The sequence below is a fragment of the Topomyia yanbarensis genome, chromosome 2 (assembly GCF_030247195.1).
Source record: "Topomyia yanbarensis strain Yona2022 chromosome 2, ASM3024719v1, whole genome shotgun sequence".
NCBI lineage: Eukaryota > Metazoa > Arthropoda > Insecta > Diptera > Culicidae > Topomyia > Topomyia yanbarensis.
The window spans coordinates 330309633-330370580 of NC_080671.1; the positions used below are offsets into that span (position 1 = coordinate 330309633).

At 38.4% G+C, this 60948-nt stretch overlaps 1 protein-coding gene across 5 annotated transcripts; it reads right to left on the bottom strand.

Moving 5' to 3' along the window:
* Positions 1-2338: 2338 nt before the first annotated feature.
* LOC131683893 (SH2B adapter protein 2) lies at positions 2339-60331 on the bottom strand. Of its 5 annotated transcripts, none has more exons than XM_058966279.1 (6): positions 59925-60331; positions 27891-28391; positions 27175-27297; positions 26848-27084; positions 19405-20391; positions 2339-3433 (listed from the first exon to the last, which is right to left on the bottom strand). In XM_058966279.1, exons 2-6 carry the CDS (start codon positions 28251-28253, stop codon positions 3215-3217), a joined length of 1929 nt encoding a protein of 642 aa, XP_058822262.1. In that variant the 5' UTR covers positions 28254-28391; positions 59925-60331; the 3' UTR covers positions 2339-3214. The 5 variants fall into 5 exon arrangements, with proteins under 5 accessions (XP_058822262.1, XP_058822257.1, XP_058822259.1 ...); XM_058966274.1 differs by having other exon boundaries at positions 2340-3433; positions 27166-27297; XM_058966276.1 differs by having other exon boundaries at positions 2340-3433; positions 27166-27297; positions 59913-60331.
* Between the last annotated feature and the right edge of the window lie 617 nt (positions 60332-60948).

The following is a 60948-nucleotide window of genomic DNA, read 5'->3' on the forward strand; positions in this document are numbered from 1 at the left end:
CCGGAGATTATAAATTACCTGGGAGTAGGCTGGAAGACATGAACCTACACTGAAACCATACAAAAATTGATTCAATTCGTTGTTGGACATTTTGGAACACATTAATCGTTTTTCATTACCTGCTAAGGTAAAAAGTGACAAGTATTCCTGTGAACCGATTCCGACTCAATCGTTTTCGGAATCAGTTACTGCATTTGAGCTGGAATCCATGCTGACTCCATTCGGAGCTCCGAATCAAATTCCGAATGGTTTGACCTGGTAAACGCACCAGACTCGGAGATATTGATGTAAAACCCGGAAATCGCTTCCAAAAACTGGAGTCTCCGGGTCAAACCCGGACGGATGGCAACCCTACACACACAGAACCGGGACGACTGATGATCGCTGGCTGCAATTGCTCGACCGTGGCGGGAAGATCGAGGGCTTCCATAGTGCCATCTGCGGTGCGTCCCAGTATGCGTTGAAACCCGATGGCGCGATGCGGAGAGCAGGAACGGGATGGTAGCAGCTTACGGCGAGAGTCGTACGATGAGCTAGAAGCGTGAATCTGTTAAACCGTTGCACAGTGGCGGGTCTTCAAACAAAGGTCGAACAAAACCTCAAATGTTACCTAATTTGGCTGAAAATCACAATTTAAGCTAATTTTGAGGTGCTGAGCTCATTTTTGATGTCAAAAGTCATAAAATATTAAATGCATTTTTCCATACAGTGTCATTGAACCTTTCTTATAACTATGATCCTGTTTTCATGATAGATTTTCCGTTACTGTTCACCAATGTCAGCAATATCATAAAAAATGAAGAGCACTACTTTAAATCCATTGTATAACGTGTTGGTTTACTGTAGATTGTCTAACTATTTTACATAAAACGCCATGCGCCTCCATATCCGCAACAAAGCTTTAAAATCTCCTTAAAAAATTTTGCGCACCTAGGCGCAGAACGAAACCATGATATTCGAAAAGTAGAGGTTATTTCCCATAGAATGTGTACTATGTGACCGTTCCGAAATGATTCCGAAATTTGTACAGAATACATTAGTGATAAAAGTATTTTTGATCTGACCACCTCAAACATATTTAAACTAAAAAGTCATAGTTCCAAGCAAATTTACCAAATGTATTTTATTCACCAAGCAAGTTCTTTCGTTCTTCTACACAATGAAACTAGTTGTGATAAAATCGGACCAAAATCAAAAGAGCAACATGCATTTGAAGTGTACAGAGCAATGGTGGTTTCGGAAATTAAAATCATTAAAAAGTTCGGACTTTGCTGCGTTTAAACTCATGTTAAAAATAGTGTTCTTATCCAATGATCATAAAATTTTGAATATACATCATTCAATATATGAGAAATTTAGGAAAAATATAAAATATCAATATTTCAAAAATAAATTTTTGAGGTTTTGGCCAGCCTCCAGCCACTGTGCGTTGTTTCGTTACAATTTGTATAATACTTGCCGAAAAAGTAGCGGGGGGATCGAGGGCTTCGCTCAAGACATTCAAAATATGCGTTTATGGAAATCTTTGCTCGAAAAATAATGTCGTCGATCGTTCGTTTCTGGTGAAGGTACAGGTTTCCGTCCCAACTTACCCCGAGCTTCTAATTGCTCACACCTTAGGGGTCATTCATATACCACGGGGACCAAAAAACCTTCGGTTTTGACGCCCTCCTCCTCCCTTTACATAGACAAGCGTGGACATTTCATGTACCACACAATGTCCACGTGGACTTTCCCGAGATTTTTATCAAGTATCATTCCGATTTCAGGTATTCATATTGTGTTGGACTTTTTTGATACTTGCTGTAACCTGAAGAATCGAATAAAAATTAGTTCAAACTTTGCAGGTTTTCTGAGACATTTGTAAAAATTACAAACATTAAAAATTCTATGCCTAAAAGACACTTTTTCGCAATACACAACATTCAAGTAAATTATGAACTTCGATTGGCGTATGTAAAATCAACAACATTATTTAAAACTCTAAAATAGTTGAAAACGATATAGACGATTGAATCAAGTTTTTTCGGAAGCATTTTGCCCGGTGTTGCACAGTTTTGGAATGATTTGAAGGGAAACATCAAACGCTTAAGCCTATTATGACAAAAATTTGTATTAAGACCTTATTGAGAAAAAATATAAGTATGAGTACACGTGGATTACTTTTTTTACCCCCCCCCCCCCCCACTATGGGCAAGCATAGACTTTTTCGTACTCCCTACCCTCTCCCAAATTGTCCACGTGGTATATGGATGGCCCCTTAGCTTTTTCTCAATGACAAATGTCTATTGCTAAATCAACTCTGAAAAAATGAGGTAAAGAAAGCTACATCAATTCGTTAAATTTATTATTTCATCTATGAATTTTACTGTTCACTTTGTTACACGTTACATGCATAGTAGCGTTGCATTTCATGCATTAATATGGTTTTATTTTGTCGTTGCCAATTTTTCGCGCATTTGTATTTATGTCCTTAACATTTATTTCACGTTGTTTGTTGCCTAATATAAAGACGAACGCTTGTTTTGAATTGATCATTATGCACACGATTTGCTGAATTGTTTTTGACAATGACAGTTGTTTGTAATAGTTTCAAGTTTTAGTTGTTAATAACCGTATGAATTTAGTATTTGTTTTTTTTTCTTCTTTTGAATGTTTGGTAAGATGGGTTCAACAGTGTGTTTAATGAACGGTGAGTGCTATCTGCCAAACATGATTAATAATTTTGGCTAAATCGTCGAAAAGCAAGGTGCCTGCTTCACTTGAACACAACTCTAACTATGACATTAAACAATCTGGTAACAAGTAATTAGAAATTAATATTGTATGACCTCCAGTTAGCATTATCCGAATTTGATCATTCGGTTAATTATGCATAGCAGTTTTCAACTACTTGTTTGGTTGGTTCCAAGCTGTAAATATGTGGAATAAATTGTGTTCAATTACAAAGCGCTAATATTTACACACAAGAGAAGCTGTCTCTGTTCTAACTTTGAACACATGTCTGTTCTGGTTTCTAAACTTATTTTCTTCCTGAAATTTTTTGTAATCTCTGAGCTAATGTTTCTTAAAATTCCATATGCACGTACAAGTTTGTGTTATTATAAAAAACAATCTACTACCGGAGCTAACCCGCAAAAAACTCGTTTCCTCAGTATTCAATTCCAACGTCACAATTATGCGTGTTTCAGGTATCACACCAAGCCGTCCAGCTTCAAACATAGCTGTACTGATTATCCACGGCCCGTTGGCCATCTTCACTGTTCGCTGCGGACGGTGGTACTTGCTGTGCTGCGTTAGACATCGTCCCTTGGCCAGTTACTGTCCCGGTCTGTCCGCCAGGCATCTCGTGTGCCGAGACAGTCTGCTGCGAAAGTTCCAGGTCGCACGTTTTAATACGTACGCTTCCATTCATAGTGATCACTTGCAAGGGCTGCACGGTTGGCGTGAGCGGCGGATGCGGAAGGAGAAAGTGTAAATTTGTGGGGGGTTTCGGTCAAATATGGGGGGGAAGGTACGAATTTAGAGTTTGGAATAATCTAGGGAAGGTTATAATTTTGTAAGAAGCGTTATTCAAGCATATTGGGAATACTACAATGTAGATAGATAAACATACGGGTTGGCCTTACTTACCTAATGTGAAATCACATCGAACAGTGAAAGTTGAAATAAGGGTGATAAACTGGGTAGACTTGTAAACCAAAGTGAACCAACGTTTGTATGCTAGAATTTCAGGACTATATCATATAATTTCTGACTACTGTGCAACTATTTCTTCTCCTGCTACTGAACTAACATGGTTTAGATGTTTATGTACTCTGTCCTACCAAAAGTATATATTCGTTTAATCTATAACATTCCAGAAATGTAATCCTTATGAAAACATTCCCTGATTGTTCCTCTGTTGCATGATACAAATTGCTAATAAAAAGAAACCACTTGAACGTTTCGAACATTTATTGATTTGTTAATACAGTATTCTAGGGTTTGAGTCAATTGGCATAAAGTCATTTGGCATAAGGTCATTTGGCATAACGGACATTTGGCACAACGGTCATTTGGCATAATTTTGAGAATTGATTACACTGAAGGTCATTTGGCATAACGGACATTTGGCATAACGGTCATTTGGCATAATGGTCATTTGGCATAATTTTTGAGAATTGATTACACTGAAGGTCATTTGGCATAACAGACATTTGGCATAATTTTGAGAATTGATTACACTGAAGGTCATTTGGCATAACGGACATTTGGCATATCGGTCATTTGGCATAATTTTGAGAAGTGATCACATTGGAGGTCATTTGCCATTTTTTCGACTACAGGGAAACGCATAAATTAAGATTGTGCGACAAGTCAGGTAATTCGGCATAATTTTGAGCCCTGCTACTTCTGAAGATCTTTTCGTACAAATATTTTTTGTTAATGAAAACAGTAATTTAGCATAACGGTCGTTTGGCATAGGTATATGTAGTATCGATTACCAGGATGTTTTTTGAGTATATCCTTTCCTGTATGTATTATGTATTTTGATTGCATGTTGACAATAACGATCATCGTTGGAGGGAAAGTTAGTTATGCAGTTGTAAGTAGCTGGCATGTAGCTCAAATGTTTGAGCACAACGGCAACGACCTAAATATTTAAATGAGTTTGTTTACCAATAGTACTAAAATTGAACTTGAACCAAAATTAATTAGATTATTCTTCTTTACCAATTAATAAAACCATTTACGACTAATGTGGCCACGCCACATCGCTTCAAGTTGCGTGCCGTCCGACATCGCTGTCGCTCCATCGGACTTAAACTAATTTATAAGTATATTATTATTAGTTATAAGTAAATTAATGAGTAATCCGGGCAAACGAGTGGATCGCATGTTTGCTTGCGAGGGGCCGCCGCTTCCGACAAGAATGGACAAGCACAAAGATTTCAAAAATGAAACTATTAAATGTTAAAAATTCACTCGAAATATAATCAATATTAGGTAATGGCTAACAACACATTATTATTATTATTGCTTAGTGCAGCTTTAACCTTATGGGTCATTCACCTGATAACCTATACATTCGTATGTTATGCCAAATGACTCAGTGAGATCACTTACCAACATTATGTCAAATATCCTTTATGTCAAATGACCTTCAGTGTGATCAATTCTCAAAATTATGCCAAGTGACCCTTATGCCAAATGACCGTTATAGCATATGTCCGTTATGCCAAATAACCTTCAGTGTGATCAATTCTCCATGTTATGCCAAATGACCATTATGCCAAATAACCGTTATGCCAAATGACCTTATGCCAAATGACTATGTCATTTATGAGCCAGTATTCTGATATATTGTACATTGCCGTTATAAGCTTAATTGTTGTGTTAAAAAAGAATGATTAATTAATTGATCTTACTCCATTGAAGTCTTTTTAGGGAAGCACACATACAAGCAATAAAGTACGGAACCTTATAATACACATCTGTTTTCAGATGTTGTGACGCAACCGTTGTACGTCATAATATCTCGGACGTTATGACGCATTCACGTTATCGAAATTTATGTCGCAATAAACGTCTTGGACACTGTGACGCACTCATAGTGTCTAATTATGACGCACGGTACTGCTTCATAACGCCCCACAATAGTCAGCATCATAACGCCCGGGACATTATGACGTAGAATAGTGTGTCATAAGATCCGAAAGCAAGAATACGTCAAAAGATCCGAAACCTCTCCTGTGTCCCCACATCCGAAACTAGTCCTGCGTCATAATGTCCGGGATCTTGTGATGCACACTGATATTGGGATATTAAGACGCAGAGGTATTGCGTCATAAAGTCCGGAATAATATGAGGCACTCATTGTTTCGGATATTTTGACGCACAGGTACCTACTGCGTCATAACGTCCCAGGTCTTATAGAATTGGGACAATACGACGTAGCATAATAGTATCCGAAACTATAAGTGCGTCACAGTGCTCACGAACTCCCCTTTGACATAAGATCCGAAAACGAATGTGCATCATAATGTCAGAGACATTGTGACTCACAAGGGGTGGGCCCTAGGATCCGAAAATAATTGAGCGTCATAAAATCTAGGATGTTATGACGCACAATCATTTTCGGATATTATGCCACAACCTGGTGCGTCATAATACCCCAGACATTATGACTCGCTCTTCGTTGGGACATTATGACGCAGTACGGATTTCGGACGATGCGACACTAGAATGATTGCGGATTTTAAGACGTACATTTATTTTCGGACATTATGATGCGCCCTTGTGCGTCACAACGTTGTGATGCACATTATTTCGGGACGGTATGACATGGGATATTATTGCGCAGTTCTTATCAGAGTTGAAAATAATCGAAGCTCTTTTTTGATGGCTGAAAATGAACTATAACAATATCCGAAACTGTAAGTGCGTCACGGTGTCCAGGATACCGACTGCCACATAAGATCTGAAATCGAACGTGTATCATAACGTCCGGGGAAACCGTGTCATAACGTCCGAGGTCATAACGTCCGAAGGGTAGTGCGTCACAAAGTGAGGGACATTATGACGCACAAGGGTGCGTCAATACATCCGATAACAATGTATCAAAAGATCCGAAACCATTATTGTGTCACAATGTCTGAAAGAGGTGCTGCGTGATAATGTCCGGGATCTTATGACGCACACCGATATTGGGATATAACGACGCAGAAGCATTGCGTCATACACTTTGAGATGGTAGGACACACTCATAGCTTTGCATATTATAACGCATAAGCACTGCGTCATAGCGTCCCAGGTCATAAGGTCCCAAAAGGGGAACTGGGACATTGTGATGCTAGAAATACCCGACACTATAAGTGCGTCACAGTGTCCATGAAGTCGACTGCGACATAAAATCCGAAAGCGACCGTGCCTCATAGCGTCCGTCCCGGACAAGGGACGCGTCATAAAAGCCTGTTGCGTCATATTGTTCCAGACATTATAACGCCACTTTCTTTGGGACCTTATGACCTGGGACGTTATGACTCTTATGAGTGCGTCAATGAACTTTTTAACGCAGTGCTCTGCGTCATAACATCCCAATATCATATAGAGAAAGCTATAGGAAATTTTATGAGCCTTTTTGAAAACTTATTGTTGTTGATGGAGAATTGCCCATAACTTATGAAAAGGTCATAATAAAACAAAATAATTGTGTTGTTAAAATAAAATTTAAAGTATCTCGAGAACTACTACATTTCAGAAAATTTTTGTTATGATCATTTTGATTTAAAATGGCGTTTAGAATCATATTCGAAAATCAAATTGTATTTTTAACTGCAAATAGTATGAATTACAAAAATATATCAAAAGTTGTTGTTAGGAAAACTTTTTTTTTGAAAGCTTCTCCATCATCCAAATATACTGAAAAATTTTCTTTTACTTCTTCAAAACGATAAACATTAGATTTTTGACATTTTATGATGGGGTAACAGGAATAAATTTAAAAAAGAGCATAATACCCCGAATTAACTGTTTATGTTGGAACAAAATTCCAAATATCTCGAAAACTATCGCATTTTGGAAGATTTTTGTTAAATACATTTTGATTTCAAACGGTACTTAGAAATTATATTCTGTGATAAAATTACAGTTTTGTATGTCAATCAGTATGTATTTAAAAATGTAAAAAGTTATTGTTAGAAAAACTTTTTTACTGATAAGTTCTCCATCATACAATCACATTCAAAATGTGCCTTTTCTCTTTAGATGTTTGTTGATAAAATACAAAAAATTAGAAAAAATGGGTTTATGCAATTTAAATTTTTAACAAATTTTTGTTTTTATGAAAAATGACATTTTTTCAGTATATATTTTTACAGGGAATGAATATTTCTGTTCATTCCCTGTAACTCCTTCTCAGAAAGTTTTGCTGTATAAAATACAGTAATCGAACAAAAAATTCAAATAATGCACGTAGAAATATCTACGCCCTTTTTAAAAATTCCCCTTGAGTCAAAATAATCTTACTGATTGTGGAAAAATTTTTGGTCGTCCATCCCGGTGAAATGTGTAGTTTCATTGGAATCTAAGATGGTCGGTCACGATTTTACAGATTTTCGGACGGATCTTCGTGGAATTCCTCTAATGAGGAATTTTGTTGAACAACTTGAACTTGTAGGATTAGAGGTTATCGATTTATGAAGCGTTTTCTGTGTTAATCCCCTTAAATTTTTGTTTTTTAAATATAACTTTTTCCATAGTGACTTATCGTACAAACGATTTTCCAGAGAAATGTGGAGCCATTAAAATCACATAATATTGTTGCAGACTATGTAAAAATACTCATTCGTTTCCAAGTTACTGAAGATTTTACCATTTTTTACGCCAACTTAAATTACGTAAAAGAAAGAAAGGTGCAAACCAAAATACACAAGCAGGCATTTTTCCAATGTCTAGACTATGCACTATAAAGATAGGAAAACGGATCAAACGTGGCACTCTAGAATCCTATAAATATGGTAAGCTTACTTTATCATGTTTTAAGACTTTTTCCATGCATAAATCAACAAAGATTTTTTTATTTTTTTCGCAAATTTTAGTAATTTTTGGTTTGATATTCAATTATAAAAATATTTTCACTTATGCGTTTATAAACGTGGGAGCCAAAATGTGCAGTTTTTGATATCATCGGAGATCCCAAACTGATGTATACTCAAATACACATGTCATAATGAATTTAATGCTTACAAAAGACTGTTAAACCATTAATTACAAAGCTTTATGAAAAAATCAAGAAAAGGTTTTTTCGTTGATTTTAATACGGAAAAAGTAAAAAAAACATGAAAAAGTGAGCTTACCATGGAGTTGTAGAGTACCACGCATCCAACCTTCTCACTGGTTTATTTTGATTTGCACCTTTCTTATACGTAGTTGAAGTTGGTATAAAAAAATCATCAAACTTAGAAACGAATGAGTATTTTAACATAAAGTCTGCAACAATATTATGTGGTGTGTAGAGGCCTACATTTGCCTGGAACATCGTTTGCATGATAAGTCACAATGGAAAAAGTTATATCAGAAAAAAACTAAATTTAAGGGGGTTGCCATAGAAAACGTTTTATAAATCGATAACCTTTAGCCCTACAAGTTCAAGTTGTTCGACAAAATTCTTCATTACGAGCATTTCTAAAACTTTGTCGAAAATCCAACTTTCTACCTCTTCAGTATAAAAAGGTAATTTTTCTAGTTCAATCATGGTAAGCCATACCTAATTTTGAATTTTTATCGGATTCTGGGGAATATTCATATGGGTGAATGGAGAACAGTGAGTCTAGTTATGTGAGGTATGCAGCCAGGCTCAATGAAACTGTCCAAATCAGTCTTGAATATCACATACATTTGGAGCAACATCAGATGTTGCTTTAAGCTGTTCTCAACCGACACTCGGCAGTTTTCAAGCCTCCACCCGTGTTACGACTTGATAAGGCCAAACTGGTGTCGAAGGGGGTCAATTGAGGTTGTCTGACGTATTCCTGATGGCCACATCACTAGCGTTTCTGCGCTAGAATCGACAGCCAGCCTTAGTTGATTATAGGCTTAGGGACTATATTTAATGTGGTAAATAACGTCTTTTTCGCTTCTGATAGTTTATATTCGATCTCTTCTTTGAGACGATCGACCAACGGCGTCGAAATGCCGGAAGAGATGAGCAGCGGCAGGCGAGTTTAACAAGAGGGAAAGAGACACTTATTACCATTGGCATGAAATCTGTAAGTAGCACTAACAAAAATTTTAATTTCAGGAACTGTACGAGATGGTGCTGGGCCTGTGGCCTTCGACTGGCATGGTCCATTCTCATTGGTTCGGAAGTCTTCTTGGCTGGTTGGTAGATACGTGCTCCTACTTACAAGTTGATCAATTCGCTTGGGTGGAGGACATGTGGATTCTACTAGTTGTCGACTCCTTTGACCGTGGGTATGAGGCTAGTTCAGGGAAGGAGTGCAGGACTGGCACCTAAGAGATAGTTACTTATTCGGGACTTGTTTTTATGATTGTTTAATTCAACCAAGCACACCGACTCTGATCATAAGCAACCCTTTAGGGTCCGTGTGGTCTATTCAAGTCAAACCAGGCGGACATTCGGTTCGAGCAAACTTTAGGGGGAATAGTGGATACATATTTCTTATGTCCTTTATGGGCAGAGATTCTTTTTTTGAAACCCTACAACGCCTTCACGCGTCTAGCTACTCAGAATGATAATAATAGAAAAGTCGCGAGTAAGGACTAATACTGCTAGTATGTATGTTTACCGTTTCAATTAACAGTCGATTGATCCGCTTCGGACCTAGGAGACAAAAAGGAAGAGACAGACGGCCCTATTCTGCGCGGCGTGTGACGTGAGACGACTAACCTCACCTCACTCTAAGTGACTTTTCTCACCCAATTCTGAAGAGTCACTTCGGGTGACGTGAGACACCCATTTAACCGCAATGGGGAATCTCACATCACCCGAGTCGACTCTCAGAATAGGGTGAAAAAAGTCACGTAAAGTGAGGTGAGATTAGTCGTCTCACGTCACACGCCGCGCAGAATAGGGCCGAGAAACGGATTCAATGCGAAATTTGCCAATATGACGTTGACCCCAAGGCGATGGTAGGATGATTTTCCATAGGATGACAGACTAGATGACACGACGTTACACGCTCTAAACTTGTGCCAAATGTATGACATACATACTATGTATTAATGTAAGCCCGTATGTATGCTTGTATAGGAGCAATGTATCCCTGAGCAACATGGAAGCAGAGGCTGCCAAAAACACTCATGGGAAGCCGGGTGCGCGGTCGTAGGTGTGACCATAAAGCACTGCACACACGGCGAGACGGTAGGTGTACAGTAATTGCACATAGGTTGTGGAGACAGCCCGATTGCACACTGATAAATAACAATAACAACAATTGTGGGGAATATTCATACGAACCATTCCTCTAATATACTATTTCGGTGGTTTGGCTTCTAGTGTGTGTTCTGACGTTATGACCTCGGATAGTATGGCACGGATTGACAGGATTTTAGTGCGTGTTTAGCGCCTTGTGTCACATATTTATGTTTGTTATACACACTAGAAATACCAAATCATGTGATGTACCCAGAGCCGTAGCGTGACCTTCTGGCATCCTTGGCGAGGTCACAGTTTTGGTGTTAACTTTGTCATTCTTTTTAGTTCTACTTTCGAAAAATGATTTCGTATGTACATGGAAATGGGTCCACTCTCCTAAGGCGGTGGCCACAAAGGCAGTTGCAGTATTCTCAGCGAATAAGTCGTGGTAAACATGAATCTCCCAAAAGAAAGACTTCAAATATAAAGGTTTAAAAAATTTCACATAGACATGTGAATACAACATGCGTTGTATAACATTCCACTAACACAAACTCGAGGAGCAAGTGGTTCAATTCGATAACACCAAGCTCTTTTGTAAATTGGGAGGGTCAAAGTAATGTTACAAAACAGTTTCGGTTAGAAACAGTTGGGAATGTCACCCTCAGACTTACCACATGTTTGCAGATTTTTCCTTCGGTTTGTCTTTCATTTTATTATATCTTCCGTAATTTCTGTCTCTGCTTTCGTATTCCTTCCTTATTCCTTAGACATATTCAACAGTGACAGATATCCCGAGAAAGTCGTCCAGATAAGTTCAGAATTGTGATATTCTGTCTAAAGCAAGCAAATGACGTTCGTGGCGACAAAATTGCTTTAGTTTTGCAACCATTTGGTGTTTACATTCTCTTCTTTTTCAGTGTTGAGTTCACTTGGAAATGACACATTATCTTCACTAATTTCATGATTTATCCTCACAAAAATTAAAAAGCCGCTCATGATTTTGGCGCCCATCTGAGGCTGGCGCCCTTGACGGGGGCCAGTCCGGCCAACCACATTCTACGGCTCTGGATGTGCCAGAAGATTAGAGAAGCAACCCATCCCCCCAAGTAACAAACTCAGTTTTACGATACACTCGAAGATATCTTCAAGACTAGTTTCATAAAACCGAACAAAAAAACATTCGATTCAATTATTCTGCAAAACTTTTTCAAGACAGCCATAAGCTCCACCCCCTTAAGCGAAAAAGACCCATACATAAGAAGGTTCTCAAGAGTACTTTCCAAGGTTCCCTTAAAACTTTTAGGTTGCACTCTTATAGCTGTACTAAAAATCTGCCTAAAACTACGATAAAACTACCATAAGTGTTGATAGATTTTTTTTTATGACGGCGCCGATGGTTGGGTGGTAAGCGTGACCGCCGCCCACCCCAGTTGGTCTGGGTTCAATCCCAGTCGAGGTCGTTGAGATTTTTCAGAGGTGAGAAAAATCTGAGGTCACGCCTTCCTTCGGAAGGGAAGTAAAGCCGTTGGTCCCCGGTCCATGAGTTGATGGGTCGATATCCAGTCCAGATAGTGGGAGTGTCACCTCTCTGGCGTCGGTGTTTGGCCTCGTAGCGGAAATAGGCCGACGGAAAATAAACAGAACTGGAAGAAGTTGATAGTTTTATGATTTTCTTTTACAAGAGCACTTCTAGCGCGCTACAAAACTGTTTTGTTAGATAGATGGCTTGTTTGTAGTCGAAAAGAAACAGTTTGAGCTAAAATCTATCCATTATGTGACAGTCCCTTACCAAAATGAAAAATCGTTAATAAAAGTTGTCAGCAGTTTAACTTATAATTGAGAAAACTTTCATACCATGTTCAGCTTTCCGTTATTATACAATATAAAAGTTCGAAAAACTCAACACACCTTGGAACAATTGTCTAAACATTGATATTCATAATATTTATACAATCTTTCCGAAAATTCAATAATTTTCGTGTATATTTTAATTGCTATATTTTAAATGAATCGTGTACAGCAACCTTTTTCTAGTCCAGAAATGTGTTTAAAATAGAAAGTATCAGTGTAGTCCATTAAAATATAGATGTTTATTGTAACTGCACCATCCCGGCTAAATCAAACATTTAATGACGCCATTACTTGTCATTGGTTTTAATTGAACCGACTATAACTGCCAGTACTCGCATAACAGTCCCATATGCAAAATTATTATGTCAAGAAAATGCGACCATAAGATTTTTGTTTTATTTTGTATCCAAGTGAGCTGCGTACGATTTACAACTACGCTATGCCCTAACACCTCCCAACCGTTTTTATTGATGTGCATCAGGATAGTCGAAAAAATGTCAATACAAATATAACCGATAAATATTGTCTGCAGCTTTCATCCAAAATTCATATGGGACTGATATGTGGATACTTTTCATATGGGACTGGCATTAGTTGATGTTTTTTGTACATTTTTTGAATTAATCAATAATAATCAGTGTGTTATTTGATAGTACAATAAAAATGGGACTTAACCCTGAGGTTGACTCAAAAGTGATGAAAATGCATATAAGACTGTTATGCGGGTACCGGCAGATAAGGTCCTAGTAAAACTAATTATTCTTAATCAAGAGCAATGATTTTTTCAGAACGCAATAAATCCATTTTTTATTTATGGCACTTTTGAAGATAATCTGTTAGACTTGAATAAAACTACTTGGAATTGTTCAAGACAGGTTGGTTTTTTGGAAGATTGCCCTTTCAACAACATAAACATTGAAAATATTATTATTGAAAATGGTGAAACGAAAATGCCTATGATTAACTGTTATGGTAATTACAATTCCGTCCAGGTTCTAATACTTTTCAAACAACGAATGTTAAATAGAGCTATACAAAAAACTAACAACATCTCGCTATATGTACAGCACTTGAGCAGTTTATTTGTTTGTTTGTTATAGAACGCCTTTATACAAGAATGCTTTTACTTTGTTAAAAATGTATGATTTTAAGAAGGTTTTATTGTAGCAATCTCAGATACATTCAGCATTGAACAAGAATGTCATAAAACTATCTTTTGGTTTTATGGTAGTTGAAAAAGAAGGATTCCATGAGAAACCGGCCGACCGCAAAATATGACCATCGTCGATTCGAACGAAACTTTGCAGGTGTGTTCGCTGTATGAATCTTCATGATATTCTCTGGCAATTGGAATATTTTGATACAAGAGTAATTTTTCAAAAGGGCGTAAACGTTTCTACGTGTATGAATTTCAAATTTTTTTTGTTCGATTACTGTATTTTATACTGCAAAACTATCTGAGAACAAGTTACAGGGAATGAATACTTCTGTCCGAAAAAAATATACACTGAAAAAAATGTTGTCATTTTTCAAAAAAACAAAAATTTATGAAAAAATTTAAATTGTGAAAAAAACCATTTTTTTAAATTTTTTGTATTTTGTTACCAAAAACTTAAAGAGAAAAGAAACATTTTGATTGTGATTGCATGATGGAGAAAAAATCGGTAAAAAAGTTTTTCTAACAATAACTTCGCACATGTTTTTAAATTTCATACTAATTGACATACAAAATTGTAATTTTATTACAGAATATAATTCTAAGCACCATTTGAAATCAAAATACATTTAACAAAAATCTTCCAAAATGCGATAGTTTTCGAGATATTTGAAATTTTGCTCCTCCAAAGCAATTAATTCGTGTAATTATGCTCTTTTTAAAAGTTATTCGCGTTACTTCATCAAAAAATGTCAAAAATTTAATGTTTGAATCAAAAAATGTCAAAAATTTAATGCAACCAAAATGATTAAACTATATAGCTGAATCATATGTTGGTTGTTTTCATGTAACTTTAAAATGTTTCACAATATCGCCTTGATGTCAAAGAGAAAGTTGCAGGAAAGTTTACGGGCCTTTTGAAAAACCTATTATTGTTGATGGAGAAACGCGACTAACTTATGAAAAGGTCGTAATAAAACAAAATAATTGTGTTGTTAAAACAAAAGTTAAAATATCTCGAGAACTACTACATTTTAGAAATTTTTTGTTAAGAGCATTTCGATTTAAAATGGCGTTTAAAATCATATTCAAAAAGAAAATTATATTTTTGACTGCAAACAGTAAGAATTATAAAAAAATGTCAAAAGTTGTTGTTAGGAAATTTTTTTATTGAAAGCTTCTCCAGGATCCAAATACACTAAAAAAGTTGCTTTTAGTCTTTAAAACGATAAACATTAAATTTTTGACATTTTTTGATGGGGTAACGCGAATAACTTTTAAAAAGAACATAATTACACGAATTAATTGTTTTTGAAGGAGCAAAATTTCAAATATCTCGAAAACTATCGCATTTTGGAAGATTTTTGTTAAATGCATTTTGATTTTAAATGGTGCTTAGAATTATATTCTGTAATAGAATTACAATTTTGTATGTCTATTAGTATGAAATTTAAAAACATGTACCAACTTATTGTTAGGAAAACTTTTTTACCGATTTTTTCTCCATCATGCAATCACATTCAAAATGTTTCTTTTCTCTTTAGGTTTTTGGTACCAAAATATAAAAAAATTAAAAAAATGGATTTTTTCGCGATTTAAATTTTTATCATAAATTTTAGTTTTTTTGAAAAATGACATTTTTTTCAGTGTATATTTTTTCAGACAAAAGTATTCATTCCCTGTAACTCGTTCTCAGATAGTTTTGCTGCATAAAATACAGTAATCGAACATAAAAATTTTGAAATTCATACACGTAGGAACGTTTACGCCCTTTTGAAAAGTTGCTCTTGAGTCAAAATAATCTTATTACCTGTGGAAAATATTTAGTCTTGCATGACGGTGAAACGTGTAAAGTTTCATTGGAATCTAAGATATTCGGTCACGATTTTAAAGATTTTCGGACGGATCTTCGTGGAATTCCTCAAAACGATCAGATACAGCTACAAGTCCTTGTCAAAAGCAATGATAAAACCAGATTTAATCGGTTGTATACCATTCCCCAGAAAGCCATTTCCCAGAAAGCCAATCCCCAGAATTCCATCCCCCAGAATGTACCGTTCCCCAGAAAAACATTGCCCAGAATATACCATTCCCTAGAAAGCCATTATCCAGAATGCTCCATTCCCCAGAAAGTCATACCCCAGAATACCCCATTCCCCAGAAAAGTTAATGTTTTTTTGTGATTAAGTCTAAGGTTTGCGCATTACCAAATTCAAGGAACTGGTGCGGTGTAAAGCTGCTGAGGACATGTCGCCGAATGTGGCCGCCCCTCGCAAGCAAACATGTTATCCACTCGTACAACCGGTTTACTCGAGCATAGGGATTGGTTCCTTCTTTCAATCATGAGCAGTTTTTTTGGTTTTGTATGCCAAAAAATTCTTGCACGCAAATTTGTGATATTTTCCTCTGACCGGTTTATTCAATCATAGGTGTTGATTCCTTCTTTTGAACATTCTTTGAATCTGTATTAAAGTCGAAATGAATGCTCATTTTGACAAACGGTTTGGTGTGTTTTTAGAGCATTTCTCTACAAACATACGATTACGGCGTAAAATCCAACTGTCAAAATTCTCTTTGAAAGGAAATTCCTGACAAACCGTTATAGGCCACACACAGTTCACAGCTTTAAATGAAAGAGAAAACCTTTTTCTTTTGTTTACTACCAACATCTTTGGTTGGAGAGTAATGGTTTGTCCAGAATTTCCGCTAAAAATGAATTTTGACAGTTGGCTTTAACGGCGTAATCATATGTTTGTCGAGGTTTATCTTTCATTTGAATTGGAAATATTTCCTATGCAAATGTACGATCTACCCAAAATATATTCGAAAATATTTTCGTGGCTTATGCCAAATGGTTCTTATACCACAGACTAACAGATATCATACTCGACAACAATTCTTCGCCAATGTTAGTGCTCATTTTGAATATATTTTTAGTTGGGACAGTGATCGCATTTACGATTATAATCCATATATGGCGCCACTGATATATGCGCAAATATACGGGATAGACCACTAGTAAAAAAAAGTTCCGGGGTCTGAGGGTTAACTAATTTGTAAATGAGTGGTTGGAACCGTGTATAGTGTTTGGCGGAAACACCCCAACCTTCGATCGATATTTTCAATGAATTAATCATAGTGTTATGTCTGTTTGTATGTGCTTATGCTACACGACTGTTAGGTCAAATGGACAACTACTATATAATGTCTTATGTCAGATGTTGTGCCAAAAGACTTTATGCCGAACAGGATAGTCTTGCTCAAAAGTTAATCACAAGCCTGCGTGCAAGAGTGTCATTTGGCATGAAAATTCAATGAACTGCTCATATTTGAAAGAAGGAATCAATTCCTATGTTTGAGTAAATCGGATAAGCGAATGGATAACTGGCTTACTTGCGAGGAGCCACCGCTTTCAATAGCTCATACTCAGCAGCCTAATACCTCATCATTTCAATTACTTCGTTTTGGTTTCACCATATAACCTTACTTACATTCTCAGTGCTTACATAACAGTTTCATTTTTTTTAATCCTAGCAAGGGGCCCTATCGCTTACTATTATTGTTGCCAAATGTCTCTCAAAACAGACCTGTATTAGATTTTGAAATTTGTTCTACATGTTTCCGGGACAATAGTTCTTTCTGGGGAAAAAACACTTCAGTGTTTTATTTTGTCTTTATCGCAATATTCAACACAACATGAATTAGCAAATAATGTCATCCTAACTTCAGGTTTCAACACAATGCAAATCATTTCAAATGTGCACGAATCGAAAGCGAAGAATGTCGTTTGATGGAAGTGGGAACAATAGTGATTCGTTGGTTGGGCCACAGTCTATGCCCAAGTAAAGAATTTGATTCGTTAGTTGGACCGACCAGCGAATCACGACTGTAGCACGTTAAAAAGATCGAATAAAAAATAAAACTTCTGGGGAATGATTTTCTGGGAAATGGTGCATTCTGGGGGATGGAATTCTGGGGAATGGTACATTCTGGGAAACGACTTTCTGGGGAATAGTATATTCTGGGGGATGGTATTCTGGGGGATGGAATTCTGGGGAATGGCTTTCTGGGGAATGATTTTCGGGGGAATAGTATACAATCGATTTAATCAGTCATGCTTCGATAAAACCCAAGCATTGGGATTGTTATTTGGGCAAACAATCCAAGCATTTTGAAACCAACGCACAGTGGTCCCAAAGACTTTATTTTCAAAAAAATTGTTTCATTCGAAATGGTAGGTGTTAAGTCAGGCCGAAATATGACATTGTATTGATTTCGAGAAAAACAAGTTTAAAATTTGGAACGCAGCATCCTTTAGGTTATAATTCGAAATTAATTTTCGCTATAATTCATGCTTATTATAACATATTTCAAATCTGTCGAAAGTCAATTATAGCTGAAAAATCTTTATCCAGTTCTATCATTATATTATTTTTTAAGATTTTGCTACTTAGTCCGGTCTGACTTAACACCGACAAAATAATGCTTTTTTCAAGCATAATGCAACTTATCGTAGTGTTTCTCTGCGTTGTCAACTTAACTACACTATTTAATTGTTTATTGAATTCTAAAGAGTTTATTCCTTTCACAATATGATCCTCATCGCTAGTCTACCAATATTCTAGCACACAAACGGTACGACAACTTGACAGTTATAAACTAATCACGGATGTTCTCTCAGGCAAAATAATAACCGAAAGTTGTTAAATTATAAATAATAATGCTCATGCTTTTCCTTTACTTTTTACTGTCCATATGGTTTGTTCATTGTTATAGCTACACGCTTATGTAGAAACGCTTGTTCCGTTACAGAGTTACACATTGGTTAAAAATGTTCTACTACGCCGCACCGCAGACTTTTTTCAGCTGTTGATTTCTGTTTTGTTTTATTTCGTTGGCTTAAATTCCATTCTTCGCAGCACAGCAATGGTAAAGCATGCACACCAGTCATAATCTCAGGTTGTGTTGTCGTGAGTGTTATATGCGCATTTGTGTATATATTAGGGTAAAAGTATAATAGTCGGTGTCGTTACTACTAACAGAACTACTACATACGGTCAAACATAACTGTTCGCTGTTCAAACCGTATACGGGCAGTAAACAAATGCAACCAAATTGGGAACGATTGATTGAACTGGTTTTAAAGTTTGACGTACTTGTATCTTTTGTAACAGTTGAAATCAAGAGCCAAACAATACAATAACCTGTATAAAACAGCTAGAAAATTTACACAAAAATCATGGTTCTTTTTTTCTATGAACCAATACAGTTTGTATATATTAACACAAATAAAGCGTGAGTAAATCTCATGTTTAACATGGTACTCTTTTCGTAGGAGTTTTACCGTTGGATCTGTTAAAGTCTCTGTCTCGTATTGCGCTGTCTCCTAACCGGTTTGATTGTTCTATTGTTGGTTAATAGTTAATTGTGTTGTATGTAGTTTGTATCAACAAACTCATAAAGAGGCGCAACATAAAACTTAAAACACAGAACTAGAAGATGTAAGGACACAAAAAGATGTCAACTATCTCACATGTCGCGGGCTGGTGTTGGGATTGGTGCTGGTTCCGGTACCAGTTCCTCCTGTGTTGACGCCTCCTCCTCCTCCTCCGCCTCCACCACCTCCTCCGATGGTTGTTGTGGAGTAGTTGTTACTGTTGGACTGCGTGGTGGCCATCGCATGTGACGGAAGCACTACAAAGTTTGTCAACGTCACATCAGCCGTTCCACCGGACTCCAGCGGAATGGGATGTTGCCGAAAGTGTTCCAACATTTCGGTGATTGACGGGAACCACAGATGCTGCACCCGGCACTGACCCAAATCATTCAGGGTCATTCGTAGATGTTTTGCTTTGCCTTGGAAGTTGAAGGTTAGCACAAACTCGCCCTTACGGGTTTCACTTTGCCGTACTAGGAACACACCGTGACTAGAGGCACCGTTGTGCAGCACCAGCTGTGCAGCTTCAGACCGTGCCAACGTGCCGTGGAACCAGGGATACTCGCGCATCATTGCCGTCAGGTCGGTGTCAGTCTCGTGCGCCTGGTCCAGATCACCTTCGGTCAGCTCAAAATTCGACGAAGATGATATTCTATCATCCGGACGCCGGGGCGGTAGCTCCGGGGCCATCATCGTTGGCACTGCGTTCAACGAGGACTGGTTCAAATTAAGATTGTTCAAATCATGCACCATGCATGTATTCAAATTGAGAGACATTCCACCACCGCCACCGGTGGTAGTGCCTCCTCCTCCGGGACCACCACCGACACCGAGCGATATAGACGTGTTCAGAGTTGTCGCGTTCATGTCCGAAATCGGCGGCAGCTGCGACGTTGGAGTACTACGCATACAGTAGCGTATCGTCGCCAGCCAGCTTCGCATATCGTCGGTGTCCCGTGCCTCGATCACGTACTCCATATTGTTGTCCGCCTTTAGCACGAACGTATTTTCGTGGTCGGGCATCTCAAGGGCAGTCGTTTCGCGTGCTTCCGTAATCAGAAAGCAGAATACGCCGCTGCGGGGCTGTGGAAAATGAAAAAAATGAGTTTCATTATGCCAAATGAGAGGACGAAATAGTAATCTTCTTGCGGTGTGTTGTGTGAGCACAGGGTCTAACTAGATCATTTAAAATAAAGTTATTCAGCGTCACGTACATTTTCCATAATCCGTTATGGTCATTTGGTATAATCTAGTGCTAATGATAAAGGTTACTTGGATTAAATGGTCAGTTTATTTTCAGGAAATAGTTATTATTTCACAAATTATTTTTTGGTCATTCAATCATTGAAGTAAACATAAAGTCATGAACCCTGAGGAATACCCATGTAAAAAACGTCATATTTTGGCTGTGTATTTTTACCGACTCGTTTTTTATATCTATCGCTCCGGTAATTTTAATTTTTGACGAGATTTGTGAAGTAGTTATCGTTATTATTGTGCATTTCAAAAGTGTCTCCTGTTTACTTTTGTGTTGTCAAAAAACCAGCGGAGGACGTAATCGATTGAATTGCTGCCACTTATCCATCAAAATTTTCAACCGAACGCAGCGCAATCTATACTTCATTCTCTGTATTCTTAGTCGGCGGGCATTATGACCAGTGCATGCGATCACTGTGCGAAGATCGTCAAATCGGACGACGACTTTATCGAATGCGTGGGCCTTTGCAAAAATGTGATACATATGTAATGCGGGAAACAACTTGATAAGAGAATTGTTGCGGAGACCCCATTTTATTTTGGATGTGCAATAAATGAGTTAAGCAAATGATGATCGTTTTCGTGACGCCGTTTCTTCGCTATTGCTGTGAAAACGGACGACGTCTATGCTGAACCTAACAACCGAGTTATTCAAAAATAACCAGCGAATTTCGCAGCGCTGGTTTTAAATGCTATTCCAGTCCGACCAAATTTCGGTAACTCTCGACCAACTCAGAAACGTCGTCGCGAGGATGGCCCTGATCTGAGCAATATTCTGGTTGGGGGTTAAAAGTTAATAGCAACATTGTTACGGTTCCACCTCCTACGTATGTTACACCGGTTGTATCTCTCCCGTTTTTATCCCAGCAGTAGTAAGGAGAAAGTCGAAAAAATGTCCAAAGAATAACTAAATTGCAACGAGGAAATAAAACTTATACTGCCGTTCTACGCCCAATTGTCCCATGTTGCAAAACTGGCAACTGAGAAAAACGCGATTGAAGATGAAAATTGTATTAGCCATCTGGAGGGATACGGTGTAACAAATAAAGCTTTATTGTCCAAAATTACGTTCATGGCAATCGTTTTCAATATAATCAGCCCAGTTTTTTATTATAGAGATTCAATTAACGTTAGTTTTTAAGAAAAATGTTAAGTGGGACTGTTATGCCGAGAAATCGAGCGGAAACCGGAAAGTTCTACGCATATCAGTCCCATAACGATCTATGTAAATGATGCCCATAACTCATTTTTTTTACAAAAGTGTATGTCGTGAGTTTTTCTGTTACTCGGGAGATTTGTTGCTTCATCAAAATTGAAAATAGGGTAAAGTACCTATTTTTACTCTATTTAGAAGGGTACCTCACAAGATTATTAATTACTCTGCCTACACTCGATGGAGTGCATTAATTTGGCATTCACAACCTTGCTTCGTTCTTAAGAACCAATCTAATAACACAAATGGCCTAAAAACGATGAAATGCTAGTGTTTGATCGCAACTAAAGTTCCAATCGAGTGCTCCAATTGTCGCCCTACCATTTGATCCAATTTGTTGAACAAAGATAGCAAACGCTGCACTAACCAACGGCTTCAAATGGGTAGCGTGATAATAGAAACATTGCGAAAATAGGCTCATTATCCTAGATGCGTTCGCCATGTTATGCAAGCGACGATAGTAATGAAGAGCTTTACAGGATTGTTCTCACTACTGTGATTAATATTGCCACTGCCATCTCTTTTTTAATGATCCTGTATTTTTCCATCAATTTTTTCAGTGCCCGACATCTAGCGTAATGAACTTCTTAACTAAACGCTACGTAATTATTTTTTTATTGCGCACTTTTTTGGGATTTTTGTTAGTGGGACAATTATGCGTAGAATATCAACAATGGGACAAACAGACTTGGTATTTTTTCACGAAGTCTTCGAACAAACTTTATGAATTGGATGTGTTTTCTGAAAATATACATCAAAAAGGACTGTTTGATTAAAAAAAGTGAAAATGACCAAAAAGCAACATGGGACAATTATGCGTAGAACGGCAGTATACCACTTGGTATAAAAGGCATAGACGGGAATTAGAGGATAATCGCACCCAGAACATTTGGTGCTTGCTGACCAGTTTTCCTCCGCCTTCAGAAGAAGCATGTACATACTCCACTAATTCAACTTGGCCCATCAACCACCCTGCCGAGGATACGGAAACGATTGGCAATATCACAATACCAAGCTACACCTCCACCGCGAAGGAGTGTCGATGCTAACCGCATACTGAGACGCAACGCAGTTGATACTATGGAAATCTTCGATCCCTCCGCCAGTCTAACCCTTGCTGCCCGTCCCGCTTCTGTGTATGGGTAGAGAAGGGGTCCTTTACAAATTGTAACGATAGAACGGCTGAACCGTTTCACGCTTCTAGTGCATCGTCTGACTCTCGCCGTACGCTACTACCATTCCGTTCCTATTGTCCGCATCGCGCCGTGAGGGTTCAACGTATACTGGAACGCATCGCAGCTGGCATTATGGAAGCCCGCTATCTGCCCGTTATCCCCGCGGGGTGGGTGAAAGAGGTAAATTGCAAGTATACATCTGCTCCGAACACTTCAAGCGGTTTTGTATTCTTCGCTTCCAGTAATTTGCCTTTCGCTCCGAAATTTTGTGAACTGATCTGGGGCGCGATGCAGTTGATTTGGGTTACCTTTAATCCCCCACCAGAGCCGACCAAGCAACCCTCAGACGTTCCGATACTGTTCGTGGAACTGACAAAATTACCTTCCAACGCGCTGAAAACGGCAGCATGCCTTTGCCTGATCCGTCCTTCAACAACATTGAGGTTTACAAGCAGAATGTGGGGACGTTGAAGGGACAAATAAGGTAAGATCTTTCCTTTTATCTTTTTGTCCATTTGGGGTTGGTACCAGGTGACTGTGGCACAGAGTAGTTCCCAACGTCTGGTGGTACAATCCAAGATAGCGGCCGCTAGTAGTGATCTGGGAAGAAGGCTTCCAGGCTACATGAACCTGACAAACCGATTCGGTGAGCTAACGTGCCTGCAGTTGACTGGCAATGACGGTGTACCATTGCCTAGAAACAAGGGACACGGTATACCCTTCGAGTTCCCTATCCAAGATGCTAAGTTGCAGAAAATGATCCAGCTCATTGACGGCATCGATGTAGTGGTTAAGGCCCATCCGAATCTGAACGTTAGCAGATGTGTAATTTCCTGATTCACATGAAAGAGAATGATGTTCTAGCAGAAATTCTAAGCCAGCTAGTGATTCGTGTAGAGTGAATTACACGAAACGAAGCCGGAAAGCGTTAATACGCCAGCGCTAATTTTGATCTTGCAAGACCACATACCCGAAGCATTGAGATCGGCCTGCTTCGCGTTCCTACCCGCTCCAAACCAATGCTCCGCTATGGTTGCGTCAATTACGGCGCTCGTTATACCGGTCCACAACGTTGTTTCAACTGCTCTGAAGAACAACACGCCGAAGAAGAATCAGCAAAATCTGCGTTCTACTGGAATTGTGAAGGCGATCACCGGCGAACGAGCCGGCAATGTCCTGTTTATAAAAGAAAACTGGAGGTCACAAAAATAAAAGTCAGCGACAATCTAACATTCCCGAAAGCATGTAAACGAGCTGAACATTTGAGTAATGCTCAGGCAACTGCACAACCGAATGAAATCCTAAATAAACTGAAAGGGTTGGAGCTGAAGAAGAGCAGATCGCAAAACTTCTGGCAGAGACCAATGATGAAAAATCGAGCAAATGGTTGCGTGCATCCATCAGATGAAACAACAATTCGCCAGCCAAGAAAAACCACAGCACATCAAAAAACAGAAACAAATGAACCAGCCAATCGGACCAGTAACGATATCCAGAAAGAACTCGCTAGCTGTTAACACGAACTCGAAACGAGGTAGACCACAAAAGCAAAACACTCCTTCCATCGAACCCACGACAACCTCACCGGATAATCTGAGGCCACCACCAAAAAAGTTCGTTACCATAACCACCATCAAAACTAGGGGTTATTCAGGTGATGAAATGGATACGCCCCCTAGGCAGCCTATTCGATAACTTTATTTTTCATCAACGTTTGGATAACGAAGATAACCCATGCACGAATATTGACCACAAGATAGATCGGTTTGGAAGTGAGGAAAATATAGTATTCTCTAAATAATTATCGAAGCGGGTACGCCTCCATTGGAGCTTCTATCAGCACAGTCTATTGCACAGATCGCTTTACGAGTTCTGGAAAAAACCGGAACAACGACCTCCTACTAATCCGACGAGCGTCAGATCGTTATCAAGAACTTGCCAGAACAAGGCTACCCACAACAGGTACGATCATCCGAAGAAGGAATCGTGAGTGGAACATAGCGAAACCGTCGATTGTTTGGGACATTAGGAAAACTGTATGAGCCGGAGACCCAGCCGAGAAAATTTGGCCGATGTTTCATTACTCTCCAGCCGATTCTATCAATCCACGATTCTATTCACTGAAGGTTCCAAAAGCTATAACACAGCATGAGCAGGGCTTGATGGCACCGGAATAGCGAGTAGCGCAGCTCTTCGGCAAATCAGTAATGTCATCAACGAGAGTGGACGTATATTGCACTTCTGCGTTGGAAGCCTTCCAAAAAATCAACCACGATATAGCAATAGCAAAACTGGACAAATTCGGTTTTCACGGACAATTTCTGCGCTGCTTTCGTTCCTACCTCGATGGAATTCAACTCCAAATCAGCATTAGGAATTATCTGAATCGGCGCAGTATTATTCCTAGTCTACTATGATGACGTTGATATCAAATTACAAGGACCTTTTCATTCGTTGACAACATGGAAATTTTTCGACAAATACGGGACAAAACCAATGCCGAGTTTCTTGGGAGTGAACTGGATATTTTCGTAGGTGATGTGATGTAAACAAAATGGGTTTAAACCCGAGTAAATGCTAAATCGTCACGTTCACATGGAAACGCCATCCGATTCAGTTTAACTACAATTTGTTCGACTCGAGCATTTTAAGACCTTCTCAGTCAAGGATCTCGACGTTGTCATGAATTCGCCATCAACGTTTAAACTGCATACTTAGTACATCCTGAATAAGGTTTCAAGACAACTTGGTTTAATTTTCCGAATAGCGAAAAACTTTAGGGGCGTATATTATCTCGCTCTATTGCGCGTTGTATCGCTCAACACGAGAATACTGTTCTGTTGTTTTTAGAACCCGTGCAACCAGAACTGCATTGACAGAATCAAAGGTTGTCTAACGTAGGTTTATATGCTTTGCACTCCGACTCCGATGATACAGATTTCAGCTGCCGAACTACGAAAACCGCTCGATTCTCTAGGTATCCGGAGGAACTGCTCTGGAGTCCTTTTCTTCTTGGAGTTACTGTCTATCTGGGTCGATTTTTCAACAATCTTCTTCAAGCCGCTAACGTATTGTTCATACTTAAAAATAATTTGTTGAAGTAACCAGCATTGGGACTAAGGGAAGGTACAACAAATCAACAAATGGCCAAATCGCCATGTAAAATTGTGCTTTTGAGGCATCAAATTTAGCAAAAAGTTAGCTAAGATCTTAAAAAGGCCATGCAGGTGCAGCTTTTTTTGAATAAAAAATCTTTATAAAATCTGGATGAAGAGGCAGCTCTCCTCCCGCTGTCAGATTTCCAAGATCTATAATGCTATTTAGACCAGTTGAATTTATGTTGAGAGCAACGCCGGGTAATCGGCCGTCCCTTTGCCTTTGTGAAGCCCAAATTGTGTATCTAACAGTGTCATTTTCTTGCACAACTTCCATCAAATGATACGAGTTGTGATTGCGCATACGTCGTGATGTGCCCCATGAATGATTCTTTCGTTAACCTGTCAACAAACCGATGCCAATAATTACGTTTTCAGTTTTCATTAGGCTCTCCATGTTTGTTTCCAATGTCTGCTCTTCGAGAAATTTGGGGGGAAATTTACGAGATCGTGCACGTCGAGTACGCATTTCGCCTAAGCTCGAATAGCGACATAGAGAAGCAAGCCAACTAAAAACTCGTACTCTTCTACCGGAAAGAGCTATTATGTAGACTTGAAATCGAGCCAAACGATAACTCGATCCCGTTTAGGCATACTACCACTATACGCATAACTGTCCCATGTGCTATGGGATTCCCTATACACATGGGACAATTTTGCGTAGAATGGCAGCATATTGGTAGTATAAAAAGTACACACCATTTCATCCGTGTTCAAATTGGATAACAAAAAAACTCACCTTCTGCGATTTTGGCGGGGAGTAAAACTCGAGCATGTAACCGCCGACGGTTTTCACCAGGACGAGTTTGCACTTTTCCCATTTGTGCGAATTACTGGGCTGTTCGAGGCTCTCCGGTGTCAGATAATTGACCGTGCCTTCCTTCCGACACTCGACCACTATCTTGGAAAGTTTGGTTTTATTCACCCGGCTGCCCGATAGTTCTACTTCATCGGAGTGCTGTTTGTGGAATAGTGCCTGCAACAAGACATGTTAAAGAATTTGTCATTTTTTTCCGCAAGTGCTTAATGTCCAGTGAATATTGGAGATGATGCTCACATGGATTACCTTTCCCTTGCGTAAACCTTTGAACGATAATCGTCGGAAGAATGGTTTGTGGTTGGTTTTGGGCGAATCCGTATCCTCGGAGTAATCGCTTTCCTCCGGTACCGTTGCCGTGCCATTTCCGGTCTGCGAAAAATACATATAGCCATTGAAAAGAATATTTGCAAAAGTATTTGTAAGGTTTACACGAAAAACGTTCATCAATACCAACATAGACTAGTGATTGGTCAGTGAGCTTCGATCCGATGTCGAATATAAATAAAGACAATAATGCTCTTCGCGATTTGATAGGGAGTATTTCAAGCAATAATAAAACCATCAATGCCAATCAAATCGATTGGCTGAATTAATTAGTGTTTGTGTGAGTTTTTGTGCATGCATAGTTCAATATACTATATGGCGATTTAATATTTTGGCGTCCCTCTCGCAATTCGTTCGGATCCACTATTTCGCTCAATATAACTGCCCATAAAAGCATAAGAGTCCCACATTGAAAAACAGCAAGCCGAGAAAAACGCTGTTCAAGATTTACATTTTCATTGAGCCTTATGGATGGGACAAACATGTTCTGGTATTTTTTCTATATATTCAAAACAATCCTGGTAATTTCACTTGTGAATTGTGATTCAGTGGTGATACAGAATACAATCCAACAGATAACTCATTTTCGACAAAAATCCATATGGGACTCTTATGCTGAGACAAAAATCAAAACTCACCTTATTCTGCATTCGTCTTCGGTAGAAGTCATGCTCAAAGTGCTCCTGGAAGCACTCAATGAACCGCCGCATAAAGTCCCGATGCGAAACGGTCTGTCGAGCCGATTCGGGCAAATTATTGGTAACGTAGTTCACGCACGACCGAGCAAAGTCGGCCGAGGCGGCGCGAGCATGTCGCTCGCAGAACTCCGCCCACACACTGCCGCTGCCCGCTGTCAGAATAGACGATGTACCTCCCGCCGATGAGACCCCCGTTGTGGTGGTTCCCGGTGTAGTAGCCGTTACCGTAGCGCCTGTACCTGTACCACCCGGGCTGTGGGTGGCGTTGCATAAACTCTGGTCACCTTCCGTCAAGTTTGCCATTCCGAAGGCGTTGTGTGCTCAAGTTAGACTGCCCCCTTATCAGGTAATTGTTTTGCTGCAGTCGGCTGCTGTTTACTTATCTTCTCTGTTGTACACTGTTCAAAGAATATGGTTTAGTGTCCAATCATCATAGGTGATCTGTGAATAAAGAAAGTAGCGTCACTTTATGTTATCGGAGTCAATAATCTAGCTGTTTTCGTACAATCGTTAGCATTTTTTTTTGAGTGCAGCATTTTGGTGTCATTTGTAGAGTAAAGATAATTCTCCGCACAGTGCAATATGGTCCCAAAGCCGTATTTAGAAATACAAATCTATTTACATCCAAACCGATAGGTTTAGATATATGGCGCCTTCGGCATACTTTCTCAGAACTTCTTAGTCGATTTTATTGTATTATTTACGTTAGGGTGGTCATTGTGGTTAAGGTGTTCAAAGTATCACTTTTTAGATATGTCAAATGTGTAACTAACGTAATGCTGTACAAAGTTATGATACAATTAAATAAGGAAAATTTGCTGAACTAACTATATAACTATCTCTAATGGTTCATGAGTTATAATTTTGAAATATTCAAGATTTTTGAAATATTTAAGGACGGTGACTTCCGATGTTATCACTCATTTTTTTCAAGAGTTGTCCTACTGGAGCTGAAGAGCTAGCTTCTCGGAAGGATTCTGTGATTGAAGCAGAATCACACACTACAATTTCGGACGAAACAGGCAACGTCGGCCACTAAAACACTGCTTTAGGCCAATTGTAACGGACCGTGATTCTGAATGTGACATTTATTGTAAGGGTCAGGTATGTACGGGCGTAGAGACTTTACGATCGCCTGCATCATCGCGAAGGGCTCGGGCATTTGTACGCTAACGTGTGTGCGTTTGTATGTCGCGTGTGCTAACAAATGTACAAAGCGAGAGAACAAACTTTACTACGCCACACTCTCACCGAGCAGTCGGAGTATAGCAGCAAAACAAAAATGTATTCTACTGCTTTACGGGAAAATGTACTCGGTTTCGCTACCGTTCTGGCAAGAGCTGTAGTGATGCGTCGCTGTAGCGGGCTGTACGGCCTGTGCAAATGTAAATATACCGAAAAAATGTAGTTTATCGGTACCGTTGGCATCCCTGGCTGCGGTCATTCATATATTCGCGGACCGTCATTCTGATATTTAGTTTTCGGTGTAAGGATCACATTCTGACAGGGAGTGAGTTACCCAATATCACTAGAGTTCTCGGTCATGTCGCCATGGAACATTTTGTCTAGTGAATATGAGAGTTATTTTTTACTAATTTCTCAATTTTATTTTTTTCATCAATTAATATGGACCTAACTGTTGGTACCAAGGATAGAGACTTCCGGACGATCCCGATTCATGAAGGCGCGAGCGCGGGAGTTTGTAGATTGACGCTTGAGATCGCGTTGGTAAGTTTATGAGTGCTGAGACGTTCACCTTATCACCGGGGTATAATCATGTTTGCGAGTTCGTGGGCGTAGGTTGCTTGGAAAATCGCGAGGGGCTCTAACGTTTGTACGCTGACGTGATTTTGTAACATATTTGCGTGTGTTCTTGAATGGTCGCGTGAACCGTGAGTCTGATATTAAATTTTCGATGTCCCTTTCGAATTCTGGCAGAGTGGAATCCCTTATATCGATAGGATTTTCGGTCACGTCGCCATGAGACGTGTTGTCTAATAGGTTCATATCGTATTTTCTTAATTGGTTCAGCTGAAGGCACCTAGGCTTCTAGGATCAAGGATAGACTTTCGGACGTGACCGATTCGTAATCGCGCGCGAGGGAATTTTTGTAGGTTCCCGCTTGAGACCGCGTTTGAGAATGTGTGAGTGTTAAAACGTTCACTATCACCATCTTTGCTGACCCAGCTGAAGGCGGGTGTAGAATGGCAGTATAGGATTCGAAAAGAAAAAATAAAAGACAATATATGAAAGACGTAATAGATTATGTTTATGTTATTATTTTTTTATTATATTTATTATGCGTAATAAATATAATAAACACTACGACAAGGGCTCTTGATCAATCGGCGACCCAGAAGAATGGATGAGAGAACAGCAATACTGGGAAATTTATTATTTTGACACACCTACAGATCGCTTGCCACACAAAACATTTTTTGGTGCAATTCGACAGCTTCATCGTAGGCCAATTCAATAAATTTCCTACTTGAAAGTTTGCTGTTTTAAATACGGTTTATAAACCCAGGCTTTGAAACTTATACCTTGGCCTGGAAGAACCGGAATGTTATTTTATGCTGTTACTGTAGAATTAGACTTCGTCCTTCCTTCATCATCCACGGTTATTGTACAACATAAAACGTTAGTACTCAATCGGGAATTGCGAATCAGAAATGTCAATGATTCACTCAATACAGAATGAATAAAGGCCATGATGCAAAACCTTAAGGTCCGTCCATGATTAGTCTTCGGTACGAAGCTATACATGACCTAGGAACTCCATGGTGTTCCGCTGGTTAGATTGCGACTAAAACACCCCATACCTTCCTTTGTGACCCTGGAATATGGCATCCTCTATGCACAGTCCACCCTGTACACATATGACCATCAAACTGCCACGTGTCAGTTTTGTGAACAATCTGCACATTATGCAAAACCGTGCGTGAAAACCCATAAGAAGAAAACATCTCCTACAACTAACAAAACCATCCAGATTTCAACGCCCACAGCTAAAACGCAATCAATTGTCCAACCAGTAATGACTGTTAAACAACAAACAAATATTCAATCCACAACGACTACATCTAGTACTCCAGTAGCAATAAACATCACCGCCAATCAAAATGCAGTCAACAAGGATGAAATCTCCACGACCGCAGTCAGCAAAATGAAGAAGCATAACAAAACTATCGACCGAAACCTTTAAGACAGCAGCAACGATGATACTATGGACGAAAGCGACGACCAAGATAGCACAGTGGATGACCCTCAGCGACGCCGAAGATGCTCCACCGCCTATTATTTATTTTCCTGTAATTATATAAAAGACCCCCGGCTTCTTTAAGCTCACGCAACGAGCCGTGTCAAATAAACGAATTGAAAAAAAATTGATAATCTTATTTTTTGTAGACAACATGAGTCAATGGACTTTTACTAAAATAATTTATGTTTACTATAAATCAATGTTAATTTGGAAATGCGGAAGTTTTTTTCCATTTCTTTTAAAAAAATGCAAAATGTGGTTAGCCCCTTTTGGAGGCCAGCCATTCAGTTATTGAATCATAGCTTCGATAAATGAGAAAAAGGCACAATCGCACCACCAGGTGGATTACAGCCGTTTTTTAGTTATAGAAGAGAATACAATTCTGAAGAAAATAAAACTGGGTTTGTACCGACTTTTTTGTTATCCGTCACGCTAATTCCAAAGAACCTTAAGGGGACCTTCTGGATTCGGAGGAAAATCAAAGCAATATTTTAGAATGTTTTGTTGAAAAATGAAGACCTACGAACTTCTGCTTTTGATCGTTTATTCGTTATTTATCGATAATTAGAAAATGATTCTTTATTTGAAAATTCAAAAATGCAGCTTCAAAATGGCGGGAATATTTATATTCTTCTTCTAACGGCAACAACAGGACTTGTTCTATTGATCTGATTTCCTTTATTCAAAAAATGTTTAAAAGTATATACTTTTTTACATTTCTTATAAAAGAAATGTATAGAATTCGCTCAAACTTTCAAGATTTTTTCCGAGGCCCGGAGGGCCGAGTCTTATATACCAATCGACTCAGCTCGACGATTTGGGACAATGTCTGTGTGTATGTGTGTGTGTCTGTGTGTGTGTGTGTATGTAACGGACAAATTCTCATTCGTGTTTCTCAGCAATGGCTGAACCGATCTTATCCAAACCAATTTTAAATGAAAGAACTAAAAAACAGTATGAACGCTATTAATTTGTTTTTGATTCTGATGTTTAGTTTCCAAGATATGAATGTTTGAATGCATAAAAATGGCGTTTTTTGCAGTTTTTTTCAATTTTCTGCCGAAATAGGCAACATAGATTAACAATTTATATGTTTTTAGACAGCTTTAACGAGTACCTTTCGAACAAGCTATAGATTGTTGAAATCGGACTATTATCAAAAGAGATATTTAACATTAAATGCGGACGAAAGATTTTTATCATTTCCCATTGCCAGAAATATGACCAAAAACATGTAATCTATTATTAACGCCAAAACGGCTTATTTTAGGTCAATAGTATCTTAGGAGAATTTAATGAAGGCAATATGCCCTTTCTTTTGGTATTGTGCCCTATGAGTGAGATATTTTCACAAATTTTCTTGGATGTGATTATATCGAAATGATGTCTTCAGCAAATTTGTAGCTCTTACTTTTGCGAATAACTTTACTAAAGACTTTAAATATCCATTTTGAATACTTTAAAAGTTATGGCTTGTTGTTTGTTGATTACTCTTTGTCGCCTATTTATTGTTCAGTATAGTAATAATCCATTGAAATAAGCTAAACATTATTTCGATAAAACGAATTTTGCATTTCATTTTACTATCTACAACAGCTAGAAATAATCACCGAACACTTCCAAGTTGTCTGGAAGGAACTTGATAACTTATCAGTACAAAAATGTTCATTTGTGCGAACCTTCTGACTGCAATTTTTCAAACTTATAACCATCGGATCGATCTGAAACATATCGGAAAATGAAAAGCGAAATAAATAACTCCAAGCAACGGCATAGCTAAGAGAAGGTTTTGGGGTTTAGCACCATACAATCCCCCTCCTCTTCCACCACACCCAAAAAAAATATTGGATTGAAGTTGAAAATTTATTGATGCAGACTGATTTAATTCAATATTACAATAACAATTATCTGATCCGTAGATTGATAACCTGTTGTTGTAAACATCATGAGGACTTTTGATAAATTGTCGGAATGTGATCCTGATATGTAACTGATCTATTGGTCTTGATTTCACAGTTGTCTAATTGCATCAATATCAAATTCCTGCCTGAAAACATTCCAATAGAAAATTCCAGAGTTCTGTAATCAATCATAATCCTCGGATTTCTTTTCAAATTGAGCTCGTTTTTGTAGAGATGTACTGTAATAAGGGTCTTTATTTAATAGGAAGCGTAGTTAAAATTGATTTAACGTCTATGAAACATAGAACTGCTCACCAAAAAGATGCATAACTTTCAACATTTGCTAAAAATGTTTTTGCCTTTCTCATTCACTCTAAAATTCGTCAATCTAATCCCGACCCGGAGGGCCGAGTGTCATATGCCAATCGACTGAGTTCGTCGAGATCGGAAAATGTCTGTGTGTGTATGTATGTGTGTATGTGGAAAAAATGTGACCTCTGTTTCTCAAAGATGGCTGGACCGATTTGCACAAAGTTAGTCTCAAATGAAAGCTACAACCTTCCCATCGGCAGCTATTGATTTTTTAATTGATGGGACTTCCGGTTCCGGAGTTACGAGTTGAAGAGTGCAATCACACAGCAAATTCCCATATAAACTGAAATGAAAACTTTTCAAAATCAAATTTGTATTTTTGATGCCAAATGACTTTAAAATGCATGAAACATTGAGCTGTTTGACAAAAATTGATTTTTTGGACTTTGGTACATTTTTGCCTTTCTCATATAGAAAGGTTATGCAATCACTCTAAAAATCGTCAATTATACCGGCCCGGAGGAAGTATGCAGTGAGGGGTTGCTACTTTAAAATTAAAACTAGTTTAAAATTTCTTAACAAGTTGAAAATTTTCGGCAGGACCTGGACTTCCCGGATCTTTCTCCATGATCCGCCGCTGGTTTCAAGCGATGTTTCAGTATCACATAGTATCTCAAGATCGTGGCTGTCGATCCGTTGTATGTATGTGCAAATCGTGCTGAACATTAAATATTCATTTCCACCATTGTATTGAACATAACCAGCCATGGAATCGTAGTCTGGACAAATGAGACAAGCACAATTGCACCACTAGGTGGATTAAAACAGGTTTTTATTTTGGGAATGCGTCGAGTTGAGACGAAAACGTAATATGATTAATAACGAGGATAACAATTTCCGAATGTAGAGAGAAATTTATGAAAAATGACGCTTTCCATTCGACTCTAGCAGGTTCTGATCGATTTTGATGAGCGTTTGATTTTTGTTGTATGACCAATTATATGTATAGGTAAAATATTCAAAAACAGTAATTTAAGGTCAAGATAGCATCATTTTGAAACCGCCAATTTCGGAGGTTTAGTATCTTCGATGAGTTTTACAAACATTAAACAGCGCATCATTTGATAAAATAATTTTGACGGTATATCGTCCAAGAAGTATTTATGGTGAATTTTCTCAGGTTAATATTCATGACTACAATAAAGTCTCAACAAATTCGCTAAAGACACGAACTCTGTTACTATTGTCTGAAAAATTAATTCTGCATAATTTTAAAACTTCAAATATTACGGTTTCGGAATTATGCCGTTTGGACAGTAAGATCGATTTTCACCAAACCCCCACCAATTGTAAAATTGGTATTGTAAAAAAACGTAAGGGCGATACTTCAATGCTGATAAGTGGTACCGAAAAAGTAAACAATCGTCAAAGGGGCGATACTATCATTTTGTCAATTTCAATAGCAAACACAAATTTTAATTTAATAATTTTAAATACTTCATGAAGTTTTGGGTTTCGATCACTGAATCATGCAATCTAGGATGTAAAAAACACAATAGTTCTTAAAAAGGAAATAAAACCAAGTCTGGAAATATTCACTGTTGATTTTCTTTGAATGGTGTCAATGCTAGTATCGCTTTTCTCAAGAAAAAGTGTTGATTTCTTAGTTCTCAGTCACGTTGGAAATTTGAGTAAAGTATAAACTTCAAGTCGATTACAGAAATTCGATTTTTTTGGCTCAGTACAATATATAACCCCTTTAGGAAAATTCAGTTTTCCCACTACAATGCATTGATTGAAGAATTTAGATATTTTATTGACAGAGCATTAGCAATAATTCGTTTGTATGTCTAGTTTATGGGCCATTTTTTCACTTTCCCATTGATTTGGTTTGAGATCTATCCCATGTAGTATGTGTTATCAAAAACATCGCGAAGCATCAAGTTCTAAATGTTCTCAAACGATGTAATATCCGAAGAGAGTGATAAGAATTATAAGAAATGTATCATCACACTGTTAGGTGGATTAAAAGCGTTTTGTAACTAACATTGGCATAAACAATTTATTTATTAATTTTGAACGAGATTACAGTAAAAAATAGACGTATTTCACGTCTATAAAATTATTATTTTTTTCATATAAATTTATTGAAATTAGATATAAGTCACGGGAAATTTTATCTATTTTAATGAATTATTATCAATTTCTTATTTCGGTTAACTACGAGAGGCCCTGCACTTGACGAAGTAGGACAATGTTTTGCGCGCAGAGGCCGACGAGATTTGTCATTTTGAAGCCAGCATTTTGAATTATTTTCTGATAAACGATAAATAACGAATAAAAGATCAAAAGCAGAAGTTCGTATGTCTTTTCATTTTTCCGCAAACAATTCTCAACTAATGCTCGATTTTTTTGTCCAATCCAGGAGCAGGTGGGGGTTATGTACAAAGTTGTGGCGAAAAAGTGAGCTAAGTTCGTGATTTTTTAAAGTGTTTCATGCAAATTTTATTTGAAAAAACGAAAGATAGTTCGTTGGTGGTACTACCGAAGCTCGAAAAAACAAATTGAATTTAAAAAATATTCAATATTGTCGAAGTTATGGCCCATCGCCGAAACGTGTTTTTTTGTTAGAGGTTTGCGGTGAACGCTCTCCAAGTCGAATCGCTCAACTGAAATCAAAAAAATAAAATCTGTTTTAATCCACCTAGCGGTGCAATTGTGCCTTTCTCAATCACGAGCACTAGAATTTTTTAGTTGCTGATATTTATTAAAAGCTTTTAAGTGTATACATTACACTTTTATTATACATGACTTGACAACTATATACAAGAAAAGAAATCATTATTCGAGTTCTAAAATTTTGCAAAAGAAAAGACAGCCACGGTAATATTGAATTAAAAAACCTGTTTTAATCCACCTAGAGGTGCAATTGTGCCTTTCTCATTTCTCCAAACTATGATTTAATAGCTGGTTCGTACAATATAACATTATGGAAATGTCTTTCATTCTTATTACACTTGGTAAGTATATATAAGAGCACCTTTTTGCATTCATCGCGGTATCGGTTTGAATCGGAGTTTTCTACGTGATCGCACTCCACAACCCGTAACTCCGGAGCTGGAAGTCGGATGGAGATGGAATTTAATATCAGTTTCCGGGGACGCAACACCTTTCATTTGAGACTAAGTTGATCAAATCGGTCTAGCCATTTTCGACAAACCAATATAACCGTCATTCTGAATTTGGATGCTTCCGGATCCGTCGATGGTGGCCAGTGTGGCCAAAGAGACTTTGAATGATTGTTGGTGACCTAGATCTACAAATTCAACAGTTGTGTTCACATTTTGGAAAAAATTTCACCTTTTTACATTCATCGCAGAATTCGTTAGAATCGGGATTTGCTGCGTGATCGTACGTATCACCCTGTAATTCAGGAACCAGAACTCGGATCCACACAAAATTCAACAGCAACTGATGGACCTTTCATTTAAAATCAAGTTTGACAAAATCGGTTCAGAAAATTCCGAGAAACCGATGTGGACAAATCAACAAATTTTGTTTTGTAACCATACTCTTCAACTCGTAATCCGGAACAAGATGTCGGTTGAAAATGCGGCACTATTCTGCGCGGCGTGTGACGTGAGACGACTAATCTCACCTCACTTTACGTGACTTTTCTCACCCTATTCTGAGAGTCGATTCGGGTGAGGTGAGATTCCCCATTGCGGTTAAATGGGCGTCTCACGTCACCCAAAGTGACTCTTCAGAATTGGGTGAGAAAAGTCACGTAAAGTGAGGTGAGATTAGTCGTCTCACGTCACACGCCGCGCAGAATAGGGGGCTGAAATTCAATAGCAACCTATGGGAATATTATACCTTTCATTTGAATCTTTGTTTGTAAAAATCGGTTCAGCCATCTCCGAGAAACCGATGTGGACATTTTGTTAACAAATCCGCACATACACACACATACATACATATACATACACACAAATATTTTGCGAACTCGGCGAACTGAGTCGAATGTTATATGAGACTCGGCCCTCCGGGCCTCGGTTAGAAAGTCGGTTTTTGGAGCAATTGCATAACCTTTCTATATGAGAAAGGCAAAAGAATAATATTTAATTAGCTTAATCAGCATGAGTTCAATGTTATCTTCATGTGATTATATTTTGAAATGTTGGTGGAATGGGTTTGAAAGTGGAGGGAATGGGGGGTTAGTAGAGTGGGAGTGGAGGATGCGTCAGAAATCCTTCATCTTATTTCGCTATACGGGGTGGATGTAGGAAATGCGGGCGTGAGGGTGGTCCAAGGGGAGGGGAGTGATGAAGGGCAAGGCCGGAGGAGGGGAATTCCGGAATCGTCGATATTGGACAATATATTCAAAGAATGTTTAATTGGCAATCAGTGATCAGATCTGCGATTAGAAGTAATTTGGTGACCATTTCATGGGTTTTTAGCCTCTGAGGTATTACGATTGTACCGATTTATATGGGAAATTCCAGTGTATCCTTACTAACACCCCTGTAACTTCGGAAGCAAGAGTCAGAACCGAATGAAATTCAGCAGCAGTCAATGGTATTACTGTATCTTTCATTTGAAATCAAGTTTGCAAAAATCGGTAGAGAATTCGTTGGGGAATGGGTGTGATATTAGCTTAGGAACTTGGCGGGTTCCCCGGGGGCGTCATGAACCGTCATAGGTGGCCAATGTGGTCAAAGCTGCTTTAATTGATCATTAGTGATCCAGACCCGCAAACTACAGTAATGTTACATCTATTTTAATATGTTTTACATCATTTGAACATCATGGTGGTACCAGTTTATATGGGAATTTGGTGTGTGACCGCACTCTTCAACCCGTAACTCCGGAACCGGAAGTCGGATCAACTAAAAATTCAATAGCAGCGTATAGGAGCGTTATTTCTTTCAGGTGCAACTAAGTTTGCGAAAATCGGTTCAGCCATCTCTGAGAAAATTGTGAGTTTAAATGACACACACACATACATACACACACAGACATTTGCCGATCTCGACGAACTGAATCGATAGGTGTATGAAACTCGGCCCTCTGGGCCTCGGTTAAAAAGTCGATTTTTACAGTGATTGCATAGCCTTTCTTTATATGAGAAAGCAAAACCCTACAAAAAACACGTTGATCAAAAAATTGAGTTGTGTTCAAAATTTTAAACAAAAATTCATTGCAAAGAATCGAATTTTTTAAGATGAAAATGAAACCCTACAAGTACACGAGAATGTAAATACAAACAATTAAAAAAAGATTATGGAAATCGGATGAATAGTTTTTGAGATATCATGTTTACTTTAAAAAAAACTTAGTTCCGAGATAATTGCGTTTGAAGTTTTGTGTTAACTTCATTCGCGGAAGAACCATCGAGCTGCCAACAGCTCTAGTTTGAAATCTGGTGCTCCGATCTGGATGAAATTTCGCAGATATTTTCGAAAGTATGTACTTTCAGAATATTCAACATATTTTTTTTCAATTTTTTTAGTTCCAACTTTGTATATAACCTTAAAGAAAACGCAAAAAACCGAGTCGCTCGTGCGTTCGCATACCATTGTTTCACAGCTATGCGTTGGGCTCTATATATTTGAAAGTGCATTAAATTAAGTTCGAAAATTGTTGTGATACATCATATCTTGCGATTTCCACCCAAAAAATTCTCATCAAAGGTGTTCGCTTAATTTTAAGATTCACTGTACCTTCTGTGAAATTGTTTCGCAGTTTGCTGCTTGACTTTGATTTTTTTGTCTGAAATCCGACACCGGATTTATGATCATGAAAAGAAATATTCTTTTTAATACACTCAGTTTTTTTGCGCGGTATTTTTTTACGTGGTTTTTTACGCGGATTTTGAAATTTACGCGGCTTTCATTTACGCGGTTTTTGAATTTTACGCGGTTTTCATTTACGTGGATTTTTTAATTTCCCAAGTAGCATTTCAAGTTTTATAGCACACTACAAGCGCAATCGAAGTTCTAAGGAAGGCTTCAGGAGTACTATAAAACCTTAATTGTTACAAGGGTTACGCTGTATCCATCAACGAGGTTCCCATTAACGTGGATTCTCAAATTTACACGGTCTTCATGAAATTTACGCGGTTTTCATTTACGCGGCCTGTATCTCCCACGTAAAAAAAACCTGACTGTATTTAAATAGTGAAAAAAAACTAGGGTGTAGCCAAACGAATATCTATCACTATATCAACGAACCAAATTCATATTCAACAGCATTTCTTTCCTTAGATTTCTATAGTGAACCTGTACTCCTCCCCGACGCAAAGATCGTGTCTTCTTATCACACTACATACATGTAGCGTTCGCATTTATTCATTTATGTATTCAAATTTATAAACATTTGGAACGTCGTCCGCTAGCTCTCTGTGAGCAAAGTATGAGAAGCACAGATCACTGATCAGGTTTGGTTTTGCCCGTGCTCTACCGGTGACGATCCAAGCTATTTCCATTATTCAATTTTTGTTTTGAAATTTCGCTTCTCACTCCACAGACTCACACTAGGATTTCATCTCAACTTTCTGTAGACTTTTTTATTTATCGATTTCGCTTCAGTTTCACCGCACTTCACATCATAAACCAGCTGAATGGCAAACCAAAACATACACACAAAATTATCGCGATACTCAATCAGTTAGGGAGAAACCGATACACACAGGCACCGCCTCCTGTAGTGATTAATTTATCAATTGTGCACTATTTTTTTCTAGTTGCCTTTACCGTATATGTATTCCCCCATGATGTACGTATACGCTTCTCAGCACCGCGAGCTCTATTGATTGATTGCGGCGTAGAAACTGGGTTGTTTACGTTTGACGTTCGCGGATTGTCTTTTTTTTTATTCACCTGAAACTTTATTCATCATTCCATTCACTGCTAGGTGCTCTTATCTCGTACACTGAGCAAATCACGAAAGAGCTCTCCCAACCCAGCGAACAAACGAGGACGATTCAATCAGTGCTCTCTTTATTTACCTACAGTGCTAGTTGTGATGCTCGCGCGCTTCAATTCGATCAGTGGCCGGACGGAAGCATTCTCGACTCTATGGCGGGCTGCATCTGAGAGTGCCCCCTTTGAAATTAATCGTCATCTGATCGTTTCTGTGTCTCGGTCATATTTCCATATCTCCGGTAAATTCAAGGTCACGAAATGGAGTAAGACTTTCAAGTTCCACAACTTTTTTGGTTGAATTAGCAAGATCTTATAGAAATGTTTGAAAAGACGATCGATAGGATCTATAGTCGATACTTGAGAGTACTGATAAAAGTGTGGATGGTGTAATGGGAAAAAATAGACTAACAGTACACATTCAAATGAGATTGAATGGTATGTAAGATCCGCTGATCTGTTTTAAAAGGCAAACAAGAAACTGTTTTCCCCATTTTTTTTAAATTGAAAGAGATTAAAACTTTGGTATCATATTTGTAGATATCTTTGTGAAGATCAAAAAATTATTAAAAAGATTTGCTATCATTTTTAGAATAATGTAATAGAGAATTAAATTCAGAAGGATTTGTTCACTTAAGAATTGTATTCTCGATTGTATACTATTCCCCCGAAAATCATTCCCCAGAAAGCCATTCCCCAGAATTCCATCCCCCAGAAAGTCATTCCCTAGAAGTTTTATTTTATTTTAACGAATCAAATTCGTTAGTTGAACATAGACTGTGGCCCAGCCAACGAATCACTACTGTATTCATTCCCACTTCCATCAAACGACATTCTTCGCTTTCGATTCGTGCACATTTGAAATGATTTGCATTGTGTTGAAACCTGAAGTTAGGATGACATTATTTGCTAATTCATGTTGTGTTGAATATCGCGATGAAAATACGACAAAATAAAACACTGAAGTGTTTTCCCCAGAAAGAACTTTTGTCCCGGAAACATGTCGAATAAATTTCAGAATCTAATACAGGTGTGTTTTGAGAGACATTTGGCAACAATCATAGTAAGTGGTAGGGCCCCCATCTAGGATTAAAAAAAAATGAAACAGTGTTATGTAAGTAAGGTTATATGGTGAAACCAAACTTTTGTCCATTATCGAAGTAATTGAAGTAATGTGGTGTTAGCCTGCTGAGTATGAGCTGCCGAAAGCGGTGGCTCCTCGCAAGTAAACCAGTTATCCATTCGCTTACCCGATTTACTCAAACATAGGAATTGATTCCTTCTTTCAAACATGAACAGTTCATTGAATTTTCATGCCAAATGACTCTTGCACGCAAACTTGTGATCTTTACGTCTGCCCAGTTTACACTTGAAAAGTTGTCCCAACTTTTGAGCAAGACTATCCTGTTCGGCATAAAGCCTTTTGGCACAACATCGTGTGACATAAGACATTATATAGTAGCTGGCCATTTGACCTAACAGTCGTGTAGCATAAGCACAGACAAACAGACATAACACTATGATTAATTCCGTAAAAATATCGATCCACCAAACACTATACACGGTTCCAACCATTCATTTGCAAATTAGTTAACCCTCAGACCCAGGAACTTTTTTACTAGTGGTCTATCCCGTATATTTGCGCATATATCAGTGGCGCCATATATGCACTATAATCGTAAATGCGATCACTGTCCCAACTAAAAATATATTCAAAATGACCGCCAACATTGGCGAAGAATTGTTGTCGAGTATTATATCTTAGTCTGTGGTATAAGTACCATTTGGCATAAGGTACGAAAATATTTTCAAATGTATTGCTGGTAGATCGCACATTTGCATAGGAAACATTTCCAATTCAAAAGAACGATAAACCTCGACAAACATATGATTACTTTTTTTGCTTCGAAACCAGATGGAACAGTTATAGTTAAGTCAGTCCTGGTACGGGTCAGGTGGATAGTTTGGGTAATGGCTGAGCTGGTCCATGCGGACGACATGTACTTCATAGGAGAAGAAGGGATGATGGACGGGGAAAGGTATGAAAGGTTCGTTGAGCGTAATGTTAAGTCATTTAGTATGTCCGTCCATAAGTCAGTACATTGTCAGTATTATATCCGACTTTCTTGATCTATCTAGGATAATAATAGCTTTAGGATACCATTTTTCTTACCTAGAGATTTGTGCTGGTATTTTGATGTTTACCTGTGCCTATTGTCTGTTTGTCTGCTCCGCTTTAAATGAGCAATGGTCCTCAAAACCTACATTAGATGAGAAGAAAAGATTGTTTATATGTTGATATAATGAGTGTTAAATACAAAGATAGTAATATTTTCACTAGACGTTATGTTATGTTAGCTCTTCTAAATGTTGTTTTGTTACCGTTTTTGATTGTCCAGCTTCATGGTTACATCTCTTCGAATCCGCTGCACCCCTGGCTTTCCTCATCAAATCCTTCAAACTCTGATGGTAGCATATCTGTTTCTCTGTCCTCCTCCGAAGCACAGCTCTCCTCATAATCCGATTCTACAATGGTATTTAGCAAATTCTTCGCTTCTCTTTTCAACTTTTCCTTATCAAGCGCCCAATCCTGCCACTGCTCTGCATTTATGCCGCTCCTTTCAATATCTTCTCTGATCATTGTACGCCAGGTGAAAGCAGGTCTTCCTAATTTCTTTGGTTCATCGATTCTGTATTTGAGCGCTGTTCTCAGTATACTTTCATTTCCCCCTCTTAAGATGTGCCCATAGAAATTAAGGCGTGCTATCCTTATTTGGATGTTGATGGTTTTTCCCTTCAGTATCTTTGGTGCTATCTGTTCTGGAGGTATCTGTTCTTGTTGATCGGTTTCCTCGATATTTTCCTCCTCCTCAGTCTGGACTAGGCGTTGTTCATTTCTTATATCATTCCTGCTCTCCGTCTGAGCTTAGTGACAGCAGAATTTCCAGCATGGAATTTTCCATATCGCGAAGGACATTCCTGTTGCTTTTGAGCAACGTGAAAACTTCCATGGAGTATCGAGCAACTGGAGATATACAGGAGTTGTAAAGCCTTTCAACGACCTCCCATTTTAGCCTGTACCTCCTCAAGAAGCCACATAGTGCGTGAAAAGCCTTGTTGGCCTTTTTTATCCTTTCCGCTGTTGTTTCCTTCCATGTCAAGCTGCTCGTTACGAATGTAACCTAATTTTGTGACTACTTTCAACTCGAATGGCCCGAATTTCCTCATGGAGTCTGGTTCGACATTGTTAATGTCGTAGGGATTTCTGTAGAGGACGCAGGTTTTACTCGTGTTTATTTCTAGACCAACCGAGGCCAGTGGAATTAATAGACCAATTATCCTTTCAACGTCTTCATCCGTATCGCATACGAACAATAGATCATCCGCATAGGCCAGAATGCACGGTATAATGATGTGTCCATGGTGTTCTAGGTTGATTTCCGGCATCAGTTCCCGCAGCGTTATTAGCACGTGGTGTAGCAGTAAAATATACAATCTCGGGCTCAGTGGACATCCTTGCTTAATTTCCCTAGCCTTGTTAATTACCGGGGTTCTTTCACCAAACCATTGGAGCGATGTTCTTTCCGCAATGCACGTAGTGTTGATACGATTAACTAATCTCGGTGACACTCCCACGTCTATCAGAATCGCCGATAGTTTTGAAACGTCCACTCTATCAAACGCTTGTTTTAGGTCAATCGATACCAGTATTGAATGTTTACCCTTGCTCCATCTTTCGTCTAATATCCTGCGTAGCGTGAAAATTTGATCGCATGCGCCTCTACTGCTTTGGAACGCCATTTGGTAGGTTAACATTGGCGGGATTTGTTGATCGAGTCGGTTTAGCAGCATTCTAGCGTATATTTTATAGGCAACTGAACAGAGCGTTATGCATCTGTAATCGTCCGTAGATTGTGGGTTTTGTTTTTTGGCTATTGGGACTTGAACTTCAACTGGCAACACTGGTTGTGGCGGTTTATTGTCTAGTGTCTATCAGCTCCACTTTAAAAGTACTAAAATCGTTGTATTCTATACTTTTTCTTTTATAGCGTTGGTTATTTGTGTGACTAAAAGGTATTAGTCCCGTGTCGTTATCAAATTATACGGTAAATCATGAAAATTACCCAAGGAATAAAGCATTTAGTTTGGTGAATAATTCCTATCGAGCGAGTGATGATAGTTTAATTGTAGTTGTTGTGATAGTGCTTTCGCCTGTTTGGCGCTTCTGTTGTTGTTGCTGCTGCTGTGTGGTGATTTGCTTTCTTTCATTGGTTCTGTGGCTGAAAGCTCTCAGGCTATAAACAATCCTTTTTTACACATACTTGTGGTTCGATAGTGGAAGGCAAGGGCCAGTTTCACTGTATGCGGCTATGCTCAGATAGCTTGCATACATACAGAGGTGGCTGTGGTCAGAAAAACTACTGATTTGGAATAAACCGAACGAATAACAGATTCAAAATATCTATGATCTAGTACGTCACTGTTCACACACTTGTGGTTTAGTTATGGAAGGCAAGGGCCAGTTTCACTATATGCGGTTATGCTCAGATAACTGTCATATATACAGAGGTGGCTGTGGTCGGAGAAGCAACTGATTCGGTAAAACAGAATATTAGCGGATTTTTTTGGCTTAGCGCGAGTAGTGCCGTGGGATTCAAGTCGGAGTGATCATAAAGCAGTTTGTTAGCATACTTCCCAATAGGCAGACAAAACGATTTCTAACCGTTTCGAGTTGGATCGATTCACTAAACTAAACTTATTATTCTGCATCCCCCATAGTATATCCCGCATGTCCTACCGTTTGTGATCGATTTAAGTATTTATTTCTTTTCTGCTATCGTTTTTGTTCTAACAGCTGTGATGGATGATACCGTTTGCTGTGTCGTATGCAAGAAGCAAGAACCAGATACAAATAAAATAATATCTTGCATGTATTGTTTCTCTACAGCTCATTTCAAGTGCAGAAATATTATCGGTGGTGCTATTAGCCGAGTGAGAGCAAACATGTATTTCTGTACCACAAATTGTTCTGAGATATACAAGCGAATCGTAGAGATGCAGAACAGCAGATCGTCTATGATCAGTATGTTTGCTTCTGAGTTAAAAGAAACTGTTGCCAGTGTTGTTGCAGACCAAATGACTCACGTGAAGTCAGAGGTTCGTTCAGTTACTGCTGCAATCGAAAAATCGCAGGAATTTCTTTCAGCGAAGTTCGATGATATCGCGTCAGACTTTAATAACCTTAAAATCGAAAACGAAAATCTAAAACAGCAAATTTCGGATCTATCTACATCGCACACTGAGCTAACCAAATTTGTTCATCAACTGGAGGCTAATGTAGATAAGTCGGATCGTAAGACAGTGTCTAAAAACGCAGTTTTGTTGGGGCTCCCATATGTAGCGAATGAAAATACATTTAAATTAGTCGATAAAACTTTTGCTCATATCGGCATCACTTTGCCACCAAATTCTATCGTCTCAGCGACACGATTGTATGCTAGTAACAAAGCAAACGTGACGATTCCCATTCAAATTGCATTTAAAGACAATAATATCAAGGAAATTGTTCTCTCACGTAGAAAAGAGCTAGGAATGATAACTTCAACCCACGTTGATCAATCTTTTCTGGTTAATGGTAAGGCAACGAATGTAACAATTAGGGATGAATTAACCCCATTATCGTTAGAACTACTGCGAAAAATGCGTGAATATCAAGAACCGCTCAAAATCAAGTTTGTGTGGCCTGGAAGAGGGGGTGGCATACTTGTAAAAAAAGACGAAAATGCTAAGCCAGATCTGATTAGAACTAGAGATGATTTAAAAAAATTGATTAGTCAGTATGCTGTGTCTTCCAAACAAACACCATCGCCGAAGCGGAAGAAAAATGATTTGAACTAATGTTTCATGTTTGTATAACTAATTTGTAAACTTATGTTGTGCTTTGTTTTTTTTTTTGTAATAAATGGATCAAACGTTAAATTATCTTCATAATCATATCGATGATTTTAATAGGTCTTGTGGGAGGGTATGTCCGAAACAATTGCGTGTGTTACAGTGGAATGTACGGGGAATAAATGATTTACATAAGTTTCATGATGTTCTAATATCAGTTGACCATTTCCTGGTTCCGATTGATATTATTATCGTCGGGGAAACATGGATTAAAACCGGAAATACTTCGCTGTATAACATTAAGGGCTATAACAGCATATTCTCGAGCAGAGAGAGTTCATTTGGTGGCTTAGCAATGTATGTTAGGGATACTATCGAATATAAAATTATTGAAAATGTATGTATTGATGGATTTCATCATATTCATGTTAAACTTATTGTGTCCGAGGGAGCCTTAGATGTTCATGGTGTGTATCGTCCACCGTCATTTGATTTTAATATGTTTCATGATCGTATGGAAAGCTGGCTCAATAAAAGTAATACCAATCATCCTTGTTTAATTTTCGGAGATATGAATGTACCAGTGAATCTGTCGAATAACAATGTTGTATTGAAATATAAATACCTTTTAGAGTCGTATGGTTTTATATGTGCAAATATATTTGTTACGAGACCATCTAGCTCAAATATTTTAGACCATGTTTTATGTAAAATGGGGGACGCTTATCGCCTATGCAATCACACTATTTATAGCGATTTAAGTGATCATTCCATGATTTTGTCAGAATTCAACATGCAGTTTGGAACAAATCGGGTGAAGTTGTCCAAAAACATTATAAACCATGATAAATTGGAGGTCGACTTCAAAAGATATATTGATAGTATTGGACCTGTACTTGACGTGAACACATGTTTGCAAAATATAATATCCAAGTACAGCACATTATTGGAAGAATTCACCAAAACAGTTGAAAAATATGTAAACCTCAAAAGTATGCAGTGCCCTTGGATGAGCCTTGATTTGTGGACACTAATAAAAATTAAAAATAATTATTTAAAAAAATCTCGTCGTGATCCAACCAATATTCGCTTAGGTGAACTATTGAAACATGTTTCAAAAAAACTCGATTTAGCCAAGAAGCAAGCAAAAAGAAGTTATTTTGAAGGGCTGTTAAATACTACATCACACTCAAAATTATGGAAAAACATAAACACAATTCTTGGGAAATCACAAAACAAATCAAAACTATCCTTGAACATTAATGGTGGTCGCATAGATGATAGCAGGATGATCTGCGAAGCATTAAACGAACACTTTGCAACAGTTGGTTCAACAAACAAACAAAAGTTCTGGGCCTGATCGTATACCAGCAAAAATAATTAAAAATAACGCTCTGTCACTTGCTCGTATTCTGTCTGATTCTTTTAATCTAATGATTCAAACAGGTACCTACCCAGATTGTCTTAAAACAGCAAAAGTTGTTCCTATATTTAAATCTGGAGATTCAACAAAAACTGATAACTATCGACCGGTATCAACGCTCTCAGTTTTCAATAAAATACTAGAAAAATTATTGATAAATCGCATGGTTCAATTCCTGGACAGCAACAGAACACTTTATAGTTTGCAATATGGATTTCGAAACGGGAGTAGTACCACAATAGCTATAACTGAACTTGTCGACAAAATACTGGAGGAAACGGATTCCAAGCGATGCGTAGGTGCCTTGTTTTTAGATTTGAAAAAAGCTTTCGATACTCTAAATCATGGTATTTTGCTGCAAAAATTGGAATCTTATGGGATTAGAGGAGTTGCAAACGACATTATCCGCAGCTACTTGGAAAGTAGAACAGAATTTGTGTCATATGATGGAGAGATAAGTTCGCTAAGACAAATAAGCACAGGTGTACCCCAAGGGAGTAATATTGGGCCTCTACTCTTTCTCATTTACATAAACGACATTGGTAAAATTCCTCTTACTGGAACTCCAAGGTTATTTGCTGATGACACAGCCTTATTTTATCCTAATGTCAACCCAAGATCGATTATTTCAAGCATGAATGATGATCTACAAATTCTCCAGGAATATTTTTGCGACAATCTACTCTCACTTAACTTGCAAAAAACTAAATATATGATCTTTCGATCCCCAAGAAAAATCCTTCCCAGTGTTCCAATTTTAGTGATGGGCGATTACGTTATAGAGAAAGTAGAATCATTTAAATATTTAGGTGTTCATCTAGATTGTACCTTGTCTTGGGATAAACATATCAAGGAAATTGCGAGAAAAATTTCGTCTATGTGTGGCATTTTAAAACGTGTTAGTAGCTTCGTTCCACGAAAGGGTTTGCTTATGTTCTACTTTGCTCACATTCACTCTCAGCTAAACTATCTAATTATTGCATGGGGTCGAGCCTGTAAATCAAAACTTAAAAAACTGCAAATTTTACAAAACCGATGTATTAAAATAATATATAACTTACCGTTTCTGTTTTCATCGGTAAGGTTATTCACAGATTTTCCTCATAAAATCCTACCTATTCAAGGCATGTGTGAAGAGCAGACATTGCTTTTGATGCACAATGTGCTACACAACCCAACAAGTATCCACAACTTAATCATAAACGTAATACCTCGGCTGTACAACACCAGGCAAATTAATTATCTCTCACGACCTCGCACGTATTCAAACTTTGGCCAGAAACGATTTTCTTTCATAGGCCCTGCAAAATATAACAACCTACCTAGAGATTTACAGATCATAACTAACCGTTTATCATTTAAATCTAACATTAAAACATCTAACATTAGATCGGAATACCTGTCGTAACAAGGCAACTAGCTCATCCATCAAGGCGTCTGATCCGTACTTTAGAAGTTCTATAGCTATACCATCTAGACCCGGCGCAGTGTTGTTTTTCATTTTCCTTACAATGTATTCAATCTCCTCTCTTGTTGGATCCGATCCGCTCTCATCCGGTGATCCTTCGAGTAACTGAACGATTTCCAAATATCCATTTTGCCATTTTTGCATTCCACTTAATGTTTAGGTACTTTCTCCGCCGTGTATCCTTTCTCCTCCTGTGACTATTGATAAAACGGAATGTCATTGTCATTCGATCCAGAGAGTTATCATTTTCAGTTAGTTTTAAGAAATTTTCGACTTTCTCCTGAAAATGTTGATTTTCCGCCTCTTCTTTAGCTTTCCATGCCAGTTTCCGTTCTTTCTTCCTTTCTCCATCGCTCCTGTTTGTCAATAACCGTTGTCTTGCCAAAAAGTAACGCTTAGAGGCTGCGGCTCTCCTTGGCTTTTGGAGCTTTTGGTAGCCTCCGCCGCCGTTTTTATCGCATTCTCCATTCCGCACCATTTTGTCTCTACCGTATGTGGCCAAGTTTGAATATCTGTTAATTGTTTATCTAGTACGTTTTGATATTTTTTGCGGCTTTCCTCATCAACCCCTAACAAACCAATTTCCAATCGCACTCTTTTATTCGTTCTGTTTTCTTGTCATGTTTTTCGTTTTAAAGTCGGCAGTTTATTTTTTGCTCTTTTCAAATAGCATACTACCACTCTATGATCGCTCTGAATCTGTGGATGGAAGAAGCATTTCACTTCAGGAAAGCTGAAGTCCATTTTGTGCATCAAGATATGATCGATTTGCGAATGGGATCTTCTATTCGACCAGGTAAAGTTAGCTGAACGAGTTGCTCAAAGTGACATAATCTTTTAGTTTTAGCCCGTGGAGCAGATTCTTCAGCTTAATGCCATTGTCATTGGACATATCGTGGTGTAAGTTTTTACCGATCCACTGCCGATCATCCTCCACTAGATCAGTACGACCCAATCGTGCATTAAGGTCGCCCAAAATCATTACTCTCTCCCTTATGTTGTCTGGTAACTTGATTATGAAGTGGTCCAGTGCGTCGAATTCTCCGTTCGTTCCTACTTCTGTGCCTCGGATATACGCCGATATGATCAAAAATGGTTTTAAGAAGACATTGCACTTGTATGCGCAGGCATTGGCACTTATCATCTTGAAGCGATCTCCCTTAAATATGGCCTTGTGAATCAATATCGCTGTTCCTTCGCCCATACGATCCCGTTCATCAAATTCGTTTACATTGAACCAATGATAGTTTGCCGTGTCCACCGTGCAGTTTGCTAGCCTCGTCTCCTGCAACGCCACAATCGTGTATTCCGTTTTCGCAAAGAAATCATCTTGCGTTTCTTGTTTTTCTCGTTCGGAACATCCTCTAACATTCCAGCTCGCTAGTATAAAACGATCCCACTCTTTGGTACTGCCTGCTACTTCCAATGATGAAAAGATTGATTATTTGAGATGCATTGATCGTATTCCGATTCTGCCATTCCGCCAGCATAGGTGTAGGGGGTACGTATTCTTCCGTTTCGTTCAAGTTATTCTGTGTTCTGAGATTCAGACGTTGCACCACTGAGTCATAATGGTTTCTCTCAGCGTGTCTTGATCCTCTTCCACCTACGCGGTACGCTATTCTTACCGCTCTGTTCGTTACTCCTCTCTCGTTAAATTTTATTATCGTGCCATTTTCGTTATACACGTCCCTTCTACAGTAGTAAATCGCTGCTACTGCCGCTATGGTTTCCTCACCGCCCCATTCTCTGAGATGTGTTAAACGTTGCAAAAAATCTTCAATTTTCTCGGTTACGTTGATGCCTGCATAAACTCCTACATCGGAGACTCTCTCCATGAGACATGGAAGGAAATTTTCTCGGTTGGCTTTAATATGTTCCACTACCAATGCTCTCAGCCGGACTATTGCTGCCGCGTACTCTTCACTTCCCATATCGCTATAGAATAACTGGTTTGCCAGCGCCGCAAATAAACAATTTCCATCGCCTGGCTTAATACGCACCAGCACCACACCTCCATCGTACATCATTTGCCCCATTTTATTTCAGTTTCTATTTCCGTTTGTCTTTTCCACCAAACAATGTTTACCACCAATCACTAAAGACCTGTGAAAAAGTAAGTGACCCACTATTGATATATCGCTGGAAGAAAAATCTCTTATTAGCGGAGGACCTTCCAAATAGACGCCTGTGCAGATGGGAACAGATTCTCTTCAGATTCTTATTGCTGTATTATAGCCTATCCAATAATATTATAGTGTGTATTGAATTATGATAATGTTAACTAATAGATTTGGGGAGCAACGTGAACATGACTAAATTATTCACAGAAGAAAAACCAATCATAGAGAGCCCCCCATCCGCACACACATCCTGCTGAAAAGCTGCCCAGGTTTGTCTTTGCTTATATTGGGAAATTATCCACATTAATTGTCGGTTTGGTCCACGTGGGTGAAGGTTCTTCAAAACAACTAGGAACGATAAAATATTATTGACATATTCCTGATCAGGCGAAACTAAGGCGAAGTACCGAGTGACTTCCAACTAGCCTAATTTTAATGTAAATAAATTCACCCATAGGATACTGCATCATTCTGGCACTATTTGAATATGTAAATGAGAATTCAGGCGACGTCAGGGTATCCCTTAGCATCAATCCGCTACCAGATGCACGCGCCGTTGGACTACCAGAAAACGGGGTCTACCGCAATCCTAGATCCTTAATCTACCAATTCCTAAGCATAAAAATCTGTAGATTAAGCTCACCGACAAGCCCACGGAAACCTCGGCAAACATATGATTACGGCGTTAAAGCCAGTGTTACTCTCCAACCAAAGATGTTGGTAGTAAACAAAAGAGAAATGTTTTCCCTTTCATTTACAGCTGTGAACTGTGTGTAGCCTATAACGGTTTGTCAGGAATTTCCTTTCAAAGAGAATTTTGACAGTTGGCTTTTACGCCGTAATCGTATGTTTGTCGAGAAATGCTCTAAAACACACCAAACCATTTGTCAAAATGAGCATTCAATTCGACTTTAATACAGTTTCAAGGAAAGTTCAAAAGAAGGAATCAACACCTATGATTGAATAAACCCGTCAGACGAAAATATCACAAATTTGCGTGTAAGAATTTTTTGGCATACAAAATCAAAAAACTGCTCAGGATTGTAAGAAGGAACCAATCCCTACGATCGAGTAAAGCAGCTTAACACCGCATAAGTTCCTTGAAATAAGTATGCACAAACCTTTGGTTTAACCACAAATAACGACTAAAAACATTAACTTTTCTGGGGAATGGGGCATTCTGGGGAATGGCTTTCGGGGGAATGGTATACAACCGTTGTACTTTGTACAGGTCGGACTCGATTATCCGGGGATTTTAAAAAAATCTCACCCTGGATAATCGAATCATACTTTTTTGTGTTATTTTATGAATTTGAGCTTCGTTCGCTAAGAAATTGAAAATACAATGATCAGGGTAAATTTTCCTATTATGGTAATTGTAAATGTACCTATTTTGGCCCAGTCGATTTTCAGAATTTCGAGGAGCGATTTGTACTTTCAGATGGTTTTTATTTATTATTTATATTGGTAACGAGTTAACGGTATCTATCAGTTGTTTATAGCTATTTGTGCAAGAATTCTAAGACACACTTTTTAATATAGTGTATCTTTTGCAATACAGATGAAGCTTGATTAACCGGGGCTTCGATTTTCCGTGGTAAATGATAAGGCAAAAAAAAGTAGGTATGCTGGGGGTAGTCTGTTTCTTGGCTCCAGTTTAATTTATGAAGTGGTGTCACATAGCTAACGTTTCTTTTAACCCTCATTCGTGGTCTGCTACAAGAAAACCTCATTCTAGTTAGAAGAGTGAGCGTTGGGCCTCCGCAAAGAGATCCTTGTCCTTTGTAGCATCATTTAGTTGACCAAAGTCGTACCGAATTGTCAGGTGATCACAACGCTTGTAATCTTTACAAACTCTCCCACTCATGTTTGTCGCCAGCGAAGTACTGCCAAAAGTTACGTGAATGATGGGTTCTCATCGCCTTAGCGAGAAGCAGAGTTAAAAATATTCAAATTCATTGAATGAAAATTGATTATATTCAGCCGCATTCACTTTCAATATTCAGTGACGCAGCTGAAAATGTCAAACGAACAAGCCGCCCATTCATCCATGCAGATTTTCATTTGTCTCCGATTATTGCACGAAGCGACCGTGCAGCAACGAATCAAATGCATTAAAGTAGGACCTGGCGCAATGTAAGCGACGATGATTGTTGTTTCATATGCTTCACCGGCATTTGAAAACATTTTCCTAGACAATTAGTGAAATGAATATATTGTACGATATTCAACTGAATGAATAACATGGTTATTTGAATGAATATTTTTTCTATTCACCGTGAGTCGCATCAGGTTCATTTTCAGCCGTCAAAAAAGAGCTTCGATTATTTTTAACTCTGGCGAGAAGTACTGGTGGCTCTCTTTTTACATAGTCTAACATCCATATTATCTTGAACTACCAATGAATTGAAATTGTCTCCAGCGACTGCCGGGTTTCTTATCACAACCTTGTTACCCATTTCTTGGCTATCTTTTTTTCTACCGAGTATAGGATTCCGACGCTATGTTTCCTTAGAACTATGGGTGTCGTGGAACACGAAAAATTCGATTTAATAAAGATAGGCACAGGCCAGATTCGATTATCGGTAGGGTGCAGAAAAATTTCACTTCGGATAATCGAATCATCCGGATAATCGAATCAAAAAAAAAAAATTTCTTCATGAAATATATTTGTTATATGTTGAAAAACAGTATCTAAGGTACATGCATCAATGTTTGACCTATGGTACAAGCATTAATGTTTGACTTATGAACGATTATCGATCACTTTATATTCTATAAAGTGAAAGTAAGACAAGTTATTTAGCCAACTTATTTTATGTTAAGGTTGAATAGAGAAGGGACAAAAAACGAAAACAAAAAAGCAGTTTTTTTCCACACCCTGTGTTAGATTTTCATAAAAATTAATCAGCAGTACTGTAACAACATTCTATATAAGCTGATTGATTTTTATGAAGATCTAACAGATTTTCGTTTTCGATTTTTGCCCATTCTCTGTGCAACCTTAAAGTATTGTTTTCAATTAATTTGGATTAATATACTTATGTTTCGGTAAATTCAGACAGAAATAACAACTGAATTTGAAATTACGCACCACTGGTTTGTATACAACAATAAAACTTTGGGAATTCTCTAAGAGAAGCAACATGCTAGATTTTCACTGAGAAGCCCAAGAATTTGTTTCAAAACCATTCAACACAAATCCAGTAATGGACGCCTGCTGAACGGTCTGCTGGGTGTCGCCCAACGTTGGTCCAACAAAGAACCAGCATTGGACAATTTTGAAACATGGATTTCTTAGGGGGATGAATTTTGCACACGTTGCGAATATCAAAAATGCCCAAATTTTTATGCACACGACACCAAGAAGCGTGCGTTGTTCAATCAGCAGCAGTATCACCATCCTCATCATGCGCTCTAGAGATATTGTTAGCGAACCAATCAGAAACTAGCTGCATCTTGGTTCTTTTATATTTTAGCTATAAATATGCTTGTTCAAATGCATTAAATGATTCAGTTTGTTATACATCGTCGCACAGTAAACTTTTTTCTCTTGTTTGCTTGGTGGAAACATCATCCAGGATCTTCATTTGGCCATCGTCCAGCAATCTACCGTGTCGCTTAAAGGCTGTTCAGTGCATCTACTTCGTAAAGAATTATTAACGCTGTTCTTTTCAGAGCGGTGCACAGTACTGACTACAGTGAAGATCCTATTTTATTCGTCCCCGTGTTTGTCAGCTTCCGATTTTTTCTACAACAGAGCTTGTCAGCTTTTTGACCCGATTTTGTCAACCACATTTAAGACAACGTTTTCTGATTGGATTCCCCTATGTTACACGATGGAAATAAAGCGAAAGCCTTCGCGTAATTGTGTTAAGAATTCAAAATGCCGATGTTCTAAAAAGTTTCAATCTTTTTCAAACTGCTGCGATAATAGACAGATTCCGAAGACTATTTTAGTGTTTTATTTCATACCTTAGATAGTGCCAAACAATCTGAAATAAGGATTTGTGCCCTCCTGTACAAATACTGATGAGGCGAAGCCGAAACGCAACTAAGTAGGAATCTGAAACCAATATGTTCAGATTTCGTCAGTCCTAAATACACAACGGGGCTCACAAAATCAGTCATTGTATTCATTCTAAAAATTACAGAGAAAATCACAGGCATCTACAGGAAAATAAAGTTTGTAGCCAACCGATTACATGCATAAAATTTTATAGCACACCGAATTGAATTTAAATATTTGTTGTTTAAAAGAAATTTCTTTATTTACACAAATTATTGTAATTTTGAAGAGTTTAAAATTTTGTGCTTCCAGGAAATGTAGCTGATATCAATTTCTATCGATTTTTATATTTAAATATTAGGATGGAATTTTTTTTTTTGTTAGAGATGCGAAATTTCTGTATTTTTCTCGTATTTTTGTGAATATTTTGTGAGAACACAAAATTCTGGTTTTCCAAAAACTGTAGCTAGTATCAATTGTAATCGATTGGTGTACGAAAATATGCAAGTCATCGCATCGAATTCAAAATTATATGCTATTTAAGTAAAACTTCTGTATTTCTATGAAGATTTCATAATTTTTTAGAAAATATTTATTCTTTCAGGAACTGTAGTTGGGATCAATTACAATAATAGACGTGTAATGTAGCTTTAGAAAACGTAATATGCGGAGAATTTAAACAATTTCTTCGGACTACGGATAATCGAGTTACGGATAATCGAATCTACGGATAATCGAGACTACGGATAATCGAATATGGCCTGTACTGATTTCGTAGTGCTAGAAGCTGCTTCCGATCCAGTCCAATTGCACGAAAAAGTTAGTTGAAGGCAGTCTAAATTAGAAAGTTTTATCAGTTTTCAAATATATTGCCAGGCTATGAAAATATTCCAAAATTTCATTTTCACCATTAACGGAAACTATTCCTGGCAACACTGCTTCAGCGGAACCCAATCAGAATAATTGTAACAGCTTCTGTTCTACTGATGACAATATTTATAACAGTTAGTGCTCAAATGAAAGATATTAGTCCCAGTTATTAAACTTACTTATCGTTGAAAACATATGTTGTGTAAATCAAAAGTACTACAGGCCATATTCGATTATCCGTAGTCTCGATTATCCGTTGATTCGATTATCCGTAACTCGATTATCTGTAGAAAATGACTCGATTATCCGTAGTCCGAAGAAATTGTTTCAATTGTCCGTATATTATTTTTTCTAAAGCTACATTACACATATATAATTGTAATTGATACCAACTATAGTTTCTGAAAGAACACAATGCAAAAACACAGGGAAATAAGAAAATCAAATTGGTGTGTATTCCGATCAGACCTGGAACAATAAAAAAGAACGGAGAGTAAGATCCAATCTCCGACGATCTGGATAATGCGGCAAACGACCTACAAAAGAGGATCATAACCACCTATAATGATAGTTGTCTGTATGTCGTGATGTTCATTGGTGGAACGAAAATCTAGCAACACTTAGGAAGGAAGCTAGGCGCCTTTTCAATAAAGCGAAGATTACTGGTAACTGGTCAAACTACAGGACCGCTCTTACCAAATACAACACCGAGTTGAGAAAGGCCAAAAAACTATCAATGCGCGAGTTTTGTGAAAACATCGGAAACTTTCCACCTATCAACATCTTCGAACCCTACAAATCCCCCGGCCCTGATAACATTCTTCCAATATTTCTACAAAAATCGACAGACATAAATCTTCCGGATCTACTAAACATCCTGAGATCCAGTCTTATGCTTGAGCACACACCTATAAGCTGGAGAGAAGTTAGGGTAATATTTATTCCAAAAACGGGTAAAAAAGACCTGACACTACCCAAGGCCTTTAGACCTATTAGTTTGACATCAACACTTCTAAAACTGATGGAAAAACTGCTAGATCACTATATTCGAACGGAGCACTTATCGAAAGCTCCGCTAAACAAGTACCAGTTTGCATATCAAAAGGGCAAATCTACGGAAACAGCCCTACATACCTTAGTGACACTTATTGCGAAAACCTTCGATTTAAAGGAAATAGCAATTTACGCTTTTCTTGACATCGAGGGTGCTTTTGGTAATACATCCTACATATCAATTCACAAGGCCCTGGCAAAAAGAGGAGTGGAAAAACCGATAGAGGACTGGATTCTTGCGATGCTCAAGAGTCGAGAGATCTCAGCAACGTTGGGAGACACGAAAGCAACTATAACAGCCAATAGAGATTGTCCCCGGGGAGGTGTGCTATCACCCCTGCTCTGGTCACTCGTGGTGGACGATCTTCTCAATGATTTGACTGAAATGGGTTTCGAGATTGTTGGATATGCAGATGACATTGTCTTAGTTGTGAGGGGAAAACATGAATCTGTACTAAGCGATCGAATTCAACTAGCCCTAAACTTCATCATGACATGGTGTTTCAAAGAGGGACTCAACGAGAACTCTTCAAAAATGGTCATTGTACCATTTACCAATAGGAAAAAACTGAAGTTGGTTCCCCCAACTCTCAGTGGAACAATCAACTACGCAGAAGAAGCGAAACACCCAGGTGTTATCCTAGACAAAAAACTAAATTGGAACTTGCACCTGACATACGCCGTTAATAAAGCAACAACAACACTGTGGGCGCAATTTTCTCGGATAGCCAAGCAGCACTGTTGGCATTAGGGTCTTCGAAATGTGAGTCCAAACTGGTTTGGGAGTGTATCACATCTATACAACAACTGGCAACTCGGAATAAAGTAATGATATTCTGGGTACCTGGCCACCAAGGAATCGATGGTAACGAAGTGGCCGACGAATTAGCCAGGCGTGGTTCATCAAACACGTTTGTTGGACCAGAACCATTTCTAGGTATATCTACCTGTGCCATTAAACTAGAACTTTCAGCTTGGGCAAGAGACCAACTACTAAACGACTGGCGTAACGTAGAAGGCGCTCGACAAGCTAAGAAATCCATACATCCAGATACAACAAGAGCCAAACAACTAATGGATCTAAAACGTAGACTTACGTATAATCACAGGTTTATTTACGGGACATTGTCCTGCTAAGTATCTGGAAAAAAAATTGGCAAAAGTCAAGATGGCATTTGTCGATTTTGTAACTACGTGCCCGAGAGCTCGGAACATATTCTCTGCCAGTGTGCAGTACTATTTCTTCGAAGGGAGCGATACTTCGGAAGGCATCTTATGACGCCTCACGAGATGTGGCATACCTGCCCCAAACGGATCCTCAGCTACATTAATAATGTACTACCCGGTTGGGACGACACATGTGGACAAACAAACAACTCCCTTCCAACTACATTGGATTCGGGCAATTTGTAACATGTAGAGAGGGTCGTCATTCAACAACCAACTTCCGATCACAACTCATATCGGTTGAATAACCTGCTGCTCTGCATCAGGAAGTTGTTCGAGAAAATGATTCTGTTCCGTCTCGATAATTGAGTCGAAGCAAATGACATGTTGTTAGAAACACGATCTGGTTTCCGCAAATGCCAAGTCGAATGAACGCCTGCATGAATAATTTTTCGGTTTGGGTTCTCCAGCTGGGTATCAAAACTGAGCAAGTGTCTTTTGAAGGAAGCGTTAAGTAGTAGGTTTTACCTTTTGAGTCTATCGGAAAAGGCTCAACTCTAAAAGTACATCTGGAACAGAAAGGTCAACAAAGCATGAACATTCCCCGTACAACATCCGGAATATGGAGCATATCAAACAAGGATATTGCCAGTACGAGTACATCTGTTTCCAAACCTTTGCGACCATACACCATCCAGTATTACCTAGATTGCATGCAGTTTATGCATAAGATGAGTTTTAAAGTGGCGGCATTTTGGGACCTTTCATATTGATACGATATCTCGAATCCCTTAGTAATTACAATTTTGATAGGCTTGTCAATCGCAATTCTCGTACCACAATTCATGTCTGGACTTAGATGGAGTTACTTGTAATTAAAAGATATGCTACTAATATTAATCCTTAAATGCCTTATTAACAATTTTCCGCATTTTCCTGGATTGATGTAATATATAGATCCTATTCATTCAATATAGTACAAAAAATATGCTTAAGAAATTATTTATTCGAGTTTGGCTTGGTTCGTCTGCTAGAGCCCATCGAACAATTTTCATATAAGGCTGATAAAATCGGGTCAAAAAGCTGACAAAATCGGGGTAGATAAAATCGGGCCTGCACTGCAGTTGAGCCAGTTGAACTGACATAACCATTTCAATGTCGAAAATTCTGCTTGCGAAGTACCAAATTACCACAGTTCCTGATTAAGTTAGACGCAGTTCTAAGTAGGTTTTTACATGCATTGCAATTAAACGAAAGCCTGTTGGATCAATTTATCAGGAAGCTGCAAGAAAAATTTTACGATGGAACTATTAACTAGGACGGTTATATCTTGATTCTTACAAAAAAGTATATTCTCAACGCTGAGGTGCTTCTCAGGGAATTTAGATACAAAATATTCCTAATCGAAATCTTAACAAATGAACCAATCGTAACGAAAAAAACCAACTCAGAACACAATCCCGAGAATACGCATATCAAGCCATCGTGCCAAAATAACACTGAATACACTTCAAAATATGAGCCACGATAGCACCGAAGTATAAATCACCACATCCTACTTTGCTGTTCACCTTTTCTTCCGAAAATGGTCTGTTTTGTTGTAAGCAGGCTCTTCGCCTCTCTTCTCGATCGTTTCTGGTGCGGCTGCGGCCACTGCTACTGCTGCTGATGGTGATGCTGCTGCCAGCAAAAATTTTCTTCTACTTTTTTTTCTCGAGGCTCACGAGATGATCTTTGGCCCGAAGCATGAAAAATCATCACCACACACTAGATAACACATTTCACGGGTAACAACTATTTCACCGATACGCCGGGACCGCCAGTCCACAATTATACACTAATTTCACTGGAATCCGAAATGGTTTTGTTGGTAAAAAATTGAATTAAGTTTCTTTAAAACGGGAAAACATCACACCGCCGCCTTCAAAGCGCAATCAAAACACGTACGAAGGGGAGTGGTGTTTCGCTTTCGCTTCGGCTCGGCTTCGCTGTCAAAGGTATTCAGCACATAAACCGGGGGCGTACCAATGGTGTCGGTCATTTCGCTGGGCAGATGGATTCTGCTGTGCCCGCGGCACAGTGTATTCATACCAGTAAATGAGAAGGCAGCTATAGGCGAGTTGAACTACACGGTTAAATAAAACAACCTGCAGCATAAGTTCTTTTAACTTACTTTTGAGTTGTGCGTCGCTTTCGCACTTATTAGTGTTCAAAAACAAAACGAGAGATTCGACTCAGTCGAGGTCTTCCGTGGAGGAAGGTACTTTTGAGTTGTTTGGGGTATACTCAAAATTAGGTAAATTCAACTTAAATTTGAGTATAAAAAACCTATCAATGAGTTGTAATTTTTGCCGTGGTTAAATGGGAACTACCTTCAACACGGTTTACCTAATTTTAAGTTCCCCCACGATACCACGAGATTGAGTCAAAGGAACTTAATTTTAGGTAGTTTTTCGTTTCCGTGTAGATGTTGGCAATCGCGGTAGTGTGCATTTAAAATTGAATCTTATAATAAATTAAGAAATTATTTTAGGCTAAGAGAAGAGACGACAACAGACTTCTTGTTCTTAATTTTCTTTACTTGTCTCTGCCGAA

Bases quoted from the DNA above. Each gene is read 5' to 3' on its own strand.
- LOC131683893 (XM_058966274.1), bottom strand. From the start codon at position 28,253: ATGGCAAACTTGACGGAAGGTGACCAGAGTTTATGCAACGCCACCCAC. The intron at 27,298-27,890 runs GTGAGTTTTGAT...TATTTTTCGCAG, and splicing joins GAAGACGAATGCAGAATAAG to ACCGGAAATGGCACGGCAAC. The intron at 20,392-26,847 runs GTGAGTTTTTTT...CATTTTCCACAG, and splicing joins CCCCGCCAAAATCGCAGAAG to CCCCGCAGCGGCGTATTCTG.